General features: G+C 41.3%; 2 protein-coding genes and 1 pseudogene across 13 annotated transcripts; 2 read left to right on the forward strand and 1 right to left on the reverse strand.

The window, feature by feature from the left end:
• Positions 1-11,414: 11,414 nt before the first annotated feature.
• ZKSCAN3 (zinc finger with KRAB and SCAN domains 3) lies at positions 11,415-28,068 on the reverse strand. Of its 8 annotated transcripts, none has more exons than XM_028847752.2 (7): positions 27,981-28,068; positions 18,015-18,478; positions 16,533-16,680; positions 14,769-14,851; positions 14,342-14,465; positions 13,129-13,221; positions 11,415-12,736 (listed from the first exon to the last, which is right to left on the reverse strand). In XM_028847752.2, the coding sequence occupies exons 2-7, from the start codon at positions 18,414-18,416 to the stop codon at positions 11,877-11,879; spliced, it is 1,710 nt and encodes a 569-aa protein (XP_028703585.1). In that variant the 5' UTR covers positions 18,417-18,478; positions 27,981-28,068; the 3' UTR covers positions 11,415-11,876. The 8 variants fall into 8 exon arrangements, with proteins under 8 accessions (XP_028703585.1, XP_077856869.1, XP_028703584.1 ...); XM_078000743.1 differs by having other exon boundaries at positions 27,992-28,045; XM_028847751.2 differs by having other exon boundaries at positions 27,875-28,044.
• ZSCAN31 (zinc finger and SCAN domain containing 31) lies at positions 23,718-52,114 on the forward strand. Of its 5 annotated transcripts, none has more exons than XM_078000748.1 (6): positions 23,718-24,124; positions 36,408-36,547; positions 40,310-40,463; positions 47,801-48,273; positions 48,964-49,114; positions 49,641-52,114. In XM_078000748.1, exons 4-6 carry the CDS (start codon positions 47,893-47,895, stop codon positions 50,327-50,329), a joined length of 1,221 nt encoding a protein of 406 aa, XP_077856874.1. In that variant the 5' UTR covers positions 23,718-24,124; positions 36,408-36,547; positions 40,310-40,463; positions 47,801-47,892; the 3' UTR covers positions 50,330-52,114. The 5 variants fall into 5 exon arrangements, with proteins under 5 accessions (XP_077856874.1, XP_077856875.1, XP_028703586.2 ...); XM_078000749.1 differs by having other exon boundaries at positions 36,411-36,547; XM_028847753.2 differs by lacking the exon at positions 36,408-36,547 and having other exon boundaries at positions 23,718-23,895; positions 24,034-24,124.
• Positions 52,115-57,240: 5,126 nt separating this feature from the next.
• LOC144340540 (small integral membrane protein 15-like) lies at positions 57,241-57,465 on the forward strand (annotated as a pseudogene).
• Positions 57,466-72,089: the final 14,624 nt, after the last annotated feature.

Genomic DNA, 72,089 nt, shown 5'->3' on the forward strand with positions numbered 1-72,089 from the left:
GACTTTTAAAACAAATTTTATTTATTGTATTTTTTTAGAGACAGGGTCTTGCTCTTTTATCCAGGCTGGAGTGCAATGGTGCAATCATAGCACACTGCAGCCTTGAACTCCTGGGCTCAAGGAATCCTTCACCTCAGTCTCCCAAGTAGCTGGGACTACAGGCACACACCACCACACCCAGCTAATTTTTTTGTTTGTTTTTGTAGAAACAGGGTCTCTGTTGTTCACACTGGTCCAAAACTCCTGGCCTCAAGCGATTCTCCTGCCTTAGACTTCCAAAGTACTGCGATTACAGGCATGAGCTACCATATCTGGCTTCCTTATGACTTTTTAAACAGCTTTATGGAAGGAAATTGATATGTAGTGAACTGCGTAAGTGTGCAGCTTGATAAGTTCTAATGTGTTTACACCTGTGAAACAGTTACCACCATCAATATGTCACCCAAAAAAGCTTCCTCATATCTCATGATAATTTCTCCCACCTTTACCTGCACTCTTCCACCCCTCTCCAGGCAACCTCTGTTCTGCCTTCTATTGCTAATTTAGTTTGCATTTTCTGGAATTTTATATAAATGGACTTATACAGAATGTTCTGTTTCAGGGGGGTCTTGCTTCTTTTATTCAGCATAATGATTTCAACATTCATCCATGTTGTTGGATGTATAAATAATTCTTGTTTTTTTTTTTTTTTTTTTTGAGACAGAGTCTCACTCTGTTGCCAGGCTGGAGTGCAGTGGCATAACCTTGGCTCACTGCAACCTCTGCCTCCCGGGTTCGAGTGATTCTCCTACCTCAGCCTCCCAAGTAGCTGGGACTACAGGCACGCACCACCACATCCAGTTAATTTTTGTATTTGTAGTAGAGACGGGGTTTCACTGTGTTGACCAGGATGGTCTCGATCTCTTGACCTTGTGATCTGGCCACCTCGGGCTCCCAAAGTGCTGGGATTACAGGCGTGAGCCACCACACCCAGCTTGCTTTTGCAATAATTTTATCAGCTAAGTACCAGGTCTCTTGCCAGGTATTTGCACTACAGGAGTGTGAAATATTTACAGTTTATTGGCTTGTATTTCCTACATTGGTCCTTTTATTTTCTTTTATCATGGGCTCCGAATTTATCTATTCTTAGAAGCTTTTGCTTTCACCCCTAATCTGATGTATATATCTTATTCAATTGAGTTATTTGGTCAACTTATTTTGTAATTGGAATTGTTTTTGAACTCCTACTTTAATGAAGGTAACACTGAAGATTCATAATAGCTACTTAGTCTAATTTTATTTAGATATTCTAATCTGTTTTTGTTTCCAGTTCAATATTATACTAGTAAAATAATCTACATATCTCTATGTCCTCAAATATACTGATTTTAATTTTTTCTCATGAGAATTCTGTACAAGTTAGTCACTTAAGATATAAACAGTCTTCAGAAATGGTATAAGAGTTCCCAACCATTTTACCACAGGACTGAGGTTCTTTTCCTCCACCCTATTTTTGAAATATTGTGCCTGTTAAAATATAATTATTTAAGGCTGGGCACAGTGGCTCATGCCTGTAATCCCAGCACTTTGGGAGGCCAAGGCAGGCGGATCACCTGAGGTTAGGAGTTCAAGACCAGCCTGGCCAACATGATGAAACCCCATCTCTACTAAAAATACAAAAATTAGTCAGCCATGGTGGTGGGTGCTTGTAATCCCAGCTACTTTGGAGGCTGAGGCAGGAGAATCACTTGAGCCCAGGAGGCGGAGGTTGCAGTGAGCCAAGATCAAGCCCCTGCACTCCAACCTGGGTAACAAGAGTGAGATTCTGTCTCAAAAAAATAATAATAAAATAAAATAAAATATACGAAATTATTTAATATCTTTAACTTACTTTCCTGTTTCTTATTAACTCTAGAAAAGCGTAACTGGCCAAGTTCAGTCACTCTAATTATCTGATGTATGTCTATAATAACAATTTATCAGCCACATAACAAAAATTCCTATCATTTCAGCAGCTACCCAATCTGAATTACCTGATTTACTCATTCAGCAAATACTTACGTGCCAGAAAATGTAGGTATTGTTATTAAAGTGGAAAACAAAACATGCAAAATTTCTAGTTTTCACAAAGAATCTACATTGTAAGAGATGTAGGCCAGTTGACCAATGAACAAATGAAAAATAATGTATGGGCATCCAGTTCCTGACAAGATGGAGCAGATACACTTCTCCTTATTTCTCCCACTAAGTACAGCTGAAACCCTTAGGCATTATATATAAAACAAACAAGAAGACACTGCAAGTTGGAGGGAAAAAGGCATTTAGGACCCTCAGGATGCAGAGAAAGACCCAGAGGTGAATACCCTTGGTGTTTTTATTTTTATATTTTTGTTTCTGCCTCATATATCTTGTAGTGACAGTAGAGACTGCATGATCTGAGTGCTAGAGAAGCCTGCAACTCAAAAGTGCTGCAGTTGATTCTACCCAGGGAGTTATTTCAGTAATTTGATTTTTCAGTTATAAAATTTCTATTTGCACTTCTTTGAAAATATCTTCTAGTTTTTGCTGAGACTATTTCTTTGCTGAGACTTTTTTTGCAAACATTTAACTAAATGCTTCCTGAAGTATTTTTATGGTGACTGCTTTAAAATACTTGTCAAACAATTCCATCCAACAATAGCAGAATACATTTTTTCTTTAAATATCCACAGAACATTCACAAATAATGACTACATACTAGGCCATAAAACAAACCTAACCAAATTTTCAAGACTGAATTCGTATAGAGTATATTCTCTGTTCACAATGGAACCAAACTAAAAATAACAGACAACAGGAGAATCTCTAAACATTTGGGACTAAATGAAACAGTTCTGAATAATGCCTAAGTCAAGGAATATGTCTCAAAGGGGAAAAAAATTGAACATAGGCCTGAATAAAAATACAACTTATCATAATATATAAGACATAGCTAAAGAATGCTGACAGGGAAAGTTAGAGCTCTGACTGCTTATATTAGAAAAGAGGAATAGTCTCAAATCAATAATTAAGTTCCTACTTCAAGAAACTGAAAGATCAAGAGCAAAGCAAACCTAAGGCAGCAGAAAGAAGGAAATAACAGAGATAACAAATCAATTAAATTAACAGGATAACAACAGAGAAAATAGTTGAAACAAGAAAAGCTATTAAAGTTTATATGGTAGAACCAGAGAGCAGAACAGCAGGTTACCAGAAACTGGAGATGGTCAACAGGCACAAAGTTACAATTAGATAGGAGGAATAAACTCTGGGGTTCTATTGCACAGTAGGGTGACTGTGGTTAATGGTAAAACACTGTATATTACAAAATAGCAAGAATAGAGGCTTTTGAATATTCTTACCACAGAGAAGTCATAAATGCATGAAATGATGGATGCACTACACTGATTGGATCATAATACAACATATTTATCAAAATGTCAAATTGTACTCCATAAATATGTAAAATTACATTGTGTCAAAATAAACAAAAAATATTTTAATCGATAAAACAGGTAAGCCTCTAGCAAGACTGGCAAAGATAAAAAGAAAGACCAAATCCCCAATAACAGGAATGAGACAAGGGATGCTGCACCTGTTTGAAGGATCATAAAGGTAGATTCGAAAATTTGCACTAATAACTTTGACAACTTAGAAGAAATAAATCTCTTCTTCAAAAAGTCCAAGTGGCCGAGATGAAACAGATAGTTTGAGTAGTCTTATAATCATTAAAGAAATTGAATTCATAATCTACAAGTTTCCAAATCTTCAGGCCCAGATGCCTTCATTGGAGAATTCTACCAGACATGTGAAGAAGAATTAGCAGCAATTTTACAAAATCTGTTCCAGAAAATAGAAGAGAAAAGTGTAAGTTCCAACTCATTTTATAAGGTTAGAATTACTGTGATACCATAAGGAGACAAAGGCAGCACGAAAAAAGAAAATTACAATCTAGTATCCTTCATGAACTTAGATGCAAAAGTTCTCAACAAAATATTAGCAAATTGAACCTAGGTATTTATAAAAAGAAGTATACACCATGACTAAGGGGGATTTTTTTTTCCAGTACAAAAGGTTGTTTCAATATTTAAAAATTAAACTGTATTTCATCACATCAACATATATATATATATAAAACAGAAATACTGTATAACCATACAATTGGCACAGAAAAAGCATTTGACAAATCCAACACCCATTCATGACAGAAACTTACAGCCCACTAGAAATAGAAACTTCCCACTTCATAAAGAATGTCTACAAAACATTCACAGATAACTTCATACTTAACAGTAAAAGACTATGTTTTAACCATAACATTGGGATCAAGGCAAGAATGTCCACTCTCATCACTCTTATTCAACATAATATTGAAAATACAAGCCAATGCAATAGGTAAAAAATGATTAAAAGCATACAGATTGTTTGTAGATTTTGTGTACACACACAAAAGAAACCAAAATACAAATTGGAGACAAACCTGCTCCTATTTGCAGATTAAATAATAGAGTGTATAGAATATTCCAAATAATCAATTACAATTTTGAATCTAGTACAAAATATAGCTAGAACTAGTAAATGAATTCAGCAAGGTTGCAAGATACAAAATCAACATGCAAATAACAATCCTATTTTTATGTACTAATAATGAACATTTGGACATTGACATTTAAAATGCAAAGCCATTTGTAATCACTGCAAAGATAATGAAATATGTAGAAGTCTGACAAACATTTACAGGATCTGTATGCTGATAAAATGCTGAAGAAAGAAATCTGAATAAATGGAGAGACATGTTTGTGGATTAGAAGATACAACATGGTAAAGATGTCGATTCTCCTTATGTTTATAGGTTTGACACAAATCCTATCAAAATCTCAGCAAAAATTTTTGTACATACAAATGTATCCTAAAATTTGCATGGAAAAGCAAAGGACTAATAACTAAATTTTGAAAAAGAATAAAGTGAGAAGAATCACCATACCTGATGTCAAGGCATACTATAAACCTACAGTGATCAAGAGAGTTGGATATTATAGAGGGACAGACATATAGTTTAATGGAGGACCTAGAAATAGATCCAAACAGAAATGCCTAATTCTTGACAAAGGTGCAGAAGTCATTGGATGGAGGAAGGATAGCTTTTTCAGACAATGTTGATAGAGCACTGAACATCCGTAAACCAAACAACAACAACCACAAACTCAAAATGGGTCATGGGCTAAAATAATACCTAAAACTTTAGACCTCTTAGAAACATCAGAGCCTAGGGCTAGGCAACGATTCTTAAAATTGACATCAAAAGCATAATTCATTAAAGGAAATGTTTATGATTTAGTATTTATCAAAATGTAAAATTTATGTTCTGAAAGACCCTGTTAAAAAGATGAAAAGATGGCTGGGGACAGTGGCTCACACCTGTAATCCCAACACTTTGGGAGGCTGAAGCTGGTGGATGATGAGGTCAGGAGATCAAGACCAGCCTGGCCAACATGGTGAAACCCCGTCTCTACAAAAATACAAAAATTAGCTGTGTGTGGTGGTGCGCACCTGTAGTCCCAGCTACTTGGGAGGCTGAGGCAGGAGAATCGCCTGAACCCGGGAGGCAGAGGTTTCAGTGAGCCAAGATCATGCCACTGCACTCCAGCCTGGCGACAAAGCGAAACTTTGTCTCCAAAAAAAAAAAAAAAAAAAAAAAAGATGACAAGCTACAGATAGGGAAAAATGTTTGCAAAACAAGTATTTGACAGAGGACTTGTAACTAGAATATAAAAAGAATTCACCAAATCTCAACCGTTAAACAGCAAACAATGTAACTAGGTATGGGCAAAAATCATGAACATACATTTTGCTGAAGAGTGCCCAACAATGGGCAGCTATTTGTGTCATTCACTGGGCCATTTTATGCCCCAGTGAATAACATCTTCCAGGCACCCTCACTCACAAGGTTGCTTAACTTTTTTCTCTTCATTGCAAGTTTTCCCCAAACTCTTATCAGCTGAATGCAGACACTTAAAAAAAAAATAACAGATAAAGAAGTTTTGTGCCGACGTGTAAAAGGTTACAACAGCAACTGTCAGGAGAGCACATAGACCTTGGCCGGGAGCTCACAGAGTGCCAAGTAATGTGGAGGAGTCCATCATGCAGAGTTAGCTGGATCACCAGAGAATCTTCTTTCCTTAAAAAACTGAGGTTTGGATATAGGCCAGAGAGAAATCAAGGGAGCACAAGAAGACCTGTTCCACACTGGTAAGCACAGATTTGCACTTTCATTTTTAAATCATCCACTCAGTCATGACAAACTTTTTTTTTTTTTGAGACAGGGTCTTGCTCTATCGCCTAGGCTGGAGTGCAGTGTCACCATCACAGCTCAGCTCACTGCAGCCTAGACTTCCTGGGCTCAAGGGATCCTCCCACCTCAGCCTCCTGAGTAGCTGAGACCATGGGCATGTGCCACCATGCACAGCTAATTTTTTTAATTCTTGAAATTTTTTGTAGAGACAAGGTCTTGTTGTGTTGCCCAGGCTGGTCTTGAATGCCTTGGCTCAAGCCATACACTGTGGGCCTTCCAAAGTGTTGGGATTACAGGCATGAGCCACCATGCTTGGCCTGCAACAAACTTTTAATAACAACTAAGGCATTGGGCAACTGGGTTCAATCCTACCTAAAGTAACTTAACCTCTAAACATTCATCAGCAGGTGGCATATGATACTGGGTCCTGGGGAGTCTATTCACATCCTATAATCTAGCCAACGCAGTATAGCTATTAATACAATGGGAAGACTCTTACTCCTTCCTTCTTGCCCACCACTTAGGCAAGAACATGTGCTACCAGATCCTGGGAAATCTTATCATGTGTCCTATCCAGTCCTGTGGGAGCACATCTGTCTTTCTTCTGAAAGGGCATTGTAATGTTACCAGCCCCGTGTTTGGCACCAATTTGTCAAGGAAAGGCTAGCATATAGTCATGTGTCACTTAATGAAAGTGGTTATGTTTTGAGAAATGCATCATTAGACAATTCTGTCATTGTGTGAACATCACAGAGTGTACTTACACAAACTTAGGCTGTTACTCCTAGGTTACAAACCTGTAGAGCATGTTACCATACTGAATTGTAACCCAATGGTATTTGCGTATCTAAACATAGAAAAGGTACAGTAAAAATATTATTATAATCTTTTTTTGTGTGACAATGTTTTGCTTTGCCACCTAGGCTGGAGTGCAGTGGCACAATCATAGCTCACTGTAACCTTGAATTCCTGGGCTCAAGTAATTCTCCCACCTCAGCCACCCAAGTAGCTAGGACTACAGGTGCATGCCACCACACCCAGCTAACTTTTATATTTGTTAGAGATGGAGTCTCGCTGTTTCCCAGGCTAGTCTCAAACTCATGGCCTTCAGAAATCCTCCCACCTTGGCCTCCCAAAGTGCTGGTATTACAAACATGAGCCACCCCACCTAGCCTGTCATTATCTTATGGGACCACTTTTGTAGATGTGGTCTGTTATTGACCAAATTATCATTGAGCGAAGTGTCATTATGCAGTGCATGACTGTATTTGATCAGAAAAGAAATAAGCCCTTTCTGGATTAAAACAGTTCAGTTCTGTATGTCTTTTCCCCACAAGATGGCATCAGAAGAGGTCATGTGACTGCAACACATATGGTGAAACATTTTGTTGCTGAGAACCTGATGTTGTTCTGCAGATAAGCAGTTTATAGCTTGCAGTTATACCTTAAATAGGGAGAAGTAGAAAGCCTCATTCCTCATCAGAGCAAACTGTCTCAGGACAGCCTCCATGGTAGGTAGGGAAGTGTGTGAGAAATGGCATTGTATCAGCTCCTCACATAACCTACCATGCACTCATGTTCTAGGTGAATTATAAGGCTTAGATCAGCTGGTGTTAAATCCTGGCATATATGGCTCATATGAAGAGATGCAAGTTGCCAGGGCAGCCATTGGTGCAGTCATTCCCCTGAAGGAAGAACTATTAAGCTGGCACAAAAGTGAGAACAGAAATGGACAAAATAGCTTGTAAGACAGAAGATGATTTAGGTCTTATGTTCTCTGGGGGCAGAGATAATGTCTTGTTCATCTTTGATTCCTTAGCACCTGACCTAACACAATCAGGTTTACTGAATGAATGGTTATAAACACATAATTTCTTTAGAAATAAGGGAAGACTTTTATATCTGGAAATATGAATGTGAATACTTTGGTCTCTGGCACTCAGTGTCAGGAGATTTTATGTTATGTTAATAATACAAAAGAACAAGTAGAACCAGCCAATTTTCAGAATCATTCATTTATCAGGAACTCTGCTAGATGCTGAGGATACAATGGTGATCTAGTTGTTTATCTTGTCCCTCAGCCTGCCTCATACCAGCCGTTTCCTATCCTGACCCGTAAATGGGGTAGGGAGGCTACAAACATTATTTCCCAGGCTCCTACTGCCAATTGGAAGAATTGACAAAAGGGGGAAGCACGGATTAAATGTTTTAATGCTTTACTGAAACTGTAATACTATACTGTAGTTTTAATGTTGAAACTATAGCATTGTGATGGCCAGTTTTATATGTCAACTTGACCAAACCACAAAGTGCCCAGATATTTGGTCAAACATTATTCTGAGTGTTTGAATTTGAATGTGATGAATCATTCCATCAGTGGACTAGGTAAGGCAGACTGCCCCCACTAATGTGGGTGGCCCCCATCTGATTAGTTGAAGACAGGAAGAAAACAAAAAAGATGATGCTCCCTCAAGGGGTATTCCTCCTGCCCATCTTGAACTGGGACATCAGTCTTTTCTGGCCTTCAGACTCAAACTAGAACACTGGCTCTTCCTGGGTCTTGAACCTGCGGGTCTTTGGACTGGCGCTCACGCCACTGGCTCCGCTAGTTCTCTAGTTTGCAGATAGGAGAACCTAGGACTTCTCAGCCTCCATAATCATATGAACCAATTCTTGCCAATAAATAAAATATATATACAAACACATATATAGTGTGTATAATATATATATAAACCAATATTATAAATACAAATATATATGCATACACATACATACATATACATACATATGTACACACAGATCCCATCGGTTCTATTTCTCTGGAGAATCCTAATGTATGTTTAGGAAGTTTAGAAATCATGCAATGCATTTTTCTCAATTTAAGAATCCACTCAAACGAAGTAACCATATGGTTTATTACTATAATACAAATAATTTACACTAGGATTTGTCAGACTTGTGTACCCTAGATCCCTGAAAACCTTGAAGGACCAAGCCTTGGAAACCAGCATAAAAACAGGGACTTGGATATTTCTATAAAGGATTTTGGATGATGATTCAATTTCTACTAAACAAAATACAGCAGGAGATAATATATCACAATGCCCAAGTCATTAACCATTAAAAGTGACCAGAAAAATCTTGTTATGTTTGAATTCCCGAGTTTTTGACTGATATTGTAAATATGGAAGAGATTGCTGGTGCCAGAAATCGAGTGAGAAATGTGAGTAGATACAACAATGAAAGCATATTTCTTTTTTTTTTTTTTTTTTTTTTTTTTTGAGACGGAGTCTCGCTCTGTCACCCAGGCTGGAGTGCAGTGGCCGGATCTCAGCTCACTGCAAGCTCCGCCTCCCGGGTTTACGCCATTCTCCGGCCTCAGCCTCCCGAGTAGCTGGGACTACAGGCGCCCGCCACCTCGCCTGGCTAGTTTTTTGTATTTCTTAATAGAGACGGGGTTTCACCGTGTTAGCCAGGATGGTCTCGATCTCCTGACCTCGTGATCCGCCCGTCTCGGCCTCCCAAAGTGCTGGGATTACAGGCTTGAGCCACCGCGCCCGGCCAATGAAAGCATATTTCTACAATAAGGAGAAGTGATACTAACAAAAAAGGAAATGTCTTTCCACAGTTGTCACACTCATAAGGCTTCTCCCATTATGGGTTCTCTGGTGTTTGATAAGACCTGAGCTGCGACTGAAGCCCTTGCTGCATTGTTCATTTTGTTAGTGCACTTCTCCTTATTGTAGGAATAAGGTGAAGCACTTACACAAAAGTTTGCAGCAGAATAGTCATTCCAAAATACTTTTGTAGAAACAACTCCACTGAATGTATACATAATAAATACTACTTGTATAATGCTGACTAAACATTTTCTCACTTGAATTCACAAGACTAAAATTTTGACTATCATGATGAGAAGAAAAAAAAAAGATGATCTACACAGTGTGTTTAACAAAAAAGTAGATAGCCTGAGGAGTTAAATTTATGGTTAAAATAGTCATCATGAAAAACTGAGATGCTGTTACCACACAGGCGATTTGGGAATCAATGTATAAGAAGACCAAGACGTCAGACACTAATAATGGGGTTCTGAAACCATAAGTGATACTCGTTTTAAATATTTGGTGTGAATCCATTCATCAGGAGAAAGTATGAACTTAGCAGGAATAAGTTTTGCTGCAGTTTACTATACAGTGTATGCTGGGTAGTAGGGTGGGGCAGGATAGTGTCTATTGTTTTAGCAGGCATTGGTTAGGCCCAAGAGAACTAAATGGAGAGAACTAAGATATGGAGCATTAGAATATTTATCATTTTATTCTGACTTGATGACTGATTTTCACACTGTCTGAATAGGTAAGTTTTTTCTTAAAGAGTAGCAACAGGAAAACATTAAAGAATGAAATTTGGGCTGGGCATGGTGGCTCACACCTGTAATTCCTGAGCTTTGAGAGGGTGAGGCAGGAGGATTGCCCAGGATGTCGAGACCAGCCTGGGCAACACAGTGAGACCTCATATTAAAAAAAAAAAAAATGCAATTCCATGGATGGCACACATTCATAATGATTTAGTGATAAGCTGTTTAAGGCATTTGCACTGGAATAGAATTCCTAGTCTGGTAAAGAAATATGGATTCTTGGCCGGGCATGGTGGCTCACGCCTATAATGCCAAGACTTTGGGAGGCTGAAGCAGGAGGATCACGAGGTCAGGAGATCGAGACTATCCTGGCTAACATGGTGAAACCCCGTCTCTACCAAAAACATAAAAAATTAGCCAGGTGTGGTGGCACACGCCTGTAGTCCTGGCTACTCAGGAGGCTGAGGCAGGAGAATCGCTTGAACCCAGGAGGCGGAGGTTGTAGTGAACTGAGATCGTGCCACTGCACTCCAGCCTGGGAGACAGTGCAAGACTCTGTCTCAAAAACAAACAAACAAAAAAATGGATTCTTTCAATCACAGTAACCCTGCCATCACCTCTGCTCTGCCTATGTACTTGGTAAGAAATACACTAGATTGAGTCACAATCTAGGTCAGAGAATTGGACACAAGCACAAATGGCCTTGGCGAGAAGTTCTTCAGAAACCTGGATAACATCAGATTTTCAGATCTATGAAGGTAATCTCACTGGTACATTCAATAAACATTTATTAGCACCTGTGGAAAAGGCACAGAGGGGGATATAAGACTTTGTGAATCTGACCAACTGTGGAGGATTCATTACAGTCCAAAGGAATGGTCAGAGAAGCAGCCCCCAAATCACAACCATCCACCCAACAGACACCACAAAGTGCTGGTTTAGGGCAAGTAGCCAGTCTAAACATCCATTTAATTCCAATGGGAGAGAACAAACCATTTCAGGTCTTACCTATTCTAGACAACTCTCCCATAGCCTCCTATCAAATATGTTTTGATTCCAAACACCTTCTAGAACTTGGAAGATAATTTGTCTAACCCAGTCTATATTTTCTAACACCTGATAATGTGTAGTGGTAAATAAAGCCCAGCCCACAATTCCTATAGTCGAGACTCCAGGGGGAGTGGCTTCAGATCAGTGACAAATGAGCACCAACTCTGGCATGTATAGCATGGGTCACTGTGATAGGATGTTTCTCCCTACGTGGCTTCTCTGATGTTGAACAAGGTATGAAACTCGGGTGAAGGCTTTTCCACATGCATTACACTGATAGGGTTTCTCACCAGTGTGGATTTTTTGATGTTCAATGAGGCCTGTATTCTGAGTGAAACTTCTTTCACACTCATTACATTTATAAGACATGGGAGTTTCAACATTTTCCAACTGGCTTTCCGTCCTACTTTTCCAGGCCTCTCCCTGCTCAGGTTCCTGAACATTTTTATCCCCAGTATGGATCCTCTGATGTCTCAGGAGATGTGAACTTCGCCTAAAGGCTTTGCCACACATACTGCACTGATACGGCTTCTCCCCAGTGTGGATTCTGTGATGTTCAAGGAGGCTGCAGCTCTGGCTGAAGGTCTTCCCACAGTCATCACACTCATAGGGCTTCTCCCCAGTGTGGGTTCTCTGGTGCTTGATAAGGTCTGAGCTGTGACTGAAGGCCTTACCACATTCTTCACACTCATATGGCTTCTCACCAGTGTGGACTCTCTGATGAATGACGAGGGCAGAGCTCCCAATGAAGGCCTTGCCACACTCCTCACATTCGTAGGGTTTCTCACCAGTGTGGATTCTCCTGTGTTTACTCAGGCCTGAGCTTTGAGCAAAACTCTTTCCACATTCATGGCAGATGTGCCGCCTCCCTCCTGTGGCATTTTTCTGCTTTCTTTGTAACCTGCCCTCCTGTTCACCAGCTTCTGCACATGTAGGAATCTGGACAATGTCTTCCCTCAGGTGGCACAATATCTTCCCATGCTCCTTTTCTTGAAGCTTCTCAGCTGGAGGCAAGTCCCTGCCCTTAGTCTGTTTTTCACCACCTGAAATAACAAATAACCGGCAATTGTGGGTTATGCCCTGCCATGGAAGGAAAGCTCTGTGATGAGTACCAGGGAGGCAAGAATTACAGAGGTCTATAAATGCCTGGGATAAGGATTTAAGTGCTAGAATAAGAATGGGAATAAAAGGGGAGAACAGGAGTGCTGGGGAGGAGGGAGACCTAAGAATGGGAATGGGGCCATTGGAAAGGTACACACTGGGAGTGGAGGGAGTGGGTGGAAGATGGTGAGGATCCAGGACTATGCTGGGGATATATGTGGTCGTTCTAAGTTCTAAGAATAGTAAGGCAGGGCCATGCATCTAGGATTAGATACTAAAAGAGTTGAACAGAAAGTGACATTAAATGGAGCAAGTGGAAGGATTTCTGAAATACCTTTGAGAAACAGCGATTGGGAGGCTGAGGCTGGCAGATCACTTGAGGTCAGGAGTTCAAAACCAGCCTGGTCAACATGGTGAAACCCCATCTCTATTAAAAAAACAAAAATTAGCCAGGCATGGTGGTGGGTGCCTATAAGCCCAGCTAGTCAGGAGGCTGAAGCAGGAGAATAGCTTGAATATGAGAGGTACAGGATGCAGTGAGCCAAGATTGCACCACTGCACTCCAGCCTGGGTGACAGAGTGAGACTCAATCTCAAAAAAAAAAAAAAAAAAAAAAAAAGAAAGAAAGAAATGAAACAGTGAAAGTGGAGACTCAGAAATTGGGCACTGATCAATGAAACAATAAAGACAGTTGTCTCGGCTCATATCCCAGGCAGAGACAGGGTCCCCAAACAGAACTGGATTCAGTGCTGTGAATTTTATGCCACCAATGAGCTACGTGGCCTCAGACAAGTCAGGCAGTCTTCTCAGCCTCTGCACCCTCATCTCTGAGGTCAGGGTCTATAGTCAATGTCTAAGAACACCTCTAACTCTCACAATCTATGGTCCCAAGGCCCATTTTCTAAAGAGGCCCGCCAACTTTCCTCTTCAGTCAGGGATGGGATCAGGAAGGAGTACATCATCATTTACTGGGCATCTCCTATGAGGCAAACCTGTACTTGGGACTGTATTGTCTTCAACCCATTTAACTCAACTAGAATACTGGCAGGGAGAGGAGAAATCAAGGTCAGAAGGGATAAGCAGGCTGGGTGCAGTAGCTCATGCTCATGCCTGTAATTCCAGCATTTTGAGGGGCCAAGGCAGGAAGATTGCTTGAGCCCTGGAGTTTGAGACCAGCCTGGGCAACATGGCAAAATTCCATCTCGACAAAAAATAAAAATTAAAAAATTAGCCAAGAGTGGTGGTGCATGCCTTTAGTCCCAGCGGTTTGGGAGGCTGTGGTAAGAGGATCACTTTAGCCCAAAAAGTTGAGGCTGCAGTGAGCCATGATTGTTCCACTGCACTCTATCCCGAGTGACTGAGCAAGACCCTATCTCTCAAAAACAACAAAAAAGAAGGAGTAAGGAGCTAGTCAGTAACAGGTTTTCAGAAATGGTGATTGTGAATCCAAACACAATAGGGCTCAACAGCTTCCAACAACTCAACAGGTTCTAATGCACAAAGAATGCCAAGAAACCTTAACAGAAATTAGTGTCCTTTAGTCTTACCCAGGGAGACCAGGCTGCCATGGTTCTCCTGCTTTTCATCTCTACAGAGATTCCCCTGAGATGAATCCTGCTGTGTCCATTCAGGGGTGACGGTCAGGGCCACATCTTCCACTTTCAACAACCCCTGAAACAATAGGTAATCCCATTGAAGAAGGGGCTGACCAAACTGGTGGAGTAGGGAAGATCTGGGAAGCACCCCCAATCCCCATCCCTGTCAAGAGCTAGTAATAAACAGGAAAAGCCTCTTAAGTGGGCACCTAAATAAAGTTAATGATAACCTCAAGATAGATGAGAAAATGCAGATCCCATTTGAGATCTGTATGGAGGATCTAGGATGGGAGTATAGGCGAATGGGGAGTAAGGAGTCTTCACAGGAAGCTCAATAGTAGTGAGGGGCACTGAGGGAGGGATAGGGGCTCCAGCTCACCTGGGACTCTGGAGTAAGCCTAGAAGCTACCACTGTATCTTCTCTGCAGCACCCTCCATGGGCAAGCACAGGGACCTGGAGAACTAAGAAGGAAAGAAGCTGTGTATGAGATGTACCCTGGCATTCAGCCTCCCTGCCTTGTGGAATCTAAGTTAAATAACTGGATTAATAGATTCCTGTCTCACGTGATTGAGCCCAGGAGTCTGAAGCTGCAATGAGCTGTGATTGGGCCACTGCACTCTAGCCTGGGCAACAAACTAAGACCCTGTCTCTCTAAATAAATAAATTCCTGCCAAACAAGTTTATACAGAGTGTGCTCCTTTCCAAAATTCTTTGTCCCTACCTGCTGCAATCCTATAGCTAAACATACCTGTTGTGCTCTGCAGATACATGAAAACAATGCAAAAAGGCAGGATCCCTGTTAGCAGTTGTGAAATAAAAAGAACATAAAAATAAAAAAGTTTTCCATTTGAAGATCCTTTGAATTTTGCTAGATATAGGAGGAAAAATCAGATTTTGGGCGAGTATGTCCTTAGTAGCTGTTAAGGTGCTTTTCACTTTGGATTTGAAAAGCTAAGAGGAGTCAGATGAAGCTGGGCTATGAAAAGCAGAGTAAGGGTCTGGCTTTATAGGAAAGTAAAGAACTTCAGGTTTCCTTATTATTCCTTATATAACTTCAGGAAGCACATATATTCCTCATATATTCCTTATATAACTTCAGGAAGCAAATTTTTAAAGGGGCACAAAACAGGTGGTTTAGGCTAGAACCTCTGTTGAAAAATAAAGATCTCATGTTGGCTAGAATATCCCAGTGATGTGTGTCTTGGGAACCTGTACATGTGTTTAAGACACATGAAAGGACATCTCAGAACATACAGCCATTTCCTATGCAGTGAATTTCATATTACTTTAATAACAGACCCAGGATTTAGAAGATTTATACCCTTTAATTTGCAATAGTCCTATAATTTATGAGATTGGCTGGTTGGCTTTACAAATTCTGTTTACTTTCTGCATAGGACTTCCCACTGTCATACGAATTGTATTATTAATGTGTTTATTTGCCATCTTCCCCACTTAAATGTAAGCTCCACTGGAATAAGAACAGTCTCACTGACTGTTCCATCCCCAGAGCTAACTGGCCACCACACTGGAGGCCTCCATAATTACAAGTTAAACAAAGAAGAACAAAGACAAGTAGCTGGTATACACAATGTGGTAGCTTACACTATAATCCCAGCACCTTGGGGGGCCGAGGCAAGAGGATCACTTGAGCCCAAGAGTTTGAGACCAGCCTGGGCAACATGGTGAGACCTCATATCCACAAAAATTTTTTAAAAAAATTAGCCAGGCATGGTGGTGCACACCTATAGTCCCAGCTACTCAGGAGGCTGAGGTGAGAGGATCGTTTGAGCCCAGGAGGTGGAGGCTGCAGTGAGCTGAGATCATGCCACTACACTCCAGCCTTGGTGAAACAGCAAGACCTGTCTCAAGAAAACAAAAACCAACACAACAAAACAAAATCCAAACAAGAACCAATTCTTTCCAAACCTAAGTTTTACTAATATCTTATATACTATGTCCAGTCTTGGTCGAAAAAGTTTTCCATCATTATGTTGGAAATACTCCTTTTAGTCTCAGTCTTAAATGAGAGTTGATCTGTCATGGGCATATACACCACCTATTAATGAATTTTGTTGGCTATCCTTAAATGAAATTGGATGAAGTCTGCAGAATTCATACTGCCTAGAAAATAATCCTTACCTCTGTCTTGTAAAGGCTGACATCCCAGAGATTCATGCTTGAGCAGAGCCTTCATTAGCTGAAATTGGCTACTTTGTGACTCTGGGGCTGGTGTCAACAATGCCATCTTGCAACAGAGCAGTTCTTGCCCCTGGTCAACACCTGAAACCTAGAAATCATTTGTTCTTATTTTCATTTATTCATCAAACACTTCCATAGAATTACCTAGGTGGCTGGCACTATTTCCAAGATCATTATAAATGTTAACTCATTTAATACAGAAAACAACAATCTTATAAGGGAGGTATTATTATACTCATTTTACTGATAGGGAAATGAAGGCATAGCCAGTTTAAGCAGCTAACAAATGGCAATGCTAGGATGGGAGCTCAGGTAGAATGATGCCAAAGCACATGTTCTTACCATTACTCTATGCTACTTCATATATACATTTGTGTTTTATGAAAACCCATTGGAAACTGGTGCAAAATTCTCAGAGAATATTGATACCTTTTATTATCTGAAAAGGCGATTACAATCTCTAGTTTACAGCATTTGGGGGACCCAAATAACATCATAGTATGTGAAATCACCTAACATGGCCTGGCATATGATATGTCCTCATTAAATGCAGGTTTACTTCCAGACATTTACAGTATTATAAAATTACAGTTTTCAAGTTACTTTCTCATGTGCAGCTCAGAATTTCCCACATCCTTTATAAAGAACGAAGGTAAGAGACTTGCACTGACTTTCCACTGTTACAGGGCTTGGGTGCAATAGACCCGAGTCAAGAACCTTGGTATCCAGCTCACCATTTAGAAGGCTCTGGCCACACAGGTCCTCTGAGGGTGTGTGCACAGGGACACAGGATGATGCAAAGAGGACACAGTCTCATAAAACAGGGAAGAACATAGAGGTAAAAGTAGGCCCATTTTCTACCATAGGTTCATAACCAGTGGTCCATGAACTCCTTCCCACGGAGTCCATGAACTTGAACAGGACAAAAACTAATCTTATTTTTAACTGGTCTTTAAGAGAAAGTTAGTATTTCCTTCAATTATGAATGGAAGCAACAAATCAAAGTAGCATAAGCAGTACCCAGGACTTTGTCACCAATAGAACCTGTAGATGTTTTTACATCACATTACAACCAGGCAAATAGATACTTATCACTGCTTTGTAATTGCCAGTTATAAGCCCTGTCCCTAGGTCTTATTTAGTATACTAATTTAAAAAAACACATATATGACTTTAATACAAATTTAATACTTTGCTAACTGTATGTTGATATGATTGTGTTCTTTTGTAACCCTTAATGGTTTATGTATTTAAAAAAAAGTATTCTGAGAAGGAGTCCGGGGACTTCACCTTACTGCCAAGGAGGTTCACGGTACAAAAAGAGATGGAGAACTCCTGGATCTTAAAGGAATGCCCCTCACTCCGATGTTGAGATTTCAGGAGGAAACAGACCACAGCGCTCAGATACTAAGTTCTTTCTACCTGCGGCGCCGGCTCATCCAGTTGCCTCTCCAAATACTCCAACAGCACCACCACCTCCTCCCCGCTCTCTGGATGCTGCTCCCGCACCCAGCTCTGCAGTTTCCCAGGCAGGATGGTCAGGAACTGCTCCAGCACCAGCAGCTCCAGGATCTGCTCCTTGCTGTGCATCTCAGGCTGCAGCCACTGTCGGCAGAGCTCTCGGAGCCGGCTCAGCGCCTCGCGGGGACCTGCAGCCTCCGGGTAGCGGAAGCCTCGGAAGCGCTCGCGGGAGCCCTCAGAGCCCAGATCTGGGCTACTGGGAAAACCGGCCTCTTCTTCCTCCACCTTTATGACCAGAAGCTCCATCTTGTCTTCTGTAGGCTGGGCATCCAGGGCTGTGCTTTCACTTAATTCTCTAGCCATCCTGGGCCAAGGCAGTACTCAGGCCTCACTCTAGCTTCCAGTGCTATTTCTGCAGAAGATTCCTGAAAGGTGGGAAATAATTATTAACCAGTAAACTTGCAAGTAGTCCCTTCTCTCCTGCCCAGGGGCCCAGAGACATCTCTGGGGAACTGCTGCAGAAATTTCTCCACGTTCAATGCTTCTGCAGCTTAATCCTCTACACCACCCCAAGCCTGAATCCCACAGTAAGGTTCCAAAGGATGTCCTGGGGTGATCCTGGACATCCCCAAGCCCCAGACTAATCAGGAAAAAAACTGAAATTGGTGAGGATCCAGGGCACTTCCTGGTCTCTCTAGGAAGCTCCTCTCAGTGACTTGCTCAGTTATCCCATTAACAAGCAGGTCTGTGGTTGTCTAAATTCTAAGACGACTCTAACGATTTCCTGCCCTAATCCTCAGGACTTTCAATATGAGATAGCAAGTCCAGACTGACTGGACTGATCCCAAGGAGCTGAATTCTACCGACAACCTCAATGACCTCATAAGTAGATTCCTCTCAGAGCTTCCAGATAAGAGCCCAGCCCTACCAACTCTTTGGCTTTGGCCTGGGAAGACCCTAATACTGAACTCAGCTGAGCCTGCCTGGCCTTCTGACCTAGAAAACTGGAACAAACAAGCTGATTTTTTCTTTTTTTTGCTTGTTTATTTTGAGACAGAGTCTCGCCCTGTCGCCCAGGCTGGAGCGCAGTGGCATGATCTCAGCTCACTGCAACCTCCACCTCCCATGTTCAAAAGATTCTCCTGCTTCAGCCTCCCAAGTAGCTGGGATTATAGGCGTGTACCACCATGCCCAGCTAATTTTTGTATTTTTAGTAGAGATGGGGTTTCACTATGTTCACCAGGCTGATCTTGAACTCCTGACCTCAAAAGATCTGCCTCGGCCTCCCAAAGTGCTGGGATTAAAGACATGAGCCACTGCACCCAGCCCAGATTTTGTTTTAAGCTGATAAATTTGAGGTAAATGTTATACAGCAATAGAAAACTAATACAATTGATTCTATATCTGCAGGTTCTGCATCAAGAGGTTCAATTAACCACAGCTGGAAAATATCTGGGAAAAAAATAACAAAAACAACAATTAAAAAATACAAATAAAAATACAATATAACAAGGATTTACAAAGCATTTATATTGTATTTGGTTTATAAGTAATCTAGAGATGATTTAAAGTGTACAAGAGAAGCTGAGCCTGGTGCCACACTACTGCAGTCCCAGCTACTCAGGAGGAAGAGGCAGGAGGATCACCTGAGAGCCCAGGAGTTCAAGGATGCAGTAAGCTATGATTGTGCTGCTGTACTCCAGCCTGGGTAACAGTGTAGAGACTCCATCTCTTTAAAAAAAAAAAAAAAGTATACAGGAGGATGTGTGTAGGTTATAGGCAAATACCATATGCCATTTTATGTAAGTCTCGAGCATCCACAACTTTTGGTATCAGTGGGGATCCTGGAATGAATCCCCCATAGATAATGAAGGATGGCTGTACCAGGTCTTATCTGTGGTCAAGGTACTGCAGTGAGGGGAAGAAGAAGGATAGAAGGCCCTGGACCAAAAGAAATAGGACTGAATTAACAAACCTTGGCTGCCTGCTAGTGAGACCCTCAGTTATATCTGATGTGACACTTGCCCAAAAAACTGGCAAAATATTCACATTAAAAGTCAGCTGAAAGTAGGGTTTCTGCAGGCTCCTCTGATCTATGGGCTGGAGGCCCTGCAGTTTCTCTCAGAAACATCAAGGAAGCTGAGAACATCACCAAGCCCTTGCCCTGGAGAGAGCACAGGCTGCCCCTGGTCTTCGCCACCTCCTCAGTCTGCCACTCTCTTTCTTCCCCTTCAAGACTGAACTTGAAAGAAAGCCCTCAGTCCCTGATTCTAGTCCTCACCTCCTACTAAGCCTTCCACACACTGTAGGCTGCAAATTGCCAACACCACTAAGATTTCGCCTGCAGAAGTAACCAAAGAGACTTCCCTCAATTCCCATTTTCCATGGCCTCTTCTCAGGCAACTGGGCTGAGGATACTGCCCACTTCCAGAAACTCACTTGTCCTTTGTTTCAAGAACCTTCCTTTCTCCTGCTTTCCTCCTTCCTGGTTCTTCTCACCTCCCATCATAATCTGGTTAAGTGTTCTGAACCCAGGTTTCCTGAGGTCGTCGTCATCCTGGTTTTACTACCTACTAGCTCTGTGCCTCCCTTTCCTTATCTGTAATAGGGATAGTGATAGTAGATAGGGCCATTGTAAGCATTAAGTGAGTGTATAACGTCTGTATAACAGTGCCTGGTATGTGGACATAAGGAACATGGCTGTGCTGCAGCCAGGCAGGCATAGGCCGAGGTAAACATCCTGCATGACTCAGTGGGATTGGAGCGCAGGCACACAATTCCATGCATTATACAATCACAGTTATGTAGCCATAACCTGGGGAGGCTCATCACCTGGCTCTAAGACACTGTTGTGAGGTGTATAAATGCAGCACTGACACTGTGACAGAGCTGCTGAGTAAAGCCATGTCCCATCTACCTGCTGTCTCTCAAGTGTTCTTCCAGCTCCCTGCCCCCCCATCCACCTACTCCCCTCAGACCTCAGCTGGGGCTTGAACCTGACATTTGGCATAGTGGGCAGGATGAGGTGAGTGGGTCTCCAGCTCCCAGGCTCCCGGGCCGGCTATGCAGCCACAGCATGAGCTGTGGCACCCAGTGGCAGCCGTGGTGCGAGGATGGGCTCTGGTGGAAACATGGGCGACACTGGACAGGCCCTCCACAAGTGTGGAGAAGGAGCTGAAGCACCTGGAAGTGCACAGCACTGAGGAGTGTGCCTTTGCCAACAGAGTCAGATGGGCATTTGTGACTGTGCTGCAAGAAGTGCATGCCCAGTCTCTGCTGGACGCAACGCAGGGAGGAGGAAGAACCTCCATTAGAGGCTCACCCAGTGGTCTGCCAGAAAATAGAGCATGAACAGCCACTGGGCCCCAAGGGTGGGCCTAGAGACTCCCTACCATAGTGAAGCACATTTCATATAGTGTTTGTACCCCCACTGAGTTGCGGGAGTTAGGTAAGCAGTGCCAGTAGCATCTGGGGGAGCCCCTCCCTTCCTGAATTCTCTCTCTCTGGGACAAAGGAGCTGATCCATTTTCTGCTCCGCCTCTGAGATGGAAAAGCTGGCTTCTTTAATTACAGTGTGGACTGATGCCAGTGAAATACCAGAAACTGTCAGTAGATGGCAGTCGTATACAGACTTGTGCAAGTCATTCGTGAAAAGGACATTGCTGGGTGACTCGGTCCCGCCAGAGCGTTCCAGCTCAAAGATTACCTGCTGCAGTCAGGCAGAAATGTAAAGCCTTTCCTGTTTGATTGGGAACTGGCCAAGGTGCCGGACTTAGGGGGACAACGGACAACCAAAGGCTGTATGTGGACTCGGCAATCTACTGGTCCCTAAACCTGAATAAGTTTCCGGGCAGAGCTGCATTTATTGACAGTTATGAAAGCTGGTCAGTGAAAGTGAAACCTGTACCTTCGGACCTTGGCATCGGCCGCTTGGCTCCCCGCTTATGCACTGTGTATGTCTCTCCCATGCCTGAGGACAGGCTGGGGTGGATGTTTTGCACGGCTTGGCAGCTGTGCCATCTATCATGGATTTGATAGACCACCTGACAACAGAACTGGGATGGTGCCACTGTGTGGTGGACTTGGCCAATGCATTCCTCTTAATGGACATTGCTCCAGAGAGCCAGGAACACTTTGCCTTCATGGGAGGGTGATGATGGACTTTCACAGTATTGCTGCAGGGATATATGCATAGCCCCAACATATGTCATGATCTTATTAATGATGTTATTATATTAACCTCTGATTCTCTTGCAGATTTAGAAGCAGCAATGCAGCCTCTTGCCTGGAATTGGGATGATGCGGCTGAAACCACCTTCCTGGCAGCCAAACAGGCTATTCAGCAGGCACAAGCCCTATGGGTAGCTGATCAGGGGCACCCATTTAAACTTGATGTGCATGTGACCACAGATATTTTTGACTGGGGCTTACGGCATTGCACAGAGCTCTTTAGAATGCCAGTAGATTTTTCGTCCCAACTTTGAAAAGGAGCTGAGCTCCGGTATTCCTCGACAGAGGAGTTAGTAACTGCATATGCTGCCCTTTAGACTCATGACAGCCTGGCAGGATGGGCTACAGTCGTTGTGCGCATGACTTACCCAACAGTAGGGTAGGTATGCTCATAGGTAACAACCCGCACACTGGGATGGCACAGACATCCACTTTTGCAAAGTGGGGTGCCTAAGCCTACACGGAACAGCAAAGTATGCTAAGTCAAGTCCCTTAGCAGCACAATTACAAGAAGTCTTAGTACCTACTATCCTAATGCAAGATAAGGCTATGGGACCTGAGGCACCCCTAGACCCTGAGCCTTCATCTTTTAAGGAAGGGCATCCCTGCATTCCCAATAGGGCGTGGTACACAGATAGGTCTAGCCAGGGTGCTACTGCTGCCTGGACTGCTGTTGAAGCCCAGCCTAGTACTGACACCCTACGGTTTGATACCAGGTGTGGACAAAGTAGCTAATAAGCTAAACTCAGGGCAATGTAAATGATGATCACCAAGAAGGTGACACCTATGGTAATCTGCACCAATAGCTGGGCAGTTTATCAAGGCTTAACCTTGTGGCTAACTACCTAGAAGTTACAGAAGTGGTTAGTCACTGACCTATGTAGGGCCAGGCCATGTGGCCAGACCTATAGGAGAAAGGATGACTTCCTCTAACCAGGTATGGGGACAAACGGTAACCTGTTGTTGCCTGCCCCAATGCCCCTAAAGGTAGGTAAGCAAAAAACCTGGCTTAATATATAAAGCAACATCGGGGTAACATCACCATGGGGTGGTTGCCTACTATAACCTGAAATTATTGCTCCCTGTATTACTACTGTGGCCCGAGTGCCTACAGCTTATGTGTCAATCCTCTATGTATACACTGGGCCTGTGTGCCCAGAGCCTATGTGTCAGACTTACGTGTCAAGCCTGTGTGTATGTATCAGCCCTGGGTGCTGAAAGTGTATATGTCAGGCTTGCGTGCCAAACCTATATATTGGGCCTGTGTACCTAAAAACTTATGTTTCCCTCGGCCAAGGGGGTGGAGTGTAAGGTAAAAATGGATGTGCTTTGGTCAAGAACAGGCTGAGGCAGATATGCAGGCCAGTGTGACTCAGCGAGTCTCCAACGCAGGCGCACCACTCCACTTGTTATATAACCTGTTTGTGTAAGCTCATACTTGGCTCACAGCCACTATTGTGTGTAAATGGTATAACTGCCCTGCTGACACTGTACATAGGACTCATGCCCAGAGAGAGAGGGAAAAACTGCTGACCTTGGAAGAGAGAACTGGCCGTCTTGCAGACCGACAGAGGGGAGCCAGGAATTAACAAGTGTGCCAAGGAGTATAGCTGTAAGTGTGGGAGCGGCAGAAGCCACAGAGCCAGTTGCTGAGAAGGGCTGTGGTAAAGGAGGCACCCGAGACAGAGGCAGACAGTGTGAGAGCTGCAGCAGCTGCTGCTGACTAAAATCATATTTTACCTGTCTACAGCCCCAACTGTTTTTTCAACTATCTGCCACCTATCCAACAACTCCCCTCGGACCTCAGTATGGGCTGGAACCTGACACTTGGCATGACAGTGGTAAGTACCATATACATATTGGCTAACAGTATAATTCACTGATCTTTCTTTTTTTAAAATAAGAGTAGGCCTGGTGGTTCTGTTCTTGACCTTTTCTTTTCTCTATCCACAGTCTTCCCCAGAACTATGTTTAATCACTTGCAAGGTTTTAACTTCTATTTCTAGGCTGTAGACTCCTGATCCCTATCCTGAGTTGCCTCCCAGATAGTCCTATACAGAAATCTTGCAAACAAATCCAATTCAATATGCCCCAAATTAAACTGATTTTCTTGCCTCCTAATCTACTCCTTCCTCAGTATGGTATTCTCTAGAAACAATAGCACCAGCCACCAGGTTTCCTCAGAGTCATTACTTTGTAATGGATGATTTCTATATTTTAGGAGGGAAAAGTAAGATATTCTGAAAGACAGCCTATCCCAGAAGCCATGAGACCTGGGCCTGATCTAAGAGGGAAGGGAAACCTGAGATTCCTGTGAACCAGCTGGGACTAGACTTTAAACTAGAAGTGAGTGACTGCAAAATTATTTGACTGGACTCAGATGTCAGTAAGTCTGTCTTTACTCAGTGGAATGGAGAGGCTAGAAAATGTAAGGCTGGGCCGGGCGCAGTGGCTCACGCCTGTAATCCCAACACTTTGCGAGGCCGAGGTGGGTGCATCACAAGGTCAAGAGATCGAGACCATCCTGGCCAACATGGTGAAACCCCGTCTCCACTAAAAATACAAAAATTAGCTGGGCATGCGTGGTGGCAGGCGCCTGTAGTCCCAGCTACTTGGGAGGCTGAGGCAGCAGAATCACTTGAACCTGGGAGGCAGAGGTTGCAGTGAGCCGAGATCGTGCCATTGCACTCCAGCCTGGCAACAGAGCAAGACCGTCTCAAAAAAAAAAAGTAAGGCTGGTAGAGGTTACAAAGGGAAAAACAATTCCAGATCTGTATCCTGAACCTCTATTCCTCAGGCCAACTCTCTATAGTTCAAAGGATGGTAGGGAATAGAAGGAAATTAGGAAACTGAGAGAACCCATTGATTGTTACAAATGAAAAGTACCAGAAAACACTTCCTCCTAATAAGTTGCCACAAGAGATCTGGGGCACTGCTACATGAGCTAATAATACCAAAATAAGTGACCCTAAATCTAATCTAGTCTTTAGATCCAAATACCAGTGTACAGGCAAAATATAGGAAAAAATTATATTAAAGGCTTTCAAACTTTGTTACATATTAGAATCACTAGGGAACTTTTAAAACTCCTAATGCCTTGGGTACAATCAAGATCAATCAGGCTGGGTGCAGTGGCTCACACCTGTAATCCCAGCACTTTGGGAGGCTGAGGCAGATTGCCTGGAGTCAGGAGTTCAAGAACAGTCTGGCCAATATGACGAAACCCTGTCTCTACTGAAAATACAAAAATTAGCTGGGCGTGGTGGTACACACCTGTAATCCCAGCTACTTGGGAGGCTGTGGGCATGAGAATCACTTGAGCCTGGGAGGTGGAGATAGCAATGAAAAAAAAAAATCAATTAAATCACTCTCTGGGGGTGGGACTCAGCATTAATAACTTTTAAAACTTTCTAGGTGATTCTAATGTGCAGCTGAGTTTGAGATCTAATAAGTTAAAGATACTAAAAAGAAGCAATCGACCAAATCCAGAATGTGAGGCATTTTATAAAACAGAAGGTTCAAGTTCCTCAACAAATAAATGGTATTTTTACCAAAAGGAGTGGGAGGGAATGGGAACAGTCATAGATTAGGAGACTGAACAGACTTATCAAATAAATGCAAATGGTGAACCATATTTGGACCCCACTGAAAACAACTGTAAAAAGACTGTAAAAAAAAAAAAAAAAAAAAACTGTAAAAATATTTGAGACAATTATTTGAAAATCAAGATAATGATATCATGGAATTACTGTCAATTTTGTTGCGTGTGATGATACTATGATTATATCAAGATAAAAGTCCTTATATATAAGAAATTGACACTGAAGTACTTGTACTTGTGAGTGAATTAAAATGTTTCCATCTGCAATTTGTTATAAAATGAAAGAGAGGAGGGATGTAATGAGGAAAAAAAAAGAAATAAAGAAAGAGGGGGAGAGGGAGGGAGGGAAAGGAAGACAAAGGAGGGAGAGGGAAAAAAAGGAGAGAGGGAAAGAGGGAACAGGTAAAAGGGAAGGAGGAAGACAGAAGGGAAGGAGGAGGAGAAGGGAAGGAAAGAGAGGGGAAAGGAGGGAAAAGAAGAATGAAAATGACCAGAAGATGATGGCTGAAGCCGAGTCATGGTTATATTGGTGTTCACTGTAACATTCTCTCTACAATTAAATGTGTTTAAATTTCTCTCCAAAATTTTAGAAAATTGAACAAAGTCCTAACTTCCTTCCTTCCTGAATAATACAGTCAAAAAGCATTAAGGTAGGGTCAAAGAAGGCAAGAGAGAGCCACAGCCCAACCCAGAGTGAATCTGGAGCCCAAGTGGAATGAGGAGGGTGTCCACGGTGGGAAAGGGAGGAAGTCTATGGCAGGAAAACAACACTGATACATTTATATCATTTATTCCACAAACTGCATTTAGGTTTCACTACCTGGACCCTACTTGGATCTGAGCCAAATTGATCACAGTGGGAAGGCACAAGATTGGGAAATTGGTTGCAAACACAAATTATTTATCAAATCAGTAAATATACTGACGATAAGGAAAGGAAAGTTTCTCATTAACAGAAAAGAGTTACAAGTCTAGAAAAGAGAGTTAACCCTGTGGAAGTTGGGTTGAAATGAAGGGTGTTAGTAGGAAGCCAGTTTCAGGCTAGGGCGTTCCTGGAAGCTCAAAAACTGGTGCATCTCCAGCACTAAGCAGGACATCAGATTTTTGCTAAAACCAGGGGTCCTCGTCCTTTTTCACTATTAAAAACTTCTATTGTTCCTCCTACTCTCCAGCCAAGGAAAAGGTACCCCCGAATCTTAAAGCCTTTGGGAGTTTGAGTATCACAACGTACAACACAAACCAGTTTTGGTCTTTGCTTTGGGATAGGCTCTTTTTCAGAGTATCTTATTTTTCCCTCCTAAAATATAGAAATAATCCATTACAAAGTGAATTGATGAATGACACTAAAATTGAAAGCAACCGTACAAAAACCAGTAATTAAAGATAATGTGTCATCATAGTTATAAATAATAATGGTACTACTAATAAAAGCAAATCTTTAAATCATGCTTACTCTGCACCTTACACATATTAATGCATTCAATCCTCACAACCCAGTGAGTTAAGGAATATTATCCCCATTTTGCAAAATAGTAAAATGAGGCAGAGAGAGGTTAGGAACTAGTGAAAAGTCACACAGCCAGTAAGTGGCAGAGGCAGGATTCGAATCAGGTAATCTGACTCCAACGTTCTGGCTCTTGGCCAGTACCACAGAATAATTTAAAGACCTTGAAACTGACCTTGTTACCAGGCAGTGCAAAAATGTAACGGCTCCCATTTTCGAGGCTTGTCTATGTGACCCATGCATCCCGTCTCCAGATACCCTCAAGAACCGACCCAGACACTCGGTAACGGCGCTAAACAAGGGACACTCATATTGGGCTCTACGAAAGAACGCCGAGCACCACTTCGTTCAGACGCAGAGCGCCCCTCCCTCCCCCACGGCTTCTCGCAGGGGTCTCCCTCCTTGGGAGCCGAGGCTGCAGGAATTGGGGAGGGAAGGGCCTCTCTCCACAAATTCACACACACACACACACCCCTGCAAACGCACCTCTACCAGGGGACAAAAGAACTGCAGGACCGACAGGAGGAGAGCCGCGGGATGAGATTTAACCCCACAGTGGAAGGCGGACGCCCAACTGGCGTCCGCTACTCACCCCATACTCACAAAGTGCTCGAAACTAGCAAACCACCCGCAAGGCGGGGCACAGAAGCCACTTCCGGGCCTCTCTAGCCACCTCCCTGATAGACTCTGTCGTTTGCTAGCTCGACACCTCGTTTCCCCTCCCCTTTTGCTATTAAAGAGGCTTTTGATTTTTTTTATTTTTCCAGCTATAACTAAGGGAGAAAGGCAAGGTGCAGAACTCTTTCCATAATTTGCTATATTTGTGAATAGAAGAGAGTAAAAAGAATCTAAACTATGCTTGCCTGTGTGGCACAAAGAAGCTCTGGAAAAATCGGAAAATTAATAATGGTGGTTACCTATGAGAGGTGAACGGTCAGAAACTGAGTGAAAAGGGGGACAAGAGTGAGAAGGAAAGTGTTAGGGTACGTGTTTTAAATGTACTTTTATTTTTAGAGTTGATTGCATTGCCTAATTAAACTATGAATTCTAAATACATGAATTTTAAGGAGTATGCTGCGTGGTTTACATAGAAAATCCAAGATAATCTAACACTCAAATTACGATGATTAATAAGAGAGTTTAGCAAGGTGGCTGGACTTTTTAAAATTCATGTTCACAATCACATTCTTCATCAAAATTATAAAAATGTGATTTTTAAAAGACAGCTATCACAGAAGCAAAGAAACACAAAAGATACCTGAATACACAAAAGATACATTAGAAACTTTATTCATTAAGGATAAGTATGTGAAATATATACCATGTCTATATATATGAGAACTCAATATCATAAAGATATAATTCCTTCCTAAAATAATACACAAATTCAGTACAAAGCAAATCAAGATTCCAATTATGCTCGGTGGAACTTGACTAGTTGATTTTAAATTTATATGGAATAATTAAAGAGTGATGAATCCATTTTTAAAACAAATGAAGGAGCTGCAGAAACTTGCCCTATATAATTTATTATAAATTTATAGCAGCTAAGACAATATAGTATTTGCACAACTACAGACAAATAGACCAGTGAAACAGAACTGAGGACTGAGCAACAAACATGTATGTGTGGCTGCTTGATATATGACGGAAATTGCATTACAAATCGGGGAGGAAGAAAGGAGCTACTTGACAAATAGTACTGTAATATTTGGATATCTAAATGGAAAAAAAATAAAATTGGGTTTCTACTTTATATGTTGCACAAAAAATCAATTCCAGTAAGCAAACTTTCAGACTTTTAAAAGAAAATTTAGAATCATTGCTCTTTTTTCTATTCACAAGTTTGCTTCTATAGAATCATTTTTTTATGAGCTCAAGTAAAGCAAGATTTCTTTTAAACTGCACAAACATACAAGCTATAAGGAAAACAATAAATAAATTTGACCTCATTAAAAATTAAAACTATATCAAAAGATACTAGAAACTAATGGAAAAGACAGTTAAATTAAAAGGTTGGGAGAAGATATTTGCAACACATACAGTCGACAAAGGATCAGTCCACTGAATATATAATTAACATCTCCAAATGAGTGAGAGAGAAAAAGTCAACAATCATGTAGGAAAAAAAAAAAAAGGCAAAAAATATGCACAGGCAATTCCCAGAGAGGAATCTTGAATGACCAATAAACATAAGCATATATAGTTAATCATTAGCAATTAAATAAAGGCAAATTGTAAATCATTTTATACCAACACTGACAAGAATGTGAAAATTTTGAGACTCTCATACATAGTTGCTGGGACTATAAATTGGTACACTCATCTAAAGAAGCAATTTTGAATTATATAGTAAAGTTGAAATATATGGTAAACCTAAAAATGATACACACATTGGCCCAGCAGCTTCAAAGGACTTACCCTGTAGGAGCTCTTGTACATAAACAAAAATGTTAATTGACTAGTCTAGGCCAGACATAGTTTCAGATGCTCAGGATATAACAAGGGCAATAAAAGGTAAAGACCCCTGTTCTCATACAGCTAATGTTCCAAGGGAGACTGAATCAAAAATAAATAAATAAATAAAATAAACAAAAACAAAGAAAAGAATTAAGCAGAATAAATAAATACATAAACTGGAATGGAAGTTGATAAGCACTGTGGTTTTAAAAAGGGAAAGGAGAGGAAGAAAAAGAAGAAAATCAGGGTAGAGAGATGAGAAGTCCTGGCATGAGAGGGGGCTAACTTCAATATAAATAAGATGGTGTAAGTCTGGTGACATTTTGGCCAAGATCTGAAGGAGATGAAGGAGTTAGCCCTCTGCATATCTAAGGAAGAGTGTTCCTGGTAGAGGAAACAGCAAGAGAGCCAGATTGGCTGAGGTGGAGTGAACAATAGAGGGTATCAGAGATAAGGTTACTCTGGGATTTTTAAGCAAGAATTTTAGTGAGTTGTGCTTTCAGGAATAACACTCAAGAGAAGTTAAAGAAATAGGGCTAGGCAGAGTAGTTGAACTGTGGTGCAGTTACAAGAGAGGCTCCAGCTGATCCTCTCAGGAGCTCAAGGGATGGGACAGTCCTTAAGAATTGCTTTGCCTTGATGTAAGGGGCATGAGGTGGAAGGAATGTAACCTTCTGTGAGGCAACTTTCTGACCAAGGAAAATTCCCAGAGACAGGCTCAATTAAGAGACATCAGCTACCTACTCTCCTGTTTGTTTTGGTATAGTAAGAAACGGAAATAACTATTCCAGAGGAATATTTATAATTTCCTTTCTTCCTGAGGAAATTTATAAGAATAGATTAGTAAAAAGATTTACAGTTCCTAGTGTTGTAGCATATCTTAAAGTCATAAAGGATATTTACTGTCTCTCTCCTCTACTATCCATTCTAGATTCCCCTCATCCTTTACTATCATCTGTGATCATTTAGGTAGTTTACCTGGTAGGTGACCAAAACACTCTGGTAACTATGTTCCTCTCAGATTGTGGCTGTTGCACTTGTCCATTTAATAATAAAGCTTGTACCGAGGAGGCTGAGTGCCATGGCTCACACCTATAATCCCAGCACTTTGGGAGACTGAGGCAGGTGAATCATTTGAGGTCAGGAGTTCAAGACTAGCCTGGACAACACAGTGAAACCCCATCTCTACTAAAACCACAAAAATTAGCCAGGTGTGGTGGCGGGTGCCTGTAATCCCAGCTACTCAGGAGGCTGAGGCATGAGAATTGCTTGAACCTGGGAGGCAGAGGTTGTAGTGAGCTGAGATCATGCCACTGCATACTGCATTCCAGCCTGGGAGACACAGAGTGAGACTCAGTCTAAAAAATAAATAAATAAAAATTAAAAAATAAAAATAAAAATAAAAAGATTGTACTGAGGAGAAGCAAGAAGCAAGAGACAACCTAATGGATAACATGAGTGACAAACTTCACTTTTCCCTGTCCCCACTGTGTAACAGCAGCCTTACCTTCTCTTGATATTGGAACCATCAACTTCTGCCAGGGTGGTGACTCCTCTTCTTGTCTGCTGATGTCAGAAAAAGGAGGCGAAAAAATCTGTGTGGCAGCCCTACCTTTCCGTTTACAGGGACTCCGTATTTGTCATGGTGAAAATGTTCTTCTAGGAACAAAGACTTTTGGACTCACAGAGCCTAGAATCAAGAGGGTACATAGAAAGCACATCTTTCCCTATGTGGATCACTAGGAGTGAGGGAATTCAGAGCTACTTATACTTTGTTCCCAGGCATGTATACTTGCATACTAGGAAACAAACACTACATAATAATTATTGTTTTAGGGTGTTTATACTTTGCTCTGGAGGATGACACCCCATTGTTTCAGGGTATCATATGTAAGTTGGTACTTTAGCTATGCTTTCAAAGCTATGCTCTATCTGGCCAGCATGCTCCTGGTGGCTAAGTGTGTGATAGAACCAGTGGATCCCATGGTCATGTGCTCACTGCTACACCTTCTTTGAACCTATGTGAAGTTATGCCAGATCCTATGTCAGTGGATCAGTGATTCTGTATGTTCTTGGATAATAGTACTAGCTGAGTCCTGTGAGCAGAAGAGGCAAACCCACACCAGAATATTTGTTAATTCTAGCGATTCAAGATGAATCACTTGCCACTGATGGGATTGGTCCCTTCATGATGTGTTACCGTATCAATACTCAATATTAATTTTTGTTGCAAGTAAGTTGGACATTCAGTTATAGCCAGGCGCCACTGAGCGGGGAGAGACCATGCTGTTAGGCATAGATAGCCTCCATCTCTGCTGCTATGTTTACCTTGTTCATGAGTCCATCCTGCCAGCACTGGGGTAGCTAATGATGGAGGCTGGTTAATATAAACCAGCAAGGTCATTCTGTCTGCTTATTTGTTCATTGCCTTTTCCATGGTGAACGTTCTATAATGGATTTTAATGTGTACAACAGAGATCTTTGGACTTTCTTCCCACTCTTATAGGTCCATCCACATGACTCTTTCCCAGACCGCTTTGTTTTCAATCTTCCAATCATTTTTCTTTCCTTTCTTTCTTTTTTCTTTTACTTTCTTTTTTTTTTTTTTGAGACACAGTTTCACTGTGTTGCCGGGTTGGAGTACAGTGGTGCAATCTCAGCTCACCGCAACCACCACCTCCTAGGTTCAAGCAGTTCTTTTGCCTCAGCCCCCTGTGTAGCTGGGACTACAGGCACATGCCACCATGCCTGGCTAATTTTTTCTCTTTTTTTTTGTAGTTTTAGTAGAGAACTGGTTTCACCATGTTGACCAGGCTGATCTGGAGTTCCTGACCTCAAGTGATCCACCTGCCTTGGCCTTCCAAAGTCCTGGGATTACAGGTGTTAGCCACCATGTCTGGCCCAATCTTTTTTCTTCTAGTTCCCTAAAAACCAGACATGACATTCATCATTACCCTAAATGTACTATATATATTTTTACCTGTAGCCATATAGATAACTAACTGCACCTAACTAGATGTACCATTCAAAACTCTGCCCATTGGATGGAATTCCCTTGACTACTAATGCCAGGATCACATCAGAGAGGAATTCTAAGATAGCCACCATCCATTTTCAGCCTTTACTAACATACCATGATACTTAACCCAAATAATCCAAACTCAGTATTCTTCCTCCTCTGTCAATTAGTCATAAGGAAACTCCACCAAACACAATTATCACACACTCCTATAGTCACAAGGATGAGCTCAAAGATAGGTGCTAGTGCAGTTGAGATGGATGACAGGAACATGTGGGCCACCTACTCAGAAAGCTTATTTGCCCTCTAGTCCTGCACATGTCCAATGCTGAACATACCACACATATCTTGTGAGGCACTGTTGCTGGACCTATCCAATCTGGTATCTTGGTGGATCTGATAGAATTATAATAATTCTTCATTGAAGAATATTATTGAAGAATAATTCTTCATTGAAGAATATATCATTGAAGATATATTGGAACCATTAACTTCTGCCAGGGTAGTGACTCCTTTTGTCGCTGATGTCTTAGAAAAAAGAGGCCAAAAAACCTTTGTGGCAGCCCTACCTTTCCATTTACATCTTAATTGAATATATTTCCCTGCTTCTGTAGAAAATGTATCCTAACAAGGCCTCCAACATATCACATTTTGCTCATGTGGTCTGAATAATACATTATCAGTAGAGTGAACCAATATAACACCCTTAGAATTGTACCTTTAGTCCACATCCCTTCTGACTATAATATGATAGGGGGCAGGAGAGATAACATAGCCCCTGGGAAACAACCAGAAATAGAAACCTTTGTGTATCTTTTCATGCTTTTGTTCCTCCTTTCTAAGAGGGATGGAAAAGAATGCATTTACCAAATCAATGACTACACATTATGTACCTGAAGTCATATTAATCTGTTACAGAAAATATACTGCATATAGCATTGTAGCTGCAACTGGGGCTACTACTTGGTTGAGTCTGCAGTAGTTAACTGTCATTCTTCAGAGTCTGCCTGGCTTTGTAGAGAGCTGGTGAGATAAAGGTGGGGGATAATCATGTCTACCACCTTTGTATTCTTTTCATCTTTAAGATTGATATTAACCTTTCCACTCCCACGGAGATGCAAAAATTTTTTTCTGAGTACTCTTGGTTGGGGAATGGGTAGCAGTTTCAGAAACAACCACTTGGCTTTTTCCAGTACAATAATTCTATAATAAACCCTAGCCCAAATGATCAACGTGGGGTTACTCCAACTCTAAAGTATGTTCATATTTTTATATTCAGAAATGAGAGTAATATATATTGTTTTATATTCAGAAATGAGAGAAATGACCAATGCAGGCAGAGAGTGTCTGTTGACCCAATATGAGCCTTATCTGGGCCAGAACTTCATTTCTTATCTGGCCCCTATATGCCCACATCCTAACAGGAGGCCACAATGACACTTTGGGTACCTAGGTATCAATGTCAACTCACACTTTGTGTAAAAGGTTCATCCTAAAAAGCTTTGGATATTCCTCCTTTCTCCAATATATATCTAACTAAATAAATGTCCTGGACTGCAGTCTTTCTGTAGAAGACTTGGGGAAATGTTCCATATGCTATTTGGTTTAGTCCTACATGGTCTGTCCTCTTGGGGACACAGCCAGTTCTAAGAATTAGCTCTAGTCCAAAAACCGCAGAAGGACTTGAGACTTTTTATTATGATAGTTGCCCTCAGCCTTATCACTTACCCTTGATTTTTTAAAAAAGTACTATGGATCAAATAATATTCATCTGTATATAAGCAACATCTCCCAGGGCCCTTGCCAGAATATTAAATCATAGTAGAGTGTCTCTATCTTGATACATTCTTTCTTATCCAAGTTTATATATCAGATTCCTGTTGACCCAGCTCTCTTAGGATCCAATTCTATATGTATGATCCTAGGTTCTGACACTACGTGTTGGCTAGGTCCTACAGCAACTTTGATAGATAGTGTTTTTACTCCCTTTGCAGACCCAGTACTTATCTAGCCAGATTTTGCTGTGATGTAACCCTAGGAACTAACGTAGTGTCCAGTTGTGGTGGTGAGGTGTGTCCTGAGCGGGCACACATCTTCAAGCAAGTAGAGAACACTAGGGAGGAATGGGATACTTTTGAAGGTCCATAGGGTTCAGGAGAATCTGAGGAGTCAAGACTTTTTAGTGCTTTGGCCTAGATACCCGTATCCTCAATTGTAGAGTTCCATTTCTTTCCAATTAGCTCTCTGGCATTAGCGTAGCAAGCCTGCTGGATGTGACATCTTTTCTCAAGCTCTGCTACACATTCAGCTGAGCCCCAGGCCTGATCCTCAGCCTTTGCTGCCCTGTGGCTGAAGGAGACTCTTTATATGGTACCAGGAATGTCTCTGAATTTTTCACTTCGCCTTACATTCATAATCACCCAATTCCATTGCTTTCTTCCAACGCATCTGTGGTCCTCAAAAACAGCTCTACCATTTCAAAGTCATTATAAATACGTTTTCTACTTAAATTCTAAAAAAAATATTAGTAGAACATTCTTTCTAGGGCCTTTTGTGTTCCGACACGTCTTACAGTATATGCCAACAATGCAAGGCCCTGATCATTCTTTTGCCCATGCTATTTCTCAGGGTTATTTATGCAGCTCATAAGCTACCCCAACTCTTCTTTGTTTTTAGTGGCTCCCAGGCATCCAAACTATGACAGTTCCCTCAGCTCTCCGAATGAGGTAAGATAGAAACCAGTCCCTTGGGCCACCCTCCAAAGAGCCAGAACAGAGGATGCATGCTCCAATTTTTTCTTTCTCCCAAGAAAGAATTCATAAGCCAGGACATTGTCACCTAGCTCTGAGCTGTGCCCACTTGGGGGAAGGGCTGACATGACCCCTATGGTCTGAAGTTTATGTTCCCCCAAAATTCTTACATTTAAACCTAAACCCCAAGGTGATGGCATTAAAAGGTGAGGACTTGGGAGTGATTAGGTAATGAGAGTTCTGCCCTCATGAATGGGGTTAGTGCCCTTATAAGAAAAGGCTAGAGGGAGCCTATTTGCCCCATCTACCAAAACAGGACACATAGAACGCACCATATCTATAAAGTAGAGAAAAGTTTTCACTCTATGCCAAATCTGCTATTGCCTTGACCTTGGACTTCTCAGCCTTCGGAACTGTGAGCAATGAATTTCTGTTGTTTATAAATTACTCAGTTTAAGGTATTTTGTTATAGCAGCCTGACTGGACTAAGACATTGTGTAAAGTGAAATTGTACTTCTTACCCATTTCAATGTAGCAGTTTTGGCTTTTAGCTCACCTGGGGTACTGCAACTTTTTAACTTGATTCTAGAATTCTCATAAGGATATGTTGATCCATATATAATTGTTAATCAGCATTTCTGTAGGGGAACAGGGCTAGTACTTCCAATTCTGCCATCTTTCTGATGTCACTCCTAACCCAGAATTTTAAATCCAGTGGAAATGTCCTTCAAAAATAAGAGTGAAATAAAGACATTTTCTATTAAATGAAAACTGAAAAATCCTTCTCCAGCAGACTTGCACCTGCATGGAAAACCAACCAACCAAACCAAACCAAAACCAAACCCTAAAGAAAAACAAAAAATCTTCAGACCGAAGGGAGGTGAGGCTGGAAACTCAGATCTACAAGAAGGAATGAAGAGCATCAGAATGGTGAATATGCATGTGAATATAAAAGCCTTGCTTTTTAGTTAATTTCTTTAAAAAACAAGGGATCATTTAAAGTAAAAATAGTATCATTTTAAGCTGGCAGTTACAACATACAGAGAAGTAAAATATATAAGAATAGTACTACAAAAGATGGGTGTATTAGTCTGTTATCATGCTGCTATGAAGAAATACCCAAGACCAGGTAATTTATAAAGAAAGGAGGTTTAATTGACTCACAGTTCTGCATGGCTGGGGAGACCTCAGGAAACTTACAATCATGGCAGAAGGAGAAGCAACATCTTCTTCACATGGTGGCAGGAGAGAGAAGAGAACAGAGTGAAGGGGAAAACCCCTTATAAAACCTCAGATCTCATGAGACCTTAGTATCATGAGAATAGCACGGAGAAAACCACCCCATGATTCAATTACCTCCCACTGGGCCCCTCCCACCACATGTAGGGATTATGGGAACTACAATTCAAGATGACATTTGGGTAGGGACACAGCGAAACCATATCAATGGGCAAGAGCAAAGGAATAATAGTGTTGTAAGTTTCTGTCTATATGTGAAATGGAAAGTGTTAAATATGCAACTAAGACTAAAATGTGAAGTGATACAATATTATTTCCAATTAGGCTGTGATAAATTAAAGATGGGTACTGTAATTACTGTAACAGTCATCAGATTCCTGTCTATTTCCACTGCAGCACTTACTTATTCAGAAATGGGTTTATTTTTAAGTCTATAAAGCATAAGTGACTCTACATTTGCATGTTTCTTCAAATGCCCTGGCCTGGAATGATACCTAGCAATGTGTTTACATGGTTCATAAACTTGCAAAATTTGACGGGAAAAAATGGATATTTTAGCAACAGGTGTTTAAACCACTGTTTGTTTGTTTCCATTTCTGACTCCCCATCTCTTATTTTTCTCTTGTTGAGTGGCACTGAAATAACAACAGAGAATTTTAGCATCTGGTAAGGGGACACTATCTTAGAAATAAATCATTTTAACTACAATTTGAAAAGATATTTTGGCATGATTTAAGCAATAAATGCTAAATTACAAAATGAAATAATTTATTAAAGAACTGAGAGCAAATTTAAATTTAAAAATTAATGGAGGCTGGGCATGGTGGCTCATGCCTGTAATCCCAGCACATTGGAAGGCCAAGGTGGGCAGATCACCTGAGGTCAGGAGTTTGAGACCAGCCTGGCCAACATGGCAAAACCCTGTCTCTACTAAAAATACAAAATTAACTGGGCGTGGTGGCACATGCCTGTAATCCCAGATACTCAAGGTATGAGAATCGCTTGAACCCGGGAGGCAGAGGTTGCAATGAGCTGAGATCGAGACACTGCACTCCATCCTGGGAAATAGAGCAAGACTCCTTCCCCACCCCCTGCCAAAAAAGTTCATGGAATGAGAAACAAAAGAAAGATAATAAAATCAATGGAAATTATTCTGACATCAGGAAGCAAATTATAACAAAAGAAACAATGTCAAAGTATATGAAATCAGCAACTCATTAAGAAAAAAAGCTAAACTTTGAATATGGTAAAAAATAGGCTCTTGGATTAATTCTCTAGTGAAGAAAAGTGAATCACTGAACACATTGAAAGAGATTTAAATTTCTTGCACATTTGACACAAAATACCGATATTGACAAAAACAACATAATATGCCATTGGCAATGAGGACATCTAAGACCAACTAGTTAATGTGTCATCAACACAGAGATTCTCAGATTAGTCCCCACATAAAAAAATTTTAATGTCCTGAAATCTTGTAGGTCATAATTGAAAGAAACTTGATAGAAGTTTACTCAAATGTCAACAATTTGAAAAGCTTTTGATCAACTATGCTAGAGGAAAGGCTACATTAACTTTTTATTCTTTCTAGAAAAATTTAAATTATGAAATTAACGTATGAAGAAGCAGTCCAAGAACATAAAGCCAACAAATTAGGGGAGAGTTACTATAGGTGTCAGGCAGTTAAATAATAAAAATATTTTGTTATTTTTCTGATTTTTGTTTGTGATGGTTGGGAGACTTTAAAATCTGTAGTATGGCCGAGTGTGGTGACAGCAGCTCACACCTTTAATCCCAGCACTTTAGGAGGCAGAAGCAAGAGGATTGCTTGAGCCCAGGAGTTTGAGGCTGCAGTGAGCTATGCTCACACCACTGCACCCCAGCTTGGTTGACAGAATGAGACCCCATCTCAAAAAAAAAATTGTAATGTGATATAAAGAATGTATTTTCCATTCTATTTTTATTTTTTATTATTATTATTTTTTGAGATGGGGTATCACTCTGTCACCCATGCTGGAGTGCAGTGGCACAATCTCAGCTCACTGCAACCTCCACCTCCCAGGCTCAAACAATCCTCCCACCTCAGACCCACAGGCATGTGCCACCATGCCTGGCTAATTTTTGTATTTTTGGTAGAGATGGGGTTTCACCATGTTGCCCAGGCTGGTCTTGAACTCCTGAGCTAATGCAATCTGCCTGCCTCAGTCTCCCAATGTGCTAGGATTACAGGCGTGAACCACCATGCCTGGCCCATTTTCCATGCTAAATCTCAATTTTTTTTTTCTTTTTCCTTCTTTCTTTTCTTTTTTTTATTTATATATCTATTTTTAATTTTGGAGACTGTGTCTCAGTCTGTCACTCAAGCTAGAGTGGAGTGGCATGATCATGGCTACTACAACTGCTGATTCTCCCTGCCCAGCCTCCCCAGTAGCTGAGACTAATAGCATGAGTCACTGTACCTGGCTAATATTTTTTATTTTTTGTAGAGACAGAGTCTTACTATGTCACCCAGGCTTGTCTTGAACTCCTGGACTCAAGAGATCCTCCTATCTTGGCCTCCCAAAGTGTTGGGATTACAGGTGTGAGCTATTACACCTGACCTAAATCTCCATTTTCATACCTATGTTTGTACTTGTAATTTTGAATTCTTTTTCTCAAGTAGGGTCTCTTGAATTGTATAAAATGGATCTCCCTCTGTCTGTATTCCTCATTACATTATAAACCCCATGAGGATGAGGACCTTGTGTCCTTCATTATTATATCCAGCAAGCCCTTGGCACAAAGATAGCAATCAATGGAAATCTATATATGGATTTCCTATATATGGAATGAATGAATTGTAAAAAATCAATTCAACCTCTTAACATGTATTATCTGTCTTCTCGATTTCTATTGCTACTGCCTTGATTCAGGCCCTCACTCTCTCTACCCTGGATTCTTGTAGTAGTCTCCTAGCTGGTCTCCCTGCTTGTAGACTCATTTCCTTACAGTCCATCCCCACATGGCTGCCAATATAACATTTCTAGAAGTAAATTTGATCAGATTGCTCAAATTCCTTGGTTAGGGATCCAAAAAAAGAAAGAGCTGGTGCCCCTGCCACATAATCCACTCTCCAGTCATGCTGATCAGCCCAGTTCTGTGGATGTACCAAAGGATCTCACCCCAGTTCTGCTTTTGTACATTTGATTCCCTCTCCCAGAAATTTATTTCCTTTGCTCCTTTTCCAGTGCACACTGGCAGATTCCTGCTGCTTCTTGTTTTGCCCCATTAGTTTTCCTCTCTCTTCCATGCCACGAATTCAAACTAATACATACATTTATTTCCTACAATCGTACTTAGCATTTTATATGTTCCAGAGACTATCCTCATCGATTTACAAGCACTGATTTTATTTTACTTCATTTCACATGCATCAGTTTTACGTAGTTACTTGTTTACATGCTCTTCTTCTAGACTTTGGGATTCCAGAAGACAGAGGTTTGAGAGTAAAAAACAAAATAACAAGACCACAACAAAAACAACTCTGTATTCTCGTCCCCACCATTACCATCTCCCCTTTGTGATGTCAAAGAGACCAGAGGAAGTGGACAGACTAGGAGAAGCATAGGTAAGTATTAGAGACAGAAAAAGTATGAAGTCTCTTCTGTGAGGACTAACAATAGTGATGCCATTTTACAACCTTGATGACTGTGTTCTCAAGAAACAAAGCAAATGTTAACCCTGCCCTCAGCTTCAACAGAGCATTACAGCCCTAACCGCAACAGAGCCCAATGACCCTAACCACATCTGTCCCCAGTTGGAAAGTCTGCAAACAGTTCCAACTGGCCAGCACTTCTCCAACCCCTCCCCAATAGGAACTTTATTATAAAAGCCTCAGCTTGTAAGCGATCAGAGTATCAGCCAGATTCCTGACTGGAACTCTTCGCAGGCTTATTCCTGTGAATAAACCTGTTTGGCCGTGGAATTGCCTCCTGTTACTCGCTCTCTTCCTTTATATCTTCCTAACACCTTCCAGCTCTAATGTTTTGCGTCTCGATGACCATCTAGCTCCTAAATGCTGGGGGCCGCTCCCCATAGAAATCCCTCGCCGCATTTCTCCGCCTTGTAACCAGTGAGGCTGGGATTTTTGGCCCCGGGTTTTGCAATAAGGGAGTCACCAAGATGCAGCCACCTCTGGAATTCCTAGAAAGGAAAGAGTTGCCTGGCTTCAGCCAGTGGGCTCAGAACGGCTGACGCATTTCCGGCCTTTGCGGTTGATCGGTCATTGGGGTGCTGCAGCCCCGCCACCTGTTCCGTAGCTTCCCGGTGCCCCGAAGGTGAGTCTTGGTCCCTGGTCGCGACCCGCCAGGCTCCCGGAACATTTCAGGTCTGTGCCTCGAAGTAGGCGGGGAGGGAACGTCTGCGCAGGCGTGACCCACGCCCCTACACATTCACTGGCCTGAAGTCCCAGTGGAGTAGGTGGAGGTCCCGCCCCTGATCCTGAAGGCTAAACAGCCTTTCCTTGTCTGAGATAACGCCCGGAGCTCTTTGTCCTGCCTCCAAGACGATTAAGGAGCGCAGACACAAAAGGTGAGGTTAGAGCGAAAGTTTAATAAGCGAAAAGAAAAAGCTCTCTGCCAGCAGAGATAGGCTCCCGACCCGGAGTACCCACTATGGGGCCCGTTCTGACGTTTTTGTGGACTGGAAAGGAGAATGCGCTTAGTCTGCGGGCTGTCTTGGCGAACGCTTGACTGAGCTTGGCCCAGGACCAATCAGGAGCTGAAATGATGATTCATAGATGCGGCTTAGCTTGGCCCAGGACCTATCAGAATCTGATGTGAAAGCTTGGGCCCGGACCAATCAGGGGCTGAGGCGATGATTCATAGAAGCTGGGCTTATCGTGCTAATGAAGGAAAGTAGAGCTCCCGCCGGAACCTACCAGAGCCCACCGTGCCCATACCCACAAAGGAGAAGAAACTTTTCCTGGGAACCTGCTGACTATACAAAGGACAAAGGCATTATGTGCCAGGCCTTGTTCCCTTATCTGAGTGAGCTGGAGGTTCTGTGCAAGTTTTTATCCAAACGGCCCGAGGTTTTTCTATCTGTGCAGCCGTGGGCATATCTATAGGCACAACACCCTGTGCTAGTTCCCTTATCGGTGTCTGCAACGTGAATGTTTTCCCAGGCTGCGTTTTATGCTATGTGGAGATGAGACACTGACCCATGGACGGGGGCGGGCTCTCCAGGGACCCTTCCCTTGCTATCTACCTAAGGCAAGCTAGGTAGCTCCTTTCACAGGGTGGTGGAAGAGACCCCTAGAGAGGGCGGAGCTTTAGCAGCGAAACCGAGGTCGAGAGGTAGAGAAGGGGTGGACTTCGCTCCCTGTCAAAAGCCTTATTCAAAAGCCTTATTTCCTATATACACGTAACTTTTATTTAATAAGTCAACATTATGCAATGTTTGTCGCATATAATGTTTTCTTTAAATATTGTAAAACCACAAACCTCATAACTTGTCACCTCTAGTTTCTAATGCATCTCTAAAAATTAGGGACATTTCCCTACATAGCCACAATATTATTAGCACACCCAACTAAGTGTAGGCGCTTCACCTAACACCTAGTTCATGTTTAAATCCCTCCACCCCCTGTTGTTCCACAGATGTCTTTTACACCTGTTTGTACCAACTAGCATCCAATCATAGACCACTCACTGCATGTAGTTAAGTCTCAATCTAGGGCAATTTTACCCTTTGCCTCCCTTCCTCCCATCCCATTGCCTTGTTGAAAAGGAGGCTCTTCCAGTCTTCCTGTAGTGCATCCCCAATTTTTGATTTGACTGTTTCCTCATGGTATCTAAGTTCTTCCTCTGTTTTCTTGTCATCGTACTTGGTTATCCTTTGGGATGTATTTTACAACACAGATGATTTGTGATTTACATGATCTCTTTGTTGCTGTTGCTAATTATGCTGACGTGAGATAACGTTCTCACGATGAAAACATTCTCTTTTATGCTCTTTCTGCCATGTTTTTATTTCAGTGAAGGACAATGGGGACACATCAAACTCTGCACTGTTTCACTCTTTGCTGTCTGACACCTCATAGACACTTACGGATTAATGAATTCCTTTGTGGATTACAGGCAATGCATAGAAACTTAATCTTGTATTTAGGATGAGCTCTCCCACTTCCTCCAGGAGTATACCTTGTATACATTTTTCAAATTATGGCTTTTATTTTATTGTATTGTAATTATATCCTCAAGAGCTATAAACACCCGTGTATTCCCAGCTCTTAGCACAGCTCCATAAATTGATTGTCCAGTGACTGAACTGCTTTTACAAAGGTTAAGCTGTTTCTCCTTTCATGTGTACAGTAACATCTAAACTAAGTGGAAGTCTTTCCAGATTCAGTGCAATAGCCTTCACCCCCTCCACTTTACCCTTTTTTCAACTCTTGCCTCTTCTGCTTCTACTCTTGCTTTCTTCTTCCACTCTTGCCTCTACCCTGATTCCCTCAGCTCATTCTCCATCCAGTAGCAGAGCTTCTCAGTACATAATTCAGCCTTGTCACTTCCTTTCATAAAGCCTTCAGTGATTTCTCTATTGCATTTATAAAATCCTAACTCCTACGCCCTACATCATCTGACTCCTGCTTGTCTTGCCAGCCTAATATTTTGCCACTCTTCTCCCACATGACTGTAGACACTCCAGCCTCCTCTCCTGTCTTTGATGGCAGCATGCACTTCCTCAGGGCCTTTGGATAGTCCAGAGTGCTCTTCCCGTCCCTCATCCCTACTCTGTATGGCTCACTTCTTTTGCACTTAAGGGCTCAGCTTAAATGTTACCTCACCTCCCACCACCTCATCTAAATAGGCTACATGTATTTGGTAACTCAGTGCCTCGTTTATTTTCCTCAAAGTAATCATCACAACTCATAATTATTTTATTTGCCTCCTTACTTATTTTTGTTGTTGCTTTTATTTTCAGTTTGTCTTCCCTGTTAAAATATATACTTCAGCAAAACAGGGCCTGGTCCCATTTTTTCACCACTGTAGCCCTAGTGCCCAGCCAAGTACCTGGTATGTTATGGGTGCTCAATGAACATTTATTGACTAAATGAGCAAGTAAATGGATCAGTTACTAGTAATGAGTCTCTCCTTGTCCCTTGCCTCCTGAGCCTTAGTTGCTGATAAAGTCATAAGTTGAGTCAGCAGTCAACTGCCTTTTATTTTTTTATCCCCCTTTCATGCCCTGGCATGAAACAGTGAGCCTGGTTCCCTACAAGCTGAGACATACCACATTTAATCCTGCAGGAGTTGAATTCTAGGATGTCTTTGACTGTTTCTGCAGTCAAGTCAGTTAGCCCACAGCATCAACTCCACTAACTACTCTGTGTTTCTGTTTCTGGTCCACTGAGATTTTTGTCTTGTATTTGTAGCTGGCCATATCTTTTTCTTTATCTCCTTTTATATATCATCTTCCAATGCCAAATGTTTGGAGTCAATTGGTAATTAGTCATAAATTGGCCTGTTTCATATCACCCTGGAAAAATGAATCCAATTTTTAATGTTGCTTTTGAGCTGTTGTTGGGATGTTCAGGGGGATACCCCTGGTGGGATCTAGAGATGGGCTTCAGTACACAAATGGGAGGTCACCACTGGTCACTGTCTGTCCTGGATTTTCTGGAATATTTCTTCTAGTATTTTCAACTGTCTACTGAGCATTAACACATGACGTCAATATTTTATTTTATTGGGTTTATTTCCTCTATGAAGATATTCAATTTACTAATACTACTTTACTAAGAATACCTGCTCATTGATATTTATGTAATAATTGCTATGGGCCAGGTGCTGTGCTAAGCTTTTTATATGCATTACCTTGTGTAATCACAACACTTATAAGAGGAGTACTATGATCATTACTGCTTAGAGAGGTCACAGGATATGAACATTATTCACTGTACTGCAGTGCTTCACTAAAGATGATTTTAAATAGCTTATTCCATTTAATTTGTCAGATGTCTATCAAGTATTTGTTCCCTGCTAGGATATCAAATGACACCAAATTTGCATTTAATCAAATAAATCAGGTAAACAAAACATTGAAGACGCATTCATAATTTTGTGGCAAGTCCAGACTTTTAAGTCCTCTAGGCATTTTAAAAATAAGAAGTGTCTGTAATCTGTAGCCATTTGGGAGAGGAGATAGGAAGAGATGGGAGGACTGGGGAACATAGGGTAATGCATATACATCCTGGGAACAGGGGTGGTTTGGGGGACAAGAATAAAGAGTGTATTTTCTCTTCTGTGTTCCCTTCCCTGTCCTTACCATGGCTTGATGAAGTGAAAGGGGATATAGGAGGGGAGAATATATTTATTTGCCTGGAAAACATTTCTGGAGCACTGACGGTGGGCCAGGCACTGTGCTATGCATTAAGGATAAAGACAGTTCATGGTGGCATAAGACCAGGAGGTAAATCCTAAGCACCAATTGTGGGGAGAAGAATACAACTGATGGAGGAATACTCCACCTGTGGCTTTGGGTATGTGAGAGATTGCCTGTAGTGATCCAGAAAACAAAAAAACAAAATAAAAAAAGCCAGCTGTATCTCCATGGTTTCTCAATAGCATTAAAGTGCAGAACCCATATTTGCAGAACAATTTTTGACTATAAACCTAAGGCCATGAGAAGCTACATGTTTAATAATAATGGAATCCAATACAAATTCATAATTAGAAACTGTCAGACTTTCAGTCTTCCTGAACTGAAGACTCAACAAAACAAATTACCAGATAATACAGTAAGGAGTAAAAAGATATACATATCGCCTTGGACATTGACAAAGAATAAATGCCATGGTCTTTGTAACTCTTCAAATTCTCAATTCTGTAACATAATTTTATGTGAATATTTTATTAAGGTCTGTCTTTCCCACGGTAAATACCATAAAGGTAGGGACCTTTCCTTTCACCAATTTGAACTAAGCACCTCAACACTATTCCAGACACCTAACAGACACATGATATATGAATGAATGGAATAAATGCATTTTCACCCAATAAAGTGTAACTGAAAAACTTCCAAGTGCTCTCAGACCTTAATGATTCCATTAGCATTGGGCAAAAGTCAGATAAAACTTAAATTACACCACTAAAGTCAACATTGTATCAGTGTAACTACCATTAAACTTCCCAACTTAAAAGGCCACAACGCTGCAACATATTCTTACCATTTCCATCCTGAATCTTACTCAATATTTTTTTAAAATACAGATCTAACACCATGACAATGAAATAAAAGCCTTGCCTCTCAGTGTTCCATATAGTAAAGTCTAACGTCTCAGCCTAGAGTTGAAGGCCGTTTTCTGTCCCCTATAATGCATCTTTTTAACCTCATCTCTCACATTTTTACCCACAACCCATATTCTATAGTTCAGCTTTGCCTGTCCTTATCGCCGTTGTGTGTGCCCTTAAATACCTTTCTTCATGTTGTTTGCTTGATTTATGATGGCGGATCCCTTCCTTTCTCTGCCTGATAAATTCCTGTTCATGATTTTAGCCTAATTCAAATGTACTTGCCCCTAAGTCATATTCTTTCAATGTTCCATACCCAGTCAGAAATTATTTTTTCTATTCTTTACTCCCTGAATATTCTGGCAGGGCCTCTATTACAGCATTAATCATCTGATATTATAGCTAGTTTTATATATCCTGTTCTCCTCCTAGATCTACCATATAAACATATTGCCCAGGCCTCGCGGTGGCTCAAGCCTGTAATCCCAGCACTTTGGGAGGCCGAGACGGGTGGATCACGAGGTCAGGAGATCGAGACCATCCTGGCGAACACCGTGAAACCCCATCTCTACTAAAAAATACAAAAAACTAGCCGGGCGAGGTGGCGGGCGCCTGTAGTCCCAGCTACTCGGGAGGCTGAGGCAGGAGAATGGCGTAAACCTGGGAGGCGGAGCTTGCAGTGAGCTGAGATCCGGCCACTGCACTCCAGCCCGGGCTACAGAGCGAGACTCCGCCTCAAAAAAAAAAAAAAACATATTGCCCAGGCCTTTAAATCACTTCTACAGACTGAGTATCCCTTATCCAAAACCCCTGGGATCAGAGTATTTTGGATTTCAGATTTTTCTGGATTTTGGAATATTTGCATTAAACTTAACAGATCCCTAATCTGAAAATCTGAAATATGAAATGCTGCAATGAGCATTTCCTTTTAGCATCATGTCTGTGCTCAAAAAGTAAATATCTCTTGCTTTTTTATTCCACAGTTACCTAATTTTCCTTCCCAGAGGTTCACCCTTCTATATCAGTTATCTGTTGCCATAATAATGTGGTATAATAAATAGCCACAAAACATGAGTGGCATATAGTGATAAACTTATGTATAGCACGTGAGTATATGGGGCATAGCTTACCTAGGGTGGGCAGGCCCTATTTATACATCTGCATTCAGCAGCTCTGCAGACCTCAGGCTAGGCCTGCTCACATGTCTGGCAGTTAGCTGGCTGTCAACTAATCTAGGATGGTCTCATCTACTCCACTGGGGTGATCTGGCTCTGTCCTACATGTCTCTTATCATCTGAAAAAATATCCTTCTTCTGGCAATTTCAGAGGGCAAGAGTAAGCAAACCCAGTTACACAAGTACTGTTCAAACCTCTGCATGCATCACATTTGCTAATATCATTGGCAAAATCAAGTCATATTGTTGAATTCAGTGTCACAATGGAAGGGCACTGCAAAATATTAATACATGGCTACAGGGAAGGGGGAAGAATTGAGGCCATTAACGTACTCTGGAATAACCTTTTCCCAGTTGCTAAACATATGTAAGTCAGTAACCATATATACATTGTATTAACATAAATGACAGAATACCATTCATATTTCCATATTTTCCTTTTTTCCCACTACTTTATGATTTATTTCCATTAATATATAATGCTCTATCATCAGGTGTCTTCTAAGGAAGATTAAATCAGAAAATTTTAAATCACAGTTATCCTTTCACCTAAAGCCAGAGTAAGCCTTCTAAATTAACCCCAGGAATGGCTTCAACAGAGGAACAGTACGATCTTAAGATTGTGAAAGTGGAGGAAGAACCTATCTGGGATCAAGAAGCCCACCTTCAAGTGAACAACTTTTCTGGCCAAGAAGCCTCCCGACAACTTTTTAGGCAGTTTTGTTACCAAGAGACTCCTGGTCCCCGAGAAGCTCTGAGCCGGCTCCGAGAACTTTGTCGTCAGTGGCTAAAGCCAGAAATCCACACCAAAGAGCAAATCTTGGAGCTGCTGGTGCTGGAGCAGTTCCTGACTATCCTGCCTGAGGAGCTCCAGGCCTGGGTGCGGGAGCATCATCCAGAGAGTGGGGAGGAGGCTGTGGCTGTAGTCGAAGATCTGGAACAAGAGCTTAGTGAGCCAGGGAACCAGGTGAGAGGACAAAGATGGACTTCTAGACATTAAATACTAAATGAAAGGTGGGGTTTGGTGACACAGGTTGGTTGACTATAGCTATATGTATTAGTTCTCTGTTGTGTAACAAATTACCCCTAAACCTTAATGGCCAAGACTATAGTCATCTGAAGACAAGATTCAGGTAGGTGGATCCACTTCCGAGATGGTTCACTGGTACAGTTGTTGGTAGGGGGCCTCAGCTACTCACCGGCTATTGGCAGGAGGTCTTAGTTCTTTACCATGTTGGTATTCTTCATGGGGCTGCTTGAGTGCCCTCACAACATGTCAGCTGGCTTCCTCCAGAGGGAAGAAGGAGAGAAAGAGAAAGGAAAAAGCCACAGTGCTTTTTATGACTCAGAAGTGATATACCATCTCTTCTGCCTCACTTTCTATTCAGTAGAGTTGAGCTATCAAGTATAGCCCACATTCAGGGGGCTGGAGGTGGGCAGTTTGATTCTACCTGGTGGATTTATTTTAAACCACCATACTAAATTGGGCCACTCTTCCCTGTTTTGCTTTTGGGTATGGAATTAAACTCTGGTCCTTCCACTGTGACATCTCTCTAGAAAATGTTTCATATAGTTCCATGTGATATCTTTCATTTCATATTAGCTTGGACTCCTATAATCCCCCTCTTATGAACCAAATGTGCCTACCTGCCTTCAGGCTCTAGACCATGAACATGGACATTCTGAAGTGCTCTCGGAGGAGGTGGAACATCTGAAGGTCAAGCAGGAACCAACAGACATCCAGCTTCAGCCTATGGTGACACAGCTCAAATATGAATCTTTTCGCCTCCACCAATTTCGAGAACAAGGTAAGGATTTTGACAGGTCCTTTCAGGAGATCTCTGGCGGGTCTATATAGGGCAATAGTTAAGACTGTGGACTCGGGGGCTAAATTGCCTGGGTTGGAATTTAAATGCTGCATTTAATAACTCTGTGACAATGGACAAGTCAGGTAACCTCCTGGTGTCTTCAGTTTATGCATATTTTAAGTGGAGATAATCATAGCACGTCAGTCACAGAGTCATTTGAGATTTAATAAATTAACATACGTAAAACACTTAGAACAGTGCCTGCCTTGTAATGAATATAATATAGTACCTGCTTATGTGCATCCTCTCTGGGAGCCTCTGGGTGCTCCCTCCAGCCATTTCAGCAGTGCTGATGACCTTACTCTACTAGCTTAAACATCCCTGTTTAACCCAATCCCCTCCTTAACTGGCAGTTCTTCATTCCTAGAACATGTCTGTTTGATATGGATCTTTCTATTTCCATCCTATGATTGTGTTCTTTCATAAAGGAAAGAGATTACATTGTTTGGTCCACTTATTATTCCAGATGGTGAAAGTATACCTGAGAACCAGGAGTTGGTATCAAAGCAAGAAATCTTAAAAGAAACGGAACATTTGCGGGATAGCAGACTCCAAAGAGACGTATCTTTGGATTCTAAGTACAGAGAAACTTGTAAACAAGACAGCAGGGCAGAAAAGCAGCAGGGACATTCCACTGCAGAGAGACGCCACAGGTGCAATGAATGTGGGAAAAGCTTCACTAAGAGTTCAGTACTCATTGAGCACCAGAGAATCCACACTGGGGAGAAGCCATATGAATGTGAAGAATGTGGGAAGGCCTTCAGCCGGAGGTCAAGCCTGAATGAACATCGGCGGAGCCACACTGGAGAGAAACCCTATCAGTGTAAGGAGTGTGGGAAAGCCTTCAGTGCCAGCAATGGCCTCACTAGACACAGAAGAATCCACACAGGGGAAAAACCATATGAATGCAAAGTGTGTGGAAAGGCTTTCCTTCTCAGCTCATGCCTTGTTCAGCATCAGAGGATACACACTGGAGAGAAGCGCTATCAGTGTCGTGAGTGTGGCAAAGCCTTCATTCAGAATGCAGGGCTTTTCCAGCATCTCCGAGTCCACACTGGTGAGAAACCCTATCAGTGCAGTCAGTGCAGTAAACTCTTTAGTAAGCGGACCCTTCTTAAGAAACATCAGAAAATCCACACTGGAGAGAGAACATGAGTGTGATGAGTTTGGAAAAGCCTTCAGTCATCATTGCAACCTTATTAGGCATTTTAGAATCTGTACTGTTCCAGCAGAACTAGACTAATTCTGTGGACCCTCAGACCCCTAAATGGGGCCATCTTGGAAAGTAAGATTTTCAAGTGGCTTATTCTGTTCATATAAAACTTATTTTGCATTGCAGTGAACCACTTGTCTACAAACCAGGTGTTGGTGCCTCCTGTGTGGATGACTGTGATTGTAGGGGGTTGCTGGGTGGCCTTCTTATTTCCTATCCTTTGGTCCATTTCTAATGATTTCCTTTAAAGGGACCGAATCTTATCTGGAAATAAATTGTTATGGAGGGGCTGTTTTTGAGCAATACTGAGCATTGAATAATTCTAAAAGACCAGTATCTATGTATACTTTTTTAAAAAAGATTGGCTAAGATCAAAGGATATTCAGAGGTGCATCTTTTTCTGTAAGAGTGACGTTTTAAACAAACATAAGGTTTTTGGGAATAAGAATTGTCCACATTCCCACAGGAAATCATTGCTATGGTCTCCCCTAGGAATGTGATAGATAGCTTCTATAAGCAGCATTATCCATGGTATAAAACCTGTAGTTTTAATGGTTTAGAAATCTATGTCTCGGCCAGGTGATTACAGGCGGTGGCTCACGCCTGTAATCCCACCACTTTGGGAGGCCAAGGCCGGCGGATCACGAGGTCAGGAGATCGAGACCATCCTGGCTAACATGGTGAAACCACGTCTGTACTAAACACACACACACACACACACACACACACACACACACACACACACACACACACACAATTAGCCAGGCGTGGTGGCGGGTGCCTGTAATCCCAGCTACTCCAGAGGCTGAGGCAGGAGAATGGCGTGAACCCGGGAGGCGGAGCTTGCAGTGAACCAAGATCGCGCCACTGCACTCCAGCGTGGGCGACAGAGCGAGACTCCATCTCAAAAAAAAATAGAAATCTATGTCTCATTTCATATCTAACTCATGTTTTTGATATGAATCATCCATATATATATGTTGATATCATGTTAATGAGTTTGATATGAATCATCAACGTAGTACGTAGCATATACATATCAACATAACTGTTGATGATTCATATCAAATTCTCAATGCTGGTCATTACTGTATTTAAGTTTTCCATTTTTGTTACAAATAATAAGATGATACTTTAAAATCTCTATTCTTCACAAGGTACCTCTTTAATTCATAGCCTTTTATGTCCGCATTATTCTTTTTTGGGGGTTGGTCAGCAACTTTGAGTGCCATTGCAGGCAGCATCATTGAAGTAGTTTTATAAAGAAAAGAAGTCTGATATCTTGGGCAGCTTGCTGCTTACTAGGGAGACCAGCATGCTCAGACATTTATTGTTAGGGTTAAATGTATGCTCTGGCACCAAGTTCAAATCCTTCCTCCCCATTTGTGAGCTGTGGGACTTTAGGCAACTTATCTAAATGCTCCTATGCTATAGTCTCCCCATCTGTAAAACAGAGGATGACATCAGTACCTTCCTCATAGGGTACATAAGATTAAATAAATACAAACTTGTACTTAAAATGTAGCTCTCAATAAATGTATATTATGATTTACATAAGAAACAATACCATTTAACAAATATAGGTAGAATTTTAAGTATCATGTTAAAATTAGGATATGAAATGCCTCTGCTGACATTGTTACTCTTTTCTCCATAGTCAAAACCTAAATCAGAATATTTCAAAAGAGAGGAAATAAAAGTTGAGCTTAAAACTGTTCTGCCCTAAACCTTTGTCTTTGAAGTTTATTTTTAAAGTGTTAAAGAATACATATATATGTGTATTTTTTTTCCTCATGGTTTAGGAACCATAAACGATTCTTTAAAAGTCACTTACTGTTTTATTTGTCAATAGAACAATTAGCAATTAGCTGAATTCAGATTTTCTGGAATAGTGTTTATGAAATTGTATAATACCTACAAATCACTTGGGATCTTGTTAAAATGCAGATTCCTAATTCAAAAGGTCAGAAGGGGGCCCAGGAACCTACCTTTTAAATGAGCAATGCACTCCTAGGTGCCTCAGATGCTGCTGGTTCATGGAGTGCACTTTGAGTATCAAGGTCCCAGACTACCCTGAGGATTAGTATGGTCCTTTTAATATGCTAGAGGCATCAAGCAAATAATAGCTTCTTTTCCATCCTTCCACTTGCAACGTCTACATCAGTAGGTAGTCCCTAAACCTGTGCTCCCCTCACTGACCTACTGCCTGTCCCACCCTAAGAGGACTGAGATGCCTGTGAAGTGCAATGGGCAAGTGAGTTGAGATGAGTTTGTAGAGCAAGGCAGCGTCCTCTGCTCTGGAATAGGCAAATAGAGCTAAATGTTTATCCAGGCAATCTAAACAGGACCCATAAATGTTTACTTTAGGAAAAAGCTACTTCTACAGAGCTTCTGCTCCTCTTGCATGAGCTCGCAGGGCGAAAGGAAAGGGGCTGTTTGTTGCATGTTTACCAGCACCATGCAGACCTGCCAGTCCACACCCCCAGTCCTCTCTTGGGCTCTCTGAACTGCCTGGGCCAAAGCAACAAGGTCCCAGCTGAGGTTTCCTCATATATGGTGCTATGGCATGCCACACTTACCTTCAACACTGAAGCCTGGCGTGGTCCTTCTGTGACTCCAACCCCAGTGCTCAGACAGTCCCTTTCTCTCTCATCTACTCAGAAAAGCAAAGTAAAGCTCACAGAGGAAAAAGCCACAAAATGGAAGACAAAAGGGTGAAGGAGGAACATTTAGGGAATGAGGGACATCCCAAATGAGTAAGAGAAGAGGAGGGGAGAGATAGGGATGTAAAAAGGGCCCAAATGGGCATGCCTGTAGTAAAGAGAAAATTGAAGGGAGAATTTGGGAATGTTTGGGTTTTGTTTGTTTGTTTTTTCTTGTTGTTGTTGTTGTTTTCCAGATTCTCTTTCACTGATCTGGTCCAAAGTGTTGTAGTAGTTGATGCCACTACTTCCTGCATTTGGCCTCATTAACAGTAACAAGAAGGATTTTCAGTGCCCCTATAATTAGAGGAGCACCAAGAGACCTAAAGAAGGGAGGCTCAGACTGTGGATGGGGGCACTCTGTCAATCAGCAAACATCCATGGGGCACTTGTTAGGCCAGTGGGTACCACTGTAGGAACTTGGGATACATCAGCAGAGCCGACAAAGGTTCCTGCCCTCACAAAGTTTACATTCTAGCAGGAGAGAAAAATAATAGACAATAATCATAGTAACTATGTAGTATATTAGAAGGTGATAAAGTACTTTTGAAACAGAAGAAAGTGGAGCAGTGTAAGGAGTAAGATTTCATTATATGGTGCAGGCGGGGTCAGGGATGCTTCATTGAGGAGGAGACATTTAAACTAAGATGAAGAGGTGAAGTGGGGGTCAGCTCGATGCTATCTAGAAGAAGGATGTTCCAGGAAGAGCTGAGCTGGTGCAAAGGCTAAGGTATGGAATAAAAATAGTTTTCCCACTGAGGTTGTCAACAGATTCTCACAATCAACCTAGAAGAGGAAGGCACAGGTGTTTGCCATACGTGTTTATTGTGTAAACTGAGCACAGTGAAGTAAAAGTGATTGCTCAATGTCACATGCCTGTGAGGTGGCAAAGGTCTGCGTTGAAGACTGAATGATTCCCCATCTAGTGTTCTTTTGTTGGAATTTTGTTTTCCAATCTGGGTAATTATTATGCTTTTTTTCCTTTTGTAGAAGCCAAACGTGATGCCACATAAACAGGTATTGAGTAATTATTTTGAATGAGTAGCTGTGCCCTGAAAGCACTGGAGGGAGGGGGTGCGGGGGATAACCTGTTGGTATACAAGAGGAAGAAACGAATAGAATTCTGGTAGGTCAGGTGCGTTAATGCAGGTCAGGTGTGAGAGGCTGGACAGTGATTGGGAAAGTGCAGCGTCATGGGAAGGAAGGGCTGGGAAAGTGAAGACACAGTTAAGTTTGCTGCTTGGTAGCATAGCATAGCTGTAGTTTGTTACTATCTAGCTGTGTGACTGTGCACAAGTTACTTCACCTCTCTGTGCTCTTGTGGAAAGACATGAAGGTTAGGTGGGTGAGGAGAGAAATCTCAGGAGGTAAAGCAATACAGGTAAAGCATGTAAATCCATTTGTGGGGCAAGTGGTGTATGGGGTGGGGTGGGATCTGGAGTGGTTAGGAATTGGAAAAGAACGAAACAGAAGGTCCCAGGATGTTTGGGGAGTAAGGAAAAGAGTCTCCCACTTGCCTCTTTGCCCTAGATGGGCTCAAAGTGAGGAAGTTAATGACATGAAATATTCTCCAAGCCACCTAAGGAGGCAGCAGAAGGTGGGTCAGTGGTGCAGGACTTGCCCAGGTGTCAAGGTGCCCAAGGGCTTTGGAAGAGTCTCTGTTAAAGATTGGCTCAGCTCAGGGTGAGTCCGTGGTGAGTGGGGTTATGAGTCCTAGGGTGAGTGGGGTGATGCAGGGTGGGGATGCACATTGGGCTCCAGGCTAAAGCCCAGGAGTGACTGGAGGTGTATGGTGCAAGGGGTGCCAAGAACTGTGGTTGGATAAATGCCAGCATTTTAGGAATAAAAATATAATAATGATAATAGATACTTCTGAAATACTGTATGCCTGGCACTGTTCTAGTTGCTTGACATGTATTAATTCATTTAATCCCCAAACATGATCTAAATATGTAGTCAACTCCATTTTAAAGATGGGGAAACTGAGGCACAAGGAGGTTAAGTCACTCACCCAAGGTCACACAGCTTGTAGGCAGCCGAGGCATGAGGCACCCTGCTATATAGGTAATGTTTCTTGTAATATATTAAAAGTTTATTTTAATACATTAAAAGAAACTTTTTCTTACCATCTATGTGGTTACCAAGTTGTACAGTTCATGTAGAAAAAGGCAGGATAAATACTTGTTTCCCTTTACTTATGTGTTTTCAAAATACTTGGCTCTCTAGCATTCTCCAATGGTGACCAATTTTTTTTTTTTTTTTTTTAAGAATAATTACAGACTCAGGGATATAAACATACTTGAAGTGTTTCAACTCTTTGCTGTCATTATCATTACTGGGGCTCAAATTTTCCCATCTTCAAGTGGGAAGGTCTTCAACTTGGCACCTGAGTACTTCTGACTCAAGACCCTTGCTTTATGATATGACAAGATGTTTCAGTCTCATGCCATACATTTCTTGCCTCCGATCTGGATTCAGCCATTTCTCCCAGGAATCTTGATTTCTTTATGAGGATATGGAATTTCAAGATGACAAATTGAATGCTAGCAAAGGCTCCCTGCTTAGCTGGTTATTGTTTCCAAGCCTTTTCAATAGCAAGACCTAGGAGATATATATCTATGTATGCCTGTTTGTTTTTCTTTCTAATTCAGAGTTACAGAGTTTTTACTTCTCTTTACATTTGTATCTCCTCTTGTATTATTATCATCTATTGCTGTATAATGAATTAACTCAAAACTTAGTAGTTTAAAACAATGCACATGATCCTTTCCATGGGTCAGAAATCCAGGTATGGCTCAGCAGGGTCCTAAGCTTCAGAGGCTCTGAAGACTGAAATCAAGGTGTTGGCCAGAGTTGGCATCTCATCTGAAGGCTTAACTGGGGAGAGATCAGCTCTAAGTTCACATGATTGTTGTCAGAAATCAACAAACCCTTTGAGGGTTTGTGGACTGAGGGCCTCAGTTACATGCTGGCTGTTGGCAATAGGAAATCCTCAGTTCCTTGTCATATAGGCTTCTTTAACGTGACAACTTGATTAATCAAAATCCCCAAGGGAGAGCATCTGCTAGCAAGACAGAAGTCACTGTTTTCTTTGTAACCTAATCACAGAAATAACATCCTTTCAACATTTTGTTTTCTATTAATTAGAAGCAAGTTATTTAAAAGGAGGGTGTTGGGGGTGATGGAGGAGAGGCTGGTGGCTGCTGCTGCCATGGTTTTCTCCTGGTGCCCAGCAGAAATGGTGGCCGAGCAAGGTGTGGCAGGGCCGACCCAGGATCCCCCAGGACCCTCCTCTCTGTGCAATAAGGGGGCCGCTCTTGCCAAGGCCAAGGGGAAGGGGTGAACGTGGCCCCCATGGGTCTGCAGCCCTGATAGGAATTTAAACTGTCTCTCCAATGTGTATGATAGAAAAAAGACAGACTACTAAGGGTCATCTGAAATTGTGATTGAGTCACTCATAATACCAGGACAAAGTTAGAGATCACTACTCAAGCATAAGCCCTGGTTTCCTCCTCCCTCCCTCCCTCCCTCCCTTCCTTTCCTTCCCTTCCTTCCCTTCCTTCCCTCCCTTCCTTCCTTCCTTTCCTTCCCTTCCTTCCCTCCCTCCCTCCCTTCCTTCCTTCCTTCCTTCCTTCTCCTTTCCTTTCCTCTCCTCTCCTCTCCTCTCCTCTCCTCTCCTCTCCTCTCCTCTCCTCTCCTCTCCCCTCCCCTCCCCTCCCCTCCCCTCCCCTCCCCTCCCCTCCCCTCCCCTCCCCTCCCCTCCCCTCCTTCCTTCCTTCCTTCCTTCCTTCCTTCCTTCCTTCCTTCCTTCCTTCCTTCCTTTCTTCTTTTCTTTTTTTTTTTGTCTTTTGAGGGAGTCTTGCTTTGTTGCCCAGGCCAGAGTGTGGTGCCGCGATCTCTGCTCACTGTAACCTCTGCCTCCCAGGTTCAAGCAATTCTCCTGCCTCAGCCTCCCGAGTAGCTGGGATTACAGGCATGTGCCACCACGCCTTGTTAATGTTTGTATTTTTAGTAGAGACAGGGTTTCGCCATGTTGGCCAGGCTGGTATTGAACTCCTGACCTCAGGTGATCCACCCACCTTGGCCTCCCAAAGTGCTGGGATTACTGGTGTGAACCACCGCGCCTGGCCCCCAGTTTTCATAAGACTGCTATGAAGATGTTTGATATAAAGGCTTGGGCTGAGTTGTGGAATGGGCTGCAAAGGACCCATATGGCTTCCTTACAACTGTTATTTTGGCCCTTACTCCACTGTTCCTAGCAAGTGTTATACTGTCTTGGAAATTGGCCAAGATGATTGAGGCCAGGGGGAAGGAGCAAAAGAAGAAACAAAACATCAAGAAAACATGCAAAAGCGAAACGACTGAAAAAGGATTGAAGGACTGAACAGGCTCTGCAACCAGAGGAAATCCTTTGGAAAATTATGCAGCTTTGGAAGGACCCACTAAGGTTTCTTCTTTGGATTTCTTGACGTTATTACTTAGTAAATGAAATTTGACCAAATGGAAGAATGAGGTCCATTCTGACCTCAATACTGTAGTAACTTTTAGGCTTGGGTGTAGGAGTTTATAGGTTTCTATTGACAGTTATTGTAAATTAGCATTTAGCATTTATTATGGTACAAATTCTTTATAACTGACATAGTCATTTCCCACTTAGTAATTTATGTACCGAATGAAAACATCAGTTTATGTACTGAAATTAAAACATCCTATGGGCAAAAATGACTTTATATTATGAACTCTATTCAAATGAACTCTATTTAAAATGGGGTCCTGTTCCCCACAGAAATACAAACTACCATCAGAGAATACTATAAACACCTCTACGCAAATAAACTAGAATATCTAGAAGAAATGGATAATTTCCTGGACACTTACACTCTCCCAAGACTAAACCAGGAAGAAGTTGAACCCCTGAATAGATCAATAGCAGGCTCTGAAATTGAGGCAATAATTAATAGCCTATTAACCAAAAAAAGTCCAGGACCAGATGGATTCACAGCTGAATTCTACCAGAGGTACAAGGAGGAGCTGGTACCATTCCTTCTGAAACTATTCCAATCAATAGAAAAAGAGGGAATCCTCCCTAACTCATTTTATGAGGCCAACATCATCCTGATACCAAAGCCTGGCAGAGACACAACAAAAAAAGAGAATTTTAGACCAATATCCCTGATGAACATTGATGCAAAAATCCTCAATAAAATACTGGCAAACCGAATCCAGCAGCACATCAAAAAGCTTATCCACCATGATCAAGTGGGCTTCATCCCTGGGATGCAAGGCTGGTTCAACATACACAAATCAATAAACGTAATCCAGCATATAAACAGAACCAAAGACAAAAACCACATGATTATCTCAATAGATGCAGAAAAGGCCTTTGACAAAATTCAACAGCCCTTCATGCTAAAAACTCTCAATAAATTTGGTATTGATGGAATGTATCTCAAAATAATAAGAGCTATTTATGACAAACCCACAGCCAATATCATATTGAATGGGCAAAAACTGGAAGCATTCCCTTTGAAAAGTGGCACAAGACAGGGATGCCCTCACTCACCACTCCTATTCAACATAGTGTTGGAAGTTCTGGCTAGGGCAATCAGGCAAGAGAAAGAAATAAAGGCAATTCAGTTAGGAAAAGAAGAAGTCAAATTGTCCCTGTTTGCAGATGACATGACTGTATATTTAGAAAACCCCATCATCTCAGCCCAAAATCTCCTTAAGCTGATAAGCAACTTCAGCAAAGTCTCAGGATACAAAATTAATGTGCAAAAATCACAAGCATTCTTATACACCAGTAACAGGCAAACAGAGAGCCAAATCATGAATGAACTTCCATTCACAATTGCTTCAAAGAGAATAACATACCTACGAATCCAACTTACAAGGGATGTAAAGGACCTCTTCAAGGAGAACTACAAACCACTGCTCAGTGAAATTAAAGAGGACACAAACAAATGGAAGAACATACCATGCTCATGGATAGGAAGAATCAATATTGTGAAAATGGCCATACTGCCCAAGGTAATTTATAGATTCAATGCCATCCCCATCAAGCTACCAATGACTTTCTTCACAGAATTGGAAAAAACTGCTTTAAAGTTCATATGGAACCGAAAAAGAGCTCGCATTGCCAAGACAATCCTAAGTCAAAAGAACAAAGCTGGAGGCATCACGCTACCTGACTTCAAACTATACTACAAGGCTACAGTAACCAAAACAGCATGGTACTGGTACCAAAACAGAGATATAGACCAATGGAACAGAACAGAGTCCTCAGAAACAATACCACACATCTACAGCCATCTGATCTTTGACAAACCTGAGAAAAACAAGAAATGTAGAAAGGATTCCCTATTTAATAAATGGTGCTGGGAAAATTGGCTAGCCATAAGTAGAAAGCTGAAACTGGATCCTTTCCTTACTCCTTATACAAAAATTAATTCAAGATGGATTAGAGACTTAAATGTTAGACCTAATACCATAAAAACCCTAGAAGAAAACCTAGGTAATACCATTCAGGACATAGGCATGGGCAAGGACTTCATGTCTAAAACACCAAAAGCAACGGCAACAAAAGCCAAAATTGACAAATGGGATCTAATTAAACTAAAGAGCTTCTGCATAGCAAAAGAAACTACCATCAGAGTGAACAGGCAACCTACAGAATGGGAGAAAATTTTTGCAATCTACTTATCTGACAAAGGGCTAATATCCAGAACCTACAAAGAACTCAAACAAATTTACAAGAAAAAAACAACCCCATCAAAGAGTGGGCAAAGGATTTGAACAGACATTTCTCAAAAGAAAACATGCATACAGTCTACAGACACATGAAAAAATGCTCGTCATCACTGGCCATCAGAGAAATGCAAATCAAACCCACAATGAGATACCATCTCACACCAGTTAGAATGGCAATCATTAAAAAGTCAGGAAACAACAGGTGCTGGAGAGGATGTGGAGAAATAGGAACACTTTTACACTGTTGGTGGGATTGTAAACTAGTTCAACCATTATGGAAAACAGTATGGCGATTCCTCAAGGATCTAGAACTAGAAGTACCATATGACCCAGCCATCCCATTACTGGGTATATACCCAAAGGATTATAAATCATGCTGCTATAAAGACACATGCACATGTATGTTCATTGTGGCACTATTCACAATAGCAAAGACTTGGAATCAACCCAAATGTCCATCAGTGACAGACTGGAGTAAGAAAATGTGGCACATATACACCATGGAATACTATGCAGCCATAAAAAAGGATGAGTTTGTGTCCTTTGTAGAGACATGGATGCAGCTGGAAACCATCATTCTCAGCAAACTATTGCAAGATCAGAAAACCAAACACTGCATGTTCTCACTCATAGGTGGGAACTGAACAATGAGATCACTTGGACTCGGGAAGGGGAACATCACACACCGGGGCCTATTAGGGGGAGGGGGGAGGGATTGCATTGGGAGTTATACCTGATGTAAATGACGAGTTGATGGGTGCTGATGAGTTGATGGGTGCAGCACACCAACAGGGCACAATTATACATATGTAACAAACCTGCACATTATGCACATGTACCCTAGAACTGAAAGTATAATAATAATTAAAACAAAGGAAAAAAAATGGGGTCCTGTTTTGGACAAAGGAAGTTAAGAATGTAAAAGTCAGAACTATCCTGTCTGAGGTGAAAAATGTGCTTTGTCTTAAAAGAGCTATAAGGTATTAATTATGTCTTTTATTATCATTGCTTCTTAGAAACATTTCTGGCTTTCTCAAAATAATATTAATCAACAAGGACTTCTATTTGCTGCATTTTTCTTACTTTAGCCTTTGAAACAACTGGTAATTATCAAGACATTTTGCTTTTTTTTTTTTTGAGACAGAGTCTCGCTCTGTCACCAGGCCAGAGTGCAGTGGCGCGATCTCAGCTCACTGCAACCTCTGTCTCCCGGGTTCCAGCGATTCTCCTGCCTCAGCCTCTCGAGTAGCTGTGACTACAGGGCCACCATGCCCAGCTAACTTTTGTATTTTTAGTAGAGACAGGGTTTCACCATGTTGGCCAGGATGGTCTCGATCTCTTGACCTTGTGATCTGCCTCCCTCATCCTCCCAAAGTGCTGGGATTATAGTCGTGAGCCACCGCACCCGGCCACATTTTTTGAAATGTTATTTTATAAAGAATCCTCTTACCTTGACTATGTAGAATACCACCTATTGGATAGAACACTTTTTGTACTTTCAAACACTGCCATTTTCTTAGAGATGGCCTGTTGAGAGGAGTAATACTATGGTTTAGAGTTTGCAGTAAAAATGCTGAACATGGTAGTACCTTGGAACCAGTTTATTCTTGTGCTAAGCAGAACTGTAAAATAGTTTAAATGTCTTATCAAGTAATTTGCTGATTACATAGACACCACTTTTTTTATTCCATTTTTGTTTTAACTCATGTGGTAGTGATATTTAATACTTTCTGATCAAACAGGTTCAAAGTGAAACTTTAAATTTCAAATTTCTTTTAAAGAACTCTTAATGAGTAACAGTGAAGTCATACTTCATAAGTGGTAAAGAAAGGTACAAAATTTGGAAACATTTTGTTGGGCATAGCAGTAATTGGGTGAAAGAGGATAAATTATCTCAAAATGAGAATATACTGTAATTGGAAGTAAGGAGCTAAAGGATATTTCTTTCAGTTAAGTAGTATAACTGGGATGTTTTATTATTAAACATGGCTTTTATAACTGCATGGTCCAGTAATTTTATTCACTGTTAGTATTTAATTCACTGTCAGCTTATTAGTGTTTTCTATACCCCAATAATGAATTTGAACTTACAAAAATTGTCCAGCAGCTACAGTTTAAAAACGAAACTAGAAATCATCAAATAAATTTGATGATTTTTTACAAAGAGGTCCTGGGTTTTTTTTTTTCTTTTTTTTTGGAGGGACTAACATTTTAAGTTACATTATGTTATGCAGGTTAGAATTTCAATTACAGCTAAGCAAACTTGTAAATCTTTAGGACTATGTTCCTCAAATTTGAGAACCTAACAACCACTGAGAATGTTTATGGACCAGTTTGAATAACACTTAATGCTATTATTTTAGATTATCAGTCTCCACGTGGTGCCAGTGTGAGCAACGCATTGTAACTGAAGGCACTGAAATAGTTCAGTATTTAGTTAAGATATGTCTAAAATACGTTTGGTTTTCTGCAATCAAGCTGTTCATGGAAAGAATTTATGTACATATGTTTTACTTATGGTCATATTTTAGAGCAAAAGTATTGAAGCAAAGGATATAGTCATAATTCTCAGTTATCAAAGTTATGGTTTCATCAGTTCTGTTGTAACAACGCAAAGGTATTGAACTAAAAGTCTGTTTTTCTATAATTTCTGGTATAGTCAACACATGCCTATTTTGTATTTCTTTGACGTATGCTGCTATTTTTTTTCACTTTTTCCTGTCATTTATAGAGCCTTTTTATATATGTGAGATCAAGATTTTACAATAATTGTGTGGTATGTGCGTGTAAGGGTCCAGGAAATATATAGAATATTGTGAGGTCTGGGATTCTTCAGAAAAATCATCTCTCACTGCAACAGAGTACTATTGTTGAAAGAATCCCATTTACTATTATCTAGAATACTTCTTTTAAGAAATTGTTTACCTATTATGTTGTTTCTGAAGTTCTGAGAACTAAGCACAATCAATAACCTTTCTATAGCTGGTTTGAGGGGAAAAAGAAAGCTATCCCCAGGTTGCCTGTAACAAACATTTAATCAAAAATAAGCAAATAAATAAAAGTTTGTGTGTCAGAACTTGAAAAAAAAAAAAAAAGGAGAGGATTATGCAAGGCCTTGAATACTGGGAAGTGGGATTACTGGGGGACATTTTAGAGGCTGTCACTCACACTCAGCTTCCATGTCAAGTATCCCAGTTCTCAGAGACAGTGGGGAATGACAGAATTAAAACATGACATCATATGTGCATTTAAAATTTTAATACTACTAAAGCTATGCCAATGTATATTACCACTAGCACAGTATGGTTGTGATTCTGTATCCTTGCCCATTATCAAACTTTTAAATATATACCAAGCTTTTAAGTGTGTAAGTATCTTGCTTCTATTTTTAATCCTTGAATACTAATGAAACTACACATCTTTTTAAATCATTTATTGGCCATTTGCATTTCCTCCTTTGTGAATTCCTTATTCATATCCTTTGTCTGATTTTCTGGTAGGCATTTTAACTTTTTCTTATCAGAGGGTAGAAATTCTTTATATTTTAGATATTAATCCTGTGTTATATGTGTGTATGTATATTTATATATAGGATATATGTATATGTACATGTATATTATACAATTTCATTTTTTACAAAAATTAGGACTAACCCTGAAGATAAAATGCTGAATGGGAATCTTCCTAGATCCCAAAATTATAGGCAGAGTGAACCTGCTACAAATTTTCAAGGCTCAACCTATCTGGAGGACAAGTGAAGTCCTAGTTGTGGCCACTTCCCTGAGGTACAACAAACAGCTATGCAAGGAGAAGAGACTGTGACCTGCTTGGCCATGTAGAAGAGAAAGACTGATTGATCAAGACAGCAGGTGAGAAGGTAGAAGGCTTGGAGGTATAAAGCCAGAACGAGGGGCACTGACAGGTTGGTGGTAAGGAGATTATTTCTTAGAAACTTCTGTCTTTACTGAGCCAAGCTGAAGTTATTAGTTATTTGCATTTTTCAACTTTTTTTTTTTTTTTCTTTTTTGAGACGGAGTCTCGCTCTGTCACCCAGGCTGGATGGAGTGCAGTGGCAGGATCTCGGCTCACTGCAACCACCACGTTCCAGGTTCAAGTGATTCTTCCACCTCAGCCTCCCAAGTAGCTAGGATTATAGGCATTTGCCACCCTCCTCTGGCTAATTTTTGTATTTTTAGTAGAGACGGGGTTTCGCCATGTTGGCCAGGCTGGCCTGAAACTTCTGACCTCAGGTGATCCACCCGCCTCGGCCTCCCAAAGTGCTGGGATTATAGGCATGAGCCACTGTGCCCGGCCCTTTTCAACTTTCAAACATCATCCTTGCAGCCCTTGAATGGCCTAATGAAACACTGTTTTTTCTATGTCCTGCAATCTCTTCTCTAAGGATTTAGCCCTAATTCTCATAATAATTTCTATAGAAACCTACTGATTCAGGGTCCAGCCCATCTCCATAAAAATGACATAATCTTGAAGGATAAATTATCTTTGAGGGCAGGGGAGGCATGCTTAGTCATCCATTTGCAGCCCATAAAGACCCAAGTAAATGAGAACCTCAAAAACCATGTACCTTTCCAAAGACTGGTGAGAAGCAGAGTTTCTTCTGAGATGGAAGTATTGCCAGCTAGAGACATAGAAGTAATCTTCAGGCCCATTTTTTTATTCATTTCCCCTTTCATTAAAACTCTATCCATTCTTCTCATGCCCAGTTGATGCACACAAAAGATATGTGGGCAGAACCAACATCTACCCATTCCTTCTGGAGACAAAGTGTGTTCGGCCTCTTGTTTGTCCTATCATTTGAGTGGCCTGCATTTAGTCTGTGTTTCAGCATAAACAGGATAGAATTGACTATAGCCTTTACCATAAGAGTGTTGATGTGACCTTTTGAGAATGTGTGATCTGTGCTTAAGACACCTTCACATTAGCATGTAAATGTGTACACACGATTATATAGCCACTACACACAATTCTAGACTCAACCATGGCTCTAGGACCAAGTGAAGAACCCTGTGTACTGCCCCTCACAGTTGGATTGCTGCCTTTCTTGGGTTAGTAACTCTCTGTGTTACAGGTACCTCCCTAAAGGGAAAGAGCAAGACACAGAAAATATAAGCATCAAAGAAAGAAAAGAACACTAAAAGACTCCCTGTTGGCTTCTTCCTATGCACTGGGGAGAAAATAACTAGGACTTACTCTGTAGAATCTCCTTTGTTAATTACAACTTCGCCTTTCATATCTGCCTAATTTTGTTATATTCCTTTTCCTAGCTATAATCTTTCATTTACTCCCAGTCCTCTGGCCCTAGAATAAAAATGTGAGCTGCCTTGTATCTCACCTTTAGCTCTCATGCCTGAATTGACAAATCCCAGGTTTCACCTGGATATCCTTACCTCCCCACCAAACTTGTTTTAGTTTCAGACTTGCCAATCTGCACCTCAAACCCCAACTTCTCATAAATGTTAGCTTTTCTGCCTGATTTTCTTTTGATGTTCTTCCTTGACGCCAGGTGAGACTATATAAATTGTATTATTTCCCTTTCAACCAACCAGCTCCCCTCCCCAACTCTTGGGCTTCCTTAAGTCCAGAATGTGAAGAAAAAGAATTATCAGCAAACTATATCCATATTTTTAAAAATTCCTTTTTGTCCATGCCATAGGTTCAACATATATTTGCTTGAGTCAATATGTGGTTTTCTGGTTTCAGTTCATTGATGATTTGTCCCAGCATCTGTGCTGAAGGGAATTACTGTGCCTCTTTTAGTCATGGACATCTAGATAACATTCAGCAGTCAACAGGACAGTTGGGAATAGCGATTCCTAAATCTTAGCATTTAGATTTTATATATACATGCCACCGTTCAGGGATTAAAAAGTCAGTTTTGTTAACTCTACAGCCTTAAGCAAAGAATGAAAGTAAGGGGTCCAGAGAGTCAGAATCCAGAGTGGCTCCTCATGATTCAGTGTTCAGCTTCAACAGAATATTTTGTCCTTTCTTTTTTATTTTCTTTCTTTTTTTTATTTTTTGAGACAGGTTCTTGCTCTGTCCCCTTCCTTCAGTTTATGGCAGTGATCCCTTGCAGGCCTTTACCAACCCTCAAGCTTACTACACTTTCATTTCACTTGATTCATCCTGTTCTCCCCCAGGACGAGGACCGGTTGACAAATTCCTTGTATGTTTTCAGATCAGAATCTAAGGTTGAAGATGTGGAGACTACGAATTAAAAAAAAAAAAAAAAAAAAGAACTAGCCTTAAAGCAAGAAATACCTGAATAAGTGAAACTCCCTAAAGCAATCCTATGCAGACCTCGAATAAAAGTTTTTCAGTCCTAAATGAGACAGAAGCAGTGAAAGGGCAAACCCGCAAAGGAAAAAAGGTTCACGTGACCTCCAGATCCACCTGAGGATGCATTTCCTCGCACGGGAAAAAGACCGTATGAGTGCTCCAAGGGGAAGTCGGCGTGGGAGCAGCGCTCCATCCAACCAGACCCAGCAACTGCGTGTGCCCAGGGGCGCCGGCCACTCACCCAGCGAGCACTTAGCACCGCCGTGCGCATGCCTCGGGCGGTTACCGTCTTCTTCCTCAGCTTCGATCTCCTACTCCACACGCGAGCAAACGCTGCAGCAAGCGCTTCCTAAGAAGCTCCACCTGCTTCCAGCACCTGCAGGTACACACACGGGTGACAGGCCTGATAACTGCAGAGGCTGCCTCGAAACTGTCAGCCAGAGTTCCTGCCACATCCCGCACCAGCGGGTCCACACCAGCGAGAGGCCCTATCAGTGTGTATCTGGCAATGCCTTTGGGCCGACCTCAACACTTCTTGGCCATAAGAACCCTCTACTAAAAAAAAAAAAAAAAAAAAAAAGCCAAGAAAAGATGCTAATTGGTAGTGTGATAGCAAGAAAACCTTTGAATAGAACTTGAATAAGTTTAGATTAATATATGAATCATTAAAAGAAGAAATGAAGAGCTTAATTCTTATACCAGAAGTGCATCTATTACAATATAAACCAATTATATCTTTGACCAGAACCTATACTTTACTAATAGCGGTAGTCCACTATTTCCCAGACTGTGTCAAGCTGGAGCAGGAGCATGGAAAATAAAACAGAGCTGGAGCTTGAATTGACACCGACATCATCCTTACCTTGGAAGACAAATATATATACTTTGGTAAATTTGTCCTGGAGAGAAACCTTATCAGACAGTTGAATTTGGCGCTATCTTCCTTCTTCATTCTGACTTCCAACATCAGAAACTCCACGTGCGCAAGAAGTCCCACTTTCATTTGAGTTTTGCTCTGAATGACAAGGGAGTGAAACCTCAGTAAAGAATGAACTTTACCGGACAAGCAGGAAAATGGCAAATAAGAGGCAGGACTAAATTGCAGCTCCCACTCAGATGGACAGAGCAGTGTGTGGAGACTCACATTGTGAACTTTTGCTCCAAGAACTATCACGGGAACATACCAGGAAATCCAAGGGAACCCACAGACCTTTTGAAGGAAGCGGATTGCTCCTGCAGGCCCCAGGAGATAGCTGAAAAACTGTGGGTGCCCAAAGTGTGAAAGGGGGATCATCTGCCCCGATCACCCACTATCACTAGGGAACCCAAAGGTCCAGATCACGAGAGAAGAATTTGACTTGACCTGGAGCTGAGACATAATCAGAGAGCTGAGTGAAACACAGGGGTAGAAGCAGCAGCAGGAAGAGCCCTATGGGCTCTTAGACCCTAGGAAAGCCATTTCTGACTTTGTCTCACAGGGGTCCTTGGGGAAGGCTGCTAGAGGAACTGAGAAAAGACCACAGAGAGAAGGAAACTTCCAGCTGAACTTTGTAACAATTTTGACCAAATTCAAGATGTCTTGTACAGAACTCCTGGGAGGGGGTGAATCGGGAGTCCAGACACAGCACAGAAACCACAGCAGGTCGGGAGGCACAAAACCTGAAAGCACTGCTTGCTTTCTCAGTCAGGAGGTTGGTAGGCTGGGGCAAGTTCTCAGCCCTGCTCACCTGCTGCCTGGAAAGAAACTCAGTGCAGCTGGTAGGGGTACAGTGGGAGTAAGACTGGCCTTTTAGGCTGCGTGGGAGCTGGGTGAGGCCTGTAACTGCCAGCTTTCCCCAACTTCCCTGGCGACCTGCATGACTCAGCAGAGGTAGGCATTATCCCCCTGGGAACATATAACTCCATTGGCCTAGGAACCATACCTCCATCCCTCAGCAGCCACAGCAAGCCCTGCCCAAGGAGATGGTCTTTACCCACCATCTGAGTTCAGTCTGAGCTTAGACATGACTGACCCTGCCCCAACCTGATGGTCTTTACCCACCATGCTAGCTGAAGACAAACGACATAATCTCTTGTGAGATCTGGGGCTGCACCCGCTGTCTGATCCTCCCTATACTATCACAGCTGATGCTGTCTTGAAAGCAACACCTCCTGGCAGGAGGCCAACCAACACAAAACTAGTGCAATAAACAAAACTATAACTAAGGATCCTCACAAGAGCCCATTTCACTCCCCTGCCACCTCCACAACAGCAGGTGCTGGTATCCATGGCTGAGAGACCTGAAGACTGTTCACATCACGGGACTCTATGCAGACTCCCCCAGTACCAGCCCAGAGCCCAGTATGCAGCAGAGCTACCTGGCTCGATCTGGGAGAAGACAATCACTGCAGTTCAGCTCTCAGGAAGCCACATCCATAGGGGAAGAGGGAGAGCACTACATCAAGTAGTCCCTGTGGGACAAAAGAATCTGAACAGCATCCCTAAGCCCCAGATCTTCCCTCTGACCCAAATGATAAGGAAACAGGAAAACAATTCTGATAATATAAAAAGTTCTTTAATGCCCCCCAAAATATTATACCAGCTCACCAGCAATGTATCCAAACCTAGAAGAAATCCCTGAATTGCCAGAGAAAGAATTCAGGTTGATTATTAAGCTAATCAAGGAGGCACCAGAGAAAGGTGAAGTCAAACTTAATGAAATTAAAAAAAAAAAATGATACAAGATACGAAGGGAAAAATCTTCAGTGAAATAGATAGCATAAATAAAAATCACAACTTCAGGAAATGAAGGACACTCTTAGAGAAATGCACAACACACTGAAAAATCTCAGCAACAGAACTGAACAAGCAGAAGAAAGAACTTCAGAGCTTGAAGACAAGGTTTTTGAATTAACACAATCCAAAATAGACAAAGAAAAAATAATTCTAAAAAATGAAGAAAGTCACCAAGAAGTTTGGGATTATGTTAACCAAATGTAAGAATAATTGGTGTTTGTGAGGAAGAAGAGAAATCTAAAAACTTGAAAAATATATTTGGGGAATAATCGCAGAAAAATTCCCTGGCCTTGCTAGAAATCTAGACATCCAAATACAAGAAGCTCAAAGAACACCTGGGAAATTTATCACAAAAAGATCATCATCTAGGCACATAGTCATCAGGTTTTCTAAAGTCAAGACAAAGGAAAGAATCTTAAAAACTGTGAGGCAAAAGTGCCAGGTAATGTATAAAGGAAAATCTATCAGATTAATAGCAGATTTCACAGCAGAAACCCTACAAGCCAGAAGGGATGGGGGCCCTATGTTCAGCCTCCTTAAACAAAACAATTATCAGACAAGAATTTTGTATCCAGCAAAAATAAGCTTCATAAATGAAGGAAAGATAGTCTTTTTCAGACAAACAAATGCTGACAGAATTAGCCACTACCAAGCCAGCACTACAAGAATTGCTAAAAGGAACTCTAAATCTTGAAACAAATCCTTGAAATACACCAAAATAGAACCTCCTTAAAGCACAAATGTCACAGGACCTACAAAACAAAAACACAATATATAAAAAACAAAAGGTATTCAGGCAACAAATAGCATGATGAATAGACTAGTACCTCACGTCTAAATACTAATGTTGAATGTAAATGGCCTAAACACTCCACTAAAAGATACAGAATGACAGAATGGATAAGAATTCACCAAACAAGTATCTGCAGTCCTCAAGTGACTCATCTGACACATAAGGACTCACATAAGGTAAAGGGGTGGAAAAAGATATTCCATGCAAATGGACACCAAAAGTGAGCAGGAGTAGCTGTCCCTATATCAGACAAAACAAACTTTAAAGCATCAGCAGTTTAAAAAGAAAAAGAAGGACATTATATAATGATAAAAGGACTTGTCCAACAGGAAAATCCTAAATACATATGCACCTAACACTGGAGCTCCCAAATTTGCAAAACAATTACTATTAGACCTAAGAAATGAGATAGACAGCAACACAATAATAGTGGGGGACTTCAATACTCCACTGACAGCAGTAGACAGGTCACCAAGACAGAAGGTCAACAAAGAAATGATGGATTTAAACTATACCCTAGAACAAATAGACTAAACAGATATTTACAGAACATTCTTCCCAACAACTGCAGAATATATAGTTCTCCAAGATAAACCATATGATAGGCCACAGAACAAGTCTCAATAAATTTAAGAAAACTGAAATTACATCAAGTACTCTCTCAGACCACAGTGGAATAAAATTGGAAATCAACCCCAACAGGAACCCTCAAAACCATGCAAATACATGGACATTAAATAACCTGCTCCTGAATGATTGTTGGATCAACAATGAAATCAGGATGGAAATTTAAAAATTCTTTGAAGTGAATGATAATAGTGACATAACCTATCAAAACCTCGGGGATACAGGAAAGGTGGTCCTAAGAGGAAAGTTCATAGCCTTAAATATCTATGTCAAAAAGTCTGAAAGAGCACAAATAGACAATCTAAGGTCATACCTGAAGGAACTAGAGAAATAAGAACAAACCAAACCCAAACCCAGCAGAAGAAAAGAAATAACAAAGATCAAAGCAGAACTAAATGAAATTGAAACAACAAAAACCAGTAAAAAGATAAGTGAAACAAAAAGCTGGTTCTTTCAAAAGATAAATAAAATTGATAGACCATTAGCAAGATTAACCAAGAAGAAAAGAAAGAAGATCCAAATAAGCTCAATTAGAAATCAAACGGGAGATATTACAACTAATACCACAGAAGTACAAACTATCAGTCAAGGCTACTATGAACACCTTTATATACATAAACTAGAAAATCTAGAGGAGATGGATAAATTCTTGGAAATATACAACCCTCCTAGACTAAACCAGGAAGAAATAGAAACTCTGAACAGACCAATAACAAGCAGCAAGATCGAAACGGTAATTTTAAAAACTGCCAACAAAAAAAAGTCCAGGACCAGATTGATTCACAGCTGAATTCTATCATACATTCAAAAAATTGGTACCAATCCTATTAACCCTATTCCACAAGACAGAGAAAGAGGAATTCTCCTTAAATCATTCTATGAAGCCAATATCACCCTGATACCAAAACTAGAAAAGGACATAACAAAAAAGGAAACTATAGACCCTATGAATATAGACACAAAAATCCCTAACAAAATACTAGCTAAGTAAATCCAACAGCATATCAAAAAGATAATCCACCATGATCAAGTGGGTTTAATACCAGGGATGCAGGGATGGTTTAACATATGCAAGTCAATAAATGTGATACACCACATAAACGGAATTAAAGCAAAAATCACATGATCATCTCAGTAGACATAGAAAAAGGATTTGACAAAATCCAGCATCCCTTTATGATTAGAACCCTCAGAAAAATCAGCATAGAACGGACATACCCTAATGTAATAAAAGCCATCTATGACAAACCCAGAGCCAACATAATACTGAATGGGGAAAAGTTGAAAGCATTCCCCCTGAGAACTGGAACAAGACAAGGATGCCCACTCTCACCACTTCTATTCAATATAGCACTGAAAGTCCTAGCCAGAGCAATTGGACAAGATAAAGAAATAAAGGGCATTCAAATTGATAAAGAGGAAGTCAAACTGTTGCTGTTTGCTGATAATATGATCATATACCTAGAAAACCCTAAAGCCTCCTCCAGAAAGCTCCTAGAACTGATAAACGAATTCATCAAAGTTTCAGGATATAAAATTAATGTACACAAATCAGTAGCTCTGCTATACACCAACAGCCACCAAGCTGAGAATCAAATCAAGAACTCAATCCCCTTTACAATAGCTGCAAATAAAATAAAATACTTAGGAATATGTCTAGCCAAGGTGAAAGACCCCTACAAGGAAAACTACAAAACACCGAATAAAGAAATCAAAGACAACACCAACAAATGGAAAAACATCCCATGCTCATG

This window comes from Macaca mulatta, chromosome 4, assembly GCF_049350105.2.
Source record: "Macaca mulatta isolate MMU2019108-1 chromosome 4, T2T-MMU8v2.0, whole genome shotgun sequence".
NCBI classification, from domain to species: Eukaryota; Metazoa; Chordata; class Mammalia; order Primates; family Cercopithecidae; genus Macaca; species Macaca mulatta.

What these genes read in the sequence shown, in the direction of transcription:
- ZKSCAN3 (XM_028847752.2), bottom strand. Translation starts at nt 18,416, where the DNA reads ATGGCTAGAGAATTAAGTGAAAGCACAGCCCTGGATGCCCAGCCTACA. An exon ending in TGGCAGCCTGGTCTCCCTGG is followed by an intron (nt 13,222 to 14,341) that starts GTAAGACTAAAG and finishes TTTTTTTAATAG; the next exon opens with AGATGGGGTTTCACCATGTT. An exon ending in CCAATCGCTGTTTCTCAAAG is followed by an intron (nt 12,737 to 13,128) that starts GTATTTCAGAAA and finishes TTGTTATTTCAG; the next exon opens with GTGGTGAAAAACAGACTAAG.
- ZSCAN31 (XM_078000748.1), top strand. Translation starts at nt 47,893, where the DNA reads ATGGCTTCAACAGAGGAACAGTACGATCTTAAGATTGTGAAAGTGGAG. An exon ending in TTAGTGAGCCAGGGAACCAG is followed by an intron (nt 48,274 to 48,963) that starts GTGAGAGGACAA and finishes ACCTGCCTTCAG; the next exon opens with GCTCTAGACCATGAACATGG. An exon ending in CCACCAATTTCGAGAACAAG is followed by an intron (nt 49,115 to 49,640) that starts GTAAGGATTTTG and finishes TTATTATTCCAG; the next exon opens with ATGGTGAAAGTATACCTGAG.